This window comes from Lichenostomus cassidix, chromosome 18 (genome assembly GCF_008360975.1).
Source record: "Lichenostomus cassidix isolate B80296 chromosome 18, HeHo_3.0, whole genome shotgun sequence".
NCBI lineage: Eukaryota > Metazoa > Chordata > Aves > Passeriformes > Meliphagidae > Lichenostomus > Lichenostomus cassidix.
The window spans coordinates 11405916-11475516 of NC_139498.1; the positions used below are offsets into that span (position 1 = coordinate 11405916).

The 69601-nt window shown below is 52.3% G+C and overlaps 2 protein-coding genes across 2 annotated transcripts; both read left to right on the forward strand.

Annotated features, from left to right (window-relative positions):
* Nucleotides 1–13657: 13657 nt before the first annotated feature.
* TEKT3 (tektin 3) lies at nt 13658–21690 on the forward strand. Its single transcript, XM_085078041.1, has 8 exons — nt 13658–13818; nt 14883–15482; nt 15996–16079; nt 17547–17617; nt 17837–17980; nt 19110–19332; nt 19855–20009; nt 21382–21690. The coding sequence occupies exons 2-8, from the start codon at nt 14907–14909 to the stop codon at nt 21611–21613; spliced, it is 1485 nt and encodes a 494-aa protein (XP_084934167.1). The 5' UTR covers nt 13658–13818; nt 14883–14906; the 3' UTR covers nt 21614–21690.
* A 6564-nt stretch (nt 21691–28254) lies between these two features.
* Nucleotides 28255–46937, forward strand: PMP22 (peripheral myelin protein 22). The gene is made up of 5 exons (XM_085078048.1): nt 28255–28371; nt 29337–29437; nt 30678–30768; nt 41245–41385; nt 45323–46937. The coding sequence occupies exons 2-5, from the start codon at nt 29360–29362 to the stop codon at nt 45487–45489; spliced, it is 477 nt and encodes a 158-aa protein (XP_084934174.1). The 5' UTR covers nt 28255–28371; nt 29337–29359; the 3' UTR covers nt 45490–46937.
* Nucleotides 46938–69601: the final 22664 nt, after the last annotated feature.

Consider the following 69601-nt stretch of genomic DNA (forward strand, 5'->3'; position numbering starts at 1 on the left):
TGATGGAGAGAAGCAAAGGTATTCCATGGGAATAGTGAGGTTGGGCAGTGTGACCTCTCTTCCAGTGGGAGTTATCCTGGATCTGGAGCTGCCAGGCCAGAAGGATTTCTCTGGGTACGGAGGTCTCTGATTCCCATGTCTTCCAGTTTGAAAAGTGCAGTGCTGGAATACCTCAGGCTCCATGAAGTTCAACAAGAGATTGGAGGGAGGAGCCTGTATTCCCACCCCTTTTCCCTAGAAAGTACAGTTTTGCATCCTTTGAGATCTTTTGACTTGGATATTCCCCTTTTGGGGTCACCTTTTCTGTGTAAATGGGAGCTTCAGAGAGGAATAGTAGCACAAGAGATGAGTTTCTCAAACAGCCTCCTGACCCCAGAGTTGTGGCCTTAAGAAAACCACAAATTTCCATGGAAGTCCCAATGAAACAATAAAACCTGACAGCACAGGCAGGTCCTTCCACCCCATTTCCTTCCTTTAAAAGCTGGCAGTGGAATTTCAATTTCCCAAGTTGTAAACACCCTCAGGAGCCGAGAACTCAACATCTCCTGGAGGTTCCAGCTGCACCTTCCCAGTTCCTATGACTTGTACCTGTTCCTGGTTCCCTCCCAGAGCTTTGGGAAGCCTTTTCTGTGCAACTTTAATGTCGCACTTGGATTGAGCTTTCTCAATTGAGAAATTGAGATTTCTCAATTACGGATTGAGAAATCTGTAACTGGACTCTGGTGATGCTCAGCACTAAATAACATCATCCCCAGGTTTTCATGAGAATGTGCCAGACCTCAAATATCCTGATTTTGGCTTTACCAAATTGCATCTTTAGTTTAAAACCAGCATTTTGAGGGCTGCATGGGCCTGGTAGAGGAGGGCATTTGTCCCAGTTCGTGTCCATAGGGAAAGTGTCCCCACAGGAGCTGGTTGTGATGATTCCCTCAGCTCTCAGAGAGCAGAAAGAGGAAATTTGGGGGCAGAATCACTCCTGCCATGGTGATATTAAATGTATAAGCAAGTGAATGAACTGGCTCTGTTTTATAGCCCAGCTTTACAACTGAGATGATATATGTATTTGGGTAGGTTGAAAAATGTTGGTCTAAAACCAGGCAAAACCCACTGGGTTTGGCCAATTAACTCACTTCGCACCTTGGGCGCCTCTCAAGTAAAACTGTGGATGGGTGTAACAAAACCACAAACCCCCACATCTGACAGACCCCTCACCCTAACCTCTGAGGAGCCCCAGGAGCTGAATCTCACACTCCAGAAAGAGGGGAGAATAATCAGGTGGAAAAATGTGAGCCCCTCCAAGCTGCAAACCTGAAACCTTCTGGTGCTTGTTTGTGGGAACCAAGCCAAGGAGAGGAGCTCAGGCCAGAACTTCACTATGGGAAGGGCTCATCCAGCCCAGCTGGCTCCTTCCTGCTTCTTGCACATTCCGAGGAATAAACCCTCCACAGAGACAAGAGGAAAAGCACTTCCCATGGGATATGGATTCAAACACACCTCCATGAGCCCACACCTTGTGCCAAGTCCTTCCAGTGCCTAAAGGGGCTCCAGGAGAGCAGGAGAGGGACTTGGGACAAGGGATGGAGGGACAGGACACAGGGAATGGCTTCCCACTGCCAGAGAAGGGAGAGATGGGATATTGGGAAGGAATTTTTCCCCATGAGGGTGGGCAGGCCCTGGCACAGGGTGCCCAGAGAAGGTGTGCTGCCCCTGGATCTCTGGCAGTGTCCAAGGCCAGATTGGACATTGGGGCTTGGAGCAGCCTGGGATAGTGGAAGGTGTCCCTGCCATGGCAGGGGGTAGAATGAGATGATCTTTAAGGTCCCTTCCAACCCAAACCATTCCATGATTCCAGAACTGTTGGTGATTGCAGATGATCAGGGCAAGCAGATAATGAAATAATTTCTCAGAAAAGTGTAGGAAAACACAGATTTCCTGGTGTGCTTTTCCTGCTTCCATGATATATTGCAAATGTCTTCTGGTTATTATTTGCTTCAGCATCATTATCTGGTTTTATCTGTTCTCATTGTTCCAAGGTGCAGCCAGGGGGGCTTGTTTTGCTCTGCTCAGCTGATGGCTGAAGGTGGATTACGTTCCAGGGCCCCTCCTGCCCAGCTTCAGGCTGCTTTGTATGATGAGTTTCTGGGTGCAGGACACTCCTGTCCAACTACTTCTTTCCCAGACCTGTGGATGACACTGGGAAAGCCCAGTCTGGTGTTTAGGTCACAGGAAAAGCTGCTTTGGAGTGGGTGCAAAGCAGCTAACATGGATGTAGGATGCTGCATGATCTGTGTTGTGCTCCTCAGAGAGATTTGTATCCCTGTGGATGCTGTGTGGAGTCAGGCAAGGAGAATTCATGGGCAGGTTTTTAATACAGATTAAGGAAAAACAGATGGGTGAAGAGGAGAATGGGGGATGTCACCACAGAGCCAGAGCTGGGAGGGGATGAGGCCAGTCTGTGTTGGGGAGGACCTGGAAAACCCAGAACTGGAGCCTGCCTCCATTGGGATACCCTCATGATTCCCTGTGGAGTGCAGATTCCTGACACTGCTTCCCCATCTCCTTGGGAACGCACCTGGAGAAAGGGGTTTTGGGGTCATTGCAGATCTTCTCAGGCACCTTTGTCCAAAGGAATTTACCCCAGGGCAACCCCTTGGGATGGGATTGGCAGCTGCAGCAGCACCAATCCTCCTGTGCATCCACAGAGAGGTGGTTTTGGGGATTTGGGGCAATCAGGAATCCTGTCACAGGCTGGGGGTACCCATGGGAAGCACATGGGCTGCATCTCTGGGATGCTCATTCCCTGCTCCTCACCCCAGGCTGTGTCACTGGACTGAGGCAAAGCACCTGTGCCTTGGATTATGTAATTATGTATTATAATTGTATAAGGCTAGATTCAGGAAGAAACTGTGAGATTTAGTGGAAAACTGAGAGGCTGGCACATCACTCTTGGGCATGCAGGTGAAAACCTTGAAACTGGAGTAAACCTTTATGAAAGAGAGATCTGGATGATTTTCATCCTTTCCTGTTAGTCTGAGTGACATCCATCTCTCCAAAATATGCCAGGATACAATCCTGCAGGCTGCTCAGCATACAATCAGAAAACCATTTGCTTCAACTCCTTGAAAATATTTGTCACTTCCAGGGGAAGAAGCCCATGGCTTCATCCCTGCTTTCCATTTCCCTGAGCAGGCACCGTGTGCTCCATCTAAATGAGTGGACACAGAGCTCCAGGGATAAAAATGTCATGTAATATGAGAAAAAGTATCGGCAAAATATTTATGTAATGAAATATTAATGATCCTTCTAAAGGTCTGTGGCAGGGCAGGGCAGGGAAGAGCCTCTCCTCTTGCTGGAGTGTCACAGGGAGGGACAGATGCACAGGAACAGCACTGGCAGGGGTAGGAAAAAGGAACTGTATTGGGAAATCTGATCTGCCCTTTCTAGCAAAAAAAACCCTGACAAACGACACCAAGTCAGTTGCAGGATCTGATCTGATCTGATCGCAGCTGTCTTTATTTTTTAGCTCGGCACGGGAATGGTTTCTCTTTGTTTTGCAGGATAAACATCCTCTGTGATCCTCAGCCCCGGCGGCTGCTGCCTCTCGGAAACCAGAGAGCGCCGCTGCCCCCAAGCCCCAGGGCTGGGAGCACAGCCAGAGCCAGCCCTCATTTCCATGGAGCATCCAGCATTGGCACCCTGGAGCAGCTACCAGGGCTAGGCACCAGTGTGGGAAGAAAAGATAATTCTCTGAAAGGAAAGGACAGTTCAGATCCAGGCACTAATTCCAGCCGAATATTTGGCCAGGTGAGGCTGGTTGCTTTGTTGTCCTTATTCAACACCCAAGTGTAGCTGGAGTTTTTTCATATTACAAATCAAAACATCTCTTAAATATCCAGACTTCAGGCTTATTAGAGCTCTCAGGGCCAAATCTGATAAAAGGAATGTTGTCTGGAGTTAGACAGTCCCTCGAGTGTTCCCAAATAATGAGTGATGCTTAAATGTGGAATTACTGCTTCATTTGTAGGAGCAGTAACTGTTGGTGATCGCCCTGCAGAGGTGTTCAAATCAGTCCAGCACAACCTGGGTGGTGTTTTAAACCAACTGTGCTCACAGGCCCTTGGTTTGGTGTGTGTGAAAGGGACAAACCATTCAAGGCCACCTGTATTTTGGGAAGCTGAAATAAAAGCAGCTGGAATTTCAATTGTTGTGTTTGGGTTGCAGCCTCTGAGGTTCCCCTGGGCACATCATAGAATCATAGAAAGACTTGGGTTGAAAGGGACCTCAAAGCCCATCCTGTGCCACCCCTGCCATGGCAGGGACAACTTCCACTGTCCCAGGCTGCTCCAAGCCCCAGTGTCCAACCTGGCCTTGGACACTTCTGGGGATCCAGGAGCAGCCACAGCTGCTCTGGGAATTCTATTCCAGAGCCTCCCCACCCTCACAGGGAGGAATTCCTTCCCAATATCCCATCTAACCCTGGCCTTTGGCAGTGGGAAGTCATTCCTTGTGTCCTGTCAATCTCTGCCCAGGTAAAAAGTTGTTCTCCCTCCTTTTTCTAAGCCCCCTTTAGGCCCTGGCAGGAGCTCTGAGGTGTCCCTGGAGCCTCCTCTTCTCCAGGTGTGCACCCCCAGCCCTCCCAGCCTGGCTCCAGAGCAGAGTGGGATCCCTCCAGATGTGCAGGGCCAGAGTGGAGCAGATGTTCCCTCTCCTTCCTCGCATCCAGCCTGAGCTGATGGTTGTATCCTAATGCCAGTGAAGGAGGGAGCACAGGAGAAGGGGTGCAGTGGGCACTGCCCATCTCCTCCCTGGGCTGGGGCAGTCAGGGCACATCTCACCCACATCTCCCCTGGGTTATGGAGGCTGTTTCTGCTGGATTTGCCCTGCCCTGGCTGTACCAGGTTTCAGACAGGAGCCTTGCCCAGGGTTCAGCCAGGGCGTGTTGGGGCTGCAGACTCAGAATGGATCCACTCGTGCAGCTCAAACACAGCACCCAGTGCCTCCCAATGCCATATCCAGCAGTTTCTCTGCAGCCATTCCCACCAGGAACATTTCCTGAGCATTTACCGAGGGAAGAGTGCACTGGGAGATGTTTTCCTTCCCCAGAGCTGGAGTGGGGAGGTAGCAGTGGGAAGGGACTGCAGAGCTGCACTGATGGAAAGGCTGCATGGACGATTTCCTTCTGGAGCTGCAGCAGTCTCAGGGGTAGCTGGGCTGCTGGGATTATTAGGGGATTATTGTAGTTCCCTGTATCAGAAGTCCTACAGGCCAGGAGTCAGGGACACTTCTGCAGCAAAAGCTCTTCTCTGGTCCTGTCCTAAGTGACACCAAAAGGATGCGGAACATCCCCTGGTTTTGCCTGGGGACAGTGCAGGGCACATCCCTGCTCCACAAAGTCCCCTGCCTGGGGAAGAGTGGATGGCCATGGAGGGAGCACTTTGGCAGTGCTCCAGGGGAGCTGAAAAGTGAGGGGAGAGATTTTGGGGGTTGGCACTAGAGGATCTTTAAGGTCTCTTCCAACTCAAACCATTCTATGATTTTTTTTTTCTGTTTCTTTTTTTTTTTCTTTTAAGAAGCAGTTTCCATGAATGCTGGTTTGTTTCTTTTTTTTTGCAGATGAGCTTTCTGGGCACTTCCACACCAGGATTGTGTTCAGCCCTCACTATTTCCTGAGAAGCAGGAGCTGAGGTTGTTCCTATCAGCTCTGCAGACAATTTGATCCTTTTGCTGTCTGTAAAATCATAGCCAGAGTACGATGACAGGGAAAAAAATACAGCAACTCTGCCTCCCTTTTGCAATGCAAGCCCTTTGCCAAAGCAATAAAAAATTTTAAACAATGGCCAGTCATGACATAAACCACGAGCCCTGGAGCTGTCCGCCAAAATTCACCTCAAGAAAGGAGGTCCAGAAATAAACAGTAACCTATGAAAAGCCCGACAGACTTGAAGAGAGTCCTCTCAGTGTGTTAATTGCTTTCACATCTGGCTCTGAAATGAGGAGTGTGTAAGGCAAGGAGAGGCCACCAATAACTCATGCAGCTGAGCACAAAAGCATGCATACACCATCAATCACCAGAGCCATCCACTTCTGCTCACAGATCTCACATGCTGGGGCTCAGGTTTAAATTTTGTGTTTAAACTGCCCTGCAATAACGGGCCTGATGTTGATAAACAGCATATGGTTAAACGCTTTCACTGGCGGGATATTTCAAGGGAAATGTAGGGAAACAGTTTTCATTTCCCTTTTTCTCCCTCTTCATCCCTTTTTGCTCCCTCCAGTAGCAGTTTTTGCCTGGCCTTCTCAGGAAGAAGTCAGCCCCAGGGTGGTTGGGAGGTTTGATGATCAAGGGCTCCAGCAGGGTGGGGCATACAAAGGAAAATAGCTGGGGCTGGTTTCATGAGGCTTTTTCTGTGTGCTGAGGAGGTGACCCCAAACTGTGACCTTGTGGGAGCTTGGCTGGAAGGTCAAAGCTCCCCCCAGGCTCCTGGCAGATGCCAGGGGGGCAGAGCCGTGGGGAGATGCTCTGCACCCCCTGCTCTGGGCATGTGTTCAGCCCTCAGGCCAATGTCTGCACCCTTTCTGTGCCTGTGAGTCAGAGGGTGCTCAGGGCTGTCTCTTGCTCCCACACCTGCTGGTTTGTGCCCTTGGTTGATTTTCTGTTGTGAAAGCTCCTTTGAGCTTTCAGAACACACCTTCACCACTGCCCTGGGCTTTGCAGTGCCACCAACACAGAAAGCAAAGCCAAGAGCTCCCCCAGCACAGGAGGGACTGAAGAGGCTGCAGGGAGGCTCTCCTTGAACACAGTTTTTTATTTCTCATGCTTTCTGGGCACAGCTGAGAACATCACCAGTACGTGATGACATTTTCTGAGGTCACCGCTGCTGTAATTACAGGAGTGATCCCAGGCTTAACCTTGGGAATGAGCAGAGCCTGCCCTGAGTGTCTGTGGTTTGGTGGTTGTGACTCATCACGAGAGCTCAGGGAAGGATTTGTGATAATTTATTTATGCCACATTTATTGTTTGGAAAGCTCAGTCAAATGCTGCTCTGGTTAGACTGAATAATTCAGCTGCCAGTCTACTTCTGGTTTACTTTTATCTCTTTATTGCTTTCTCTCTCTGTTAAGAGCCTCATGTTCAGAGGCGGAAATCATCTCAGAGAATCATGGAATGGTTTGAGTTGGGAGGAAACCTAAAGCCCATCCAGCCCCACCCCAGCCATGGCAGGGACACCTTCCACTGTCCCAGGCTGCTCTAAGCCCCAATGTCCAGCCTGGCCTTGGACACTGCCAGGGATCCAGGGGCAGCCACAGCTTCTCTGGGCACCCTGTGCCAGGGCCTCCCCACCCTCATGGGGAAAAATTCCTTCCCAATATCCCATCCATCCCTGCGTCCTGTCCCTCCATGCCTTGTCCCAAGTCCCTCTCTAGCTCTCCTGGAGCCCCTCAAGGCCCTGGGAGGTTTTATAAATCTTATGAGGCTGCTGAGTTTGGAGGCAATTTTCCATGTTTGATATCTCTGGAACCCAGAACTTCAGGGATAGACTTTCAGTATGTCTGGCCTTACTGGAGGACTGAAAACGTTTGAGAGAGTTTGGGTCCATCTCTCCTGGGTCAGTTAAAGGTCCAGCTCTGGGAGTCTCATATAGGACATGCAAGAACTGCACTTGCATCATTTGCCTAATCGTAAAAGAAGCATCCAAGACAGCTCTAATAATGCCCCCAGAAAAGGCCAATTTCTTCCTGTAAAGGACAATTATTTAGGTTACCATGTCTAAACCTAGGTGAGGTGACTCCCATGCAGCCAAACTGGGGCTCATGGGCTGCTGTGTCCTGTGTACCTCCTGAGCATCCCAGGAGTGGTTTGGGGTGAGGACATTTCACTCTGGCAGTGTGAAATGGTATTTTTGTCTCCACACACTGGGCCTCACTGGTTTAACTCCATCCTTTTCCCAGAGTCCTTGGGAAGTTTGGTGAAACATCTTCCTGTAGGTGGGAACTGATCCCTACTGATCCCTCAGCTCCCACCTTGGATGGAGGTGGGAGTGTTGGTTTTGCCCAGGACATCAGCAAGGTATCTTTAGCATCTAGGGGAAATATAAACCCTTCAAAAGCTGTTGTGGTAGGCCTGAAGAAATATCTGAAGGGCTGGGAGAAAACACACCCCTGTTTTGCTTAGTCCAGTTTTTTCTAGTGAGTGGGGAGAGGCACAAAGATGGTTCCTGTGTGTCCTGTGTGAAGAAGGTCTGGAAGTTTTTCACCATGTCCAGCAGAGCCAATCTCTGATGGCTCTGAAGGTGATGGACATGCTGCTGGCCAAGTCTGGGCCAATGAGAGATGCTAGTTACACCTCTGTGAAAACATATTTAAGAAGAAATCAAAACAAAGTAGTTAAGCAAATTTTTTTAGCTAGAGGAGGAGGAGGAGGTGAAACTATGTGAAGGGAGAACAACATGGAGACGCCAAGGTGAGTGGAGAAGGTGGGGGAGGAGGTGCTCCAGGCACCGGAGCTGAAAACCCTCTGCTGGCTGTTGTGAAGACCATGGGGGAGCAGGTAAAACCCCTGCAGCCCATGGAGTCCACAGGGGTGCAGAAATTCACCCACAGCCCACACCAGAGGAGCAAGTGGATGCCTGGAGTAAGCTGTGATCCAGTGGAAGTCCCAGTAGAGAAAAAGGTCTTTCTCCTGAGATGGAAGCAGCCTGGCCTCGGCTCAGGAGAGTCTGCACAGCACCTTATGGACAAGAGGACTCATGTTGCAGCAGAATTCGGGTGAGATGTTGCTCATGAGATTGGACCCATGCCAAAGAAGTTCCCAGAGGACTGTCTCTCATGGGAGAGACCCCGTGGCTAAGTAGAGGATCCCTCTCCCTGATGGACTGACCAGAGGAAAAAACCCTTACCCTGCCCCCTGCCTGTGCTGTTGATTAGAAGGAGGGAGGGGGGTGAGTGGAGAAAAGGTGTCTTAAGAGCTTATTTTACTTCTCTTTTATCCTCCAACTCTGTTAGGTTAATAAATCGCTTTGCAACTTTAAGTTTTCAGTCTGTTTTTCCCTTTTTTCTCAGTGTGTCCTCCCACTGGTCCTTTATCTCAACTCATGAGCCGTGTGTGTGTGTGTGTGTGTGTGTGTGTTTGTGTTTAAGATCTTTTTCTTCCTCCCTCTCCTGCACAGCTGTGGCAGGGGAGAGCAGAGAGAGCAGATGTGGTAGGTGCCTGGCATTTGGCTAGAGTCAAACCACAACAGTGGGATGTGCTTGCTCCATGCTGAGGATATGAGAGGGATGGGAATGAGAGGGAAATGAGGGGTGGTGGGCAGGACAGGGCAGAGCTTTGGCTTTGCTCCCCTCACTGCCCCTGTCCACTTGGAGTTGGCTCAACGTACCATGAGTTTATTGACAGAAAATCAGGAGACAAAGGAGCTGTGAACTTCCTCAGAAAGCACAGGTTCTGGGAAAGCAATCACTAAATTCCTCAAGAATGTTAAAAATTACCCCAAATGCACATGTAACACACACACGAGGAATGATTCAATGTCACTGATTTGTGCAGAATGTTTGGGTTGTTGCTCATGCCTCGTTCAGGGACACACAGAGCCACTCCCACTGCGGAGGAAAGGACACTTTCCCCACACCCACTTTGAACAGCTCTTTTAGGAATAGTCCCTGGGTCAGACCTGCAGAGAGCTCCCCACCTTAAACCAGAACAAGGCAGAGGAGCCAGGTCCTGCCAGGACAACCTGCTGCTAGATTCTGGTTTTGTAGTCATTGGAAGATGCCAAGAAAGTGACTCAAAGGAGTTGGAATTAACCACACATTGGAATTTGGCATTGCTCCTTGTTTATACGGGAATATTTGCCCTGCTGGGGCTCAGCTGCCACCTGCAGAGCAGGGAGAGGTGTTTGCCAGCAGCCTGGGAAGCTGCAATGTCTAACAAGCACATCCCAGGAGGATGGAGCACTTCCAGGTATGCACAGAGCTGTGAGGTCGGCATGGACACTTGAGCTTTTCCAACCATGGAATAAGGACACCAGCTCTTCAAGGGGCTGCTGGCAGAGGGAGGGAGAGCCCCAGATGATCTCCAGGGACTGCCCCAGTGTCAACCTGCCTAGCCCCCTGTCCCCTGGGTTGGGTGTCCTTCCTCCTGCCATTCTCAGCTCTGCTGTGGCATTGCTCAGTGGTGGCCACAACCATCCTGTTCCACTGGCCACGAGCAGAGGCCAAACCAGCCCAGGCCTCACCTGGAAAGGCCTCAGCCCTCTGGGTTTTATGGTCAGATCAGAATTTTCACCAGAATGTGGGAACCCAGTAAATCCCAGGGAAGTCTCCTGTGGTTCCTGGCCAGATGGAACTTGATGCAGGGTTGTGTCCTCGGCTTATCCCTGGGAGCCAGCCCTGGGGAAAATCTGGAAGCCTGCTGGAATCCCTAAAGTATCCCTGGGCCAGAGGGGAGCAAGTGTTGCCTGTGAGCACCTGGACCTTCATGGGGACAGCAGGAGGTGCACTACACACACTTTGGGTTTTTTTAATTCTCCATGAATTAATGTGACTTGGGAAAACTATTCTGTTACTGAACAGAGGGCTGGAGCACCTCTCCTATGAGGAAAGGCTGAAGGAACTGGGATTGTTCAGCCTGAAGAAGAGAATGCTCTGGGGAAAGCTTAGAGCCCCTTCCAATGCCTAAAGAGGCTCCAGGAGAGTTGGGGAGGGACTTGGGACAAGGGCCCAGAGTAACAGGACAAGATGGGAATGGCTTCCCATGGACAGAGGACAGAGTTAGATGCAATATTGGGAAGGAATTCCTGGCTGTAAGGGTGGGGAAGCCCTGGCACAGGGTGCCCAGAGAAGCTGTGGCTGCCTCTGGATCCCTGGCAGTGTCCAAGGCCTTGGAGCAGTGGGACTTGGAGCAGCCTGGGATAGTGGGAGGTGTCCCTGCCATGGCAGGGGTGAGATGGGATGAGCTTTCAGGTCTCTTCCAACCCAACCCACTCTGGGATTCTGTGGTTCTGTGAATGAACAATTGATCCCTTTCAGACAGGTGCAGCATATATGGGAGACAGAGGAATATTCAAACGTGAGGAAAACTGCGCCGGGGCTGTTCTGGGTACGTGCAGGCTCCCAGGGGATGCTATAAAGGAACTGGATCTGGGTATTTTCAGCAGGGCAGCTTCTGACCCAGTGTAATGCTGTATTAATAGACAGCCAGAATGCAGAGCTGGGACAGAAAGATTGACAGCTCTTGGCAATAGATTTTGTACTCAGGTATCAAAATGTATCCCTTGAAATTCTTGTTTGGTCAGCCTGGCTGACCTGGGCTGCCATGCTGAGAACTGCCACCTCTGCTTCCCACTAGCTTCATGGGTTCAGCCTGGTTTGGTTTTTTTATTCTGAGCTAATCTGGTTGAGGGTTCAGCACAAACTGTCCTAAAATGTCCACCAAACTGGATGTGCCCCACCACAATTGGGTGGGGACAGTTTGTAATTTTAGTGATGTTGCAGCTGTTGTCAGAATTAAAGAACCACGTTTAATTACTCCAATGAATGGTGGTGGTATAAACAGCCTGTTTAATTCATTGGGGTACTCAGAGATTTGAGATTCTGGGATCACAGACTCTGTGTACTTCGCAGCTACTTGAGAGTCACTTGCAGTATTTGACTGTGTTACCTGTGCCAATTCTCTTCATCTTTGCAGCTTTTAGGATGTGTGATAGGAGGTCTAGGTTGGATTTCAGGAAAAGGTTCTTCCCCCAGAGGGTGCTGGGCACTGCCCAGGCTCCCCAGGCAATGGGCACAGCCTGAGGCTGCCAGAGCTCCAGGAGTGTTTGGACAGCACTGCCAGGGATGCACAGGGTGGGATTGTTGGGGTGTCTGGGCAGGGCCAGGGATTGGATTTATGATCCTGATGGGTCCCTTCCAGCTCGGGATTCTCTGTGATTCTGCTGGGACCAGACTTTGGCCCACTGTGACGTCCCCACTGTCCCTCTGCTCGTGGTGTTGCCCCCAAGGTCAGAGCACCCGAGGGCCATTTACAACATTATCAAATTATTATTGCCTAATTTAGCAAATCCTTCAAAGGCTCTGTGGTTGCGTCCCACAATCAGTGGTGTCCCTCGTTGGGCAGTGATTCATCTGAACAAAATTAGCCATGGGCAGGGCGTGAGAGCCGAGCTGAAGCTGAGAGTGCAAGGAGCAGAGAGCTGGGCTGGTCCCAGGGTGAGTGGGTGTCCTGCTGGGAGACAGAGCTTGGCTGGCTTTAACTGCAATTATTTATCTGCTTTAGCTGCAGGAAAACCAACTTATGTGCTGAATATTTTGTTTCAGGTTGATGAAGCTGCTTCCTCACCCGGCTGAAGTAGGATGTGTTTAAAGTGAAGTGAAGATGTACTGCCCTTGGTGTACATGAAGCACTTTGGGTTCTATTTTCTGTCACTCTTTGGCAAGAGGCAGAGCTTCCCCCAGGAGGCTTCCCTCCAGCTCAGGAGGGGTGGCCAGGGGGTCACTACATCACCAGCAGCTGGAAACAACTCAGTGCAGTCCCAGTGTGCAGCTGCAGGAGTTGGGAGAATCAGGAGAAACTGAGGTGGCTGTGAGAGGGCAGAAACACCAGCCTGGGTACTCAATGAGCCATGGACATGACTGGGAAGTGAAGAAAATTAAAATATCCCTCTGGATGAAGTGAGCCATGGAAGCTGTCCCAGCAGAGCTGAATGGTGTTCCCAAAATCTGGGGAGAGATGCCCTTGAATGAGCTGGAGTGCCTGGGCTCACCACCACCATCCTTACCCAGCTCCTCCTGTCTCTGCCTGTTCCCAGGCTAAAGCCAGAGCTAACTGGGAAAGCATTCCTAGAAATACTCCCACTGTCAATGGGTGACCAGTGCTTGTCACCCTGGTGCTGGGTGGGGCTCCTGGGGACAGCTCATGGGGTGCCAGCACCCCCACCCAGGGACACACACCTGCCCAGTGAGGCTCTGGCCCAGGAGCACCAGTGAAGACACTGTGTTGCCCAGTGAGGCACTGGTTTCCCAGGAGTGGCTCTGGGATGCACAAGGGCTGTACTGAGTTGCCCACTGCTGGCACTGGGGGTTGCCCAGGCATTGGGATCAAGTTGCCCAGGGTGGGACTGGGTTGCACAATCTGCGTGGAGTTCCTAGACTGGAACGGCTTGGGTTGGAAGGGATTTTAAAGCTCATCTACTCCAACCCCCTGCCATGAACAGGGACAGCTCCCACTAGACGAGGTTGCTCAGAGCCCTGTCCAACCTGGCCTTGGGCACTGGGGTGGCACTGGGTTGCCCAGGGTGGCACTGTGTTGTCCACTGAGGACATTGAGTTCATAAGACCAGAGAATATCTCAGGTGAGAAGGGACCCATAAGGATCCTGCTCCTTGCAGGACAACCTACACAAGCATTATCCAGTCATGAGCATTATCCAGCCACTCAACACCTGTCCCTGCGTGCCCAGGGGCTGCACAAACTGCCCAGCGGGGCAGGAACCTGGGAGGTGTTTACTGGCCCCAGGTTGCCCACCCAGCCATTGCTGTGGCCATTAGAGGGTGGTTCAATGGCCAGGCTGGATCACAGAGCCCAGTCACTGTCACAGAACCTCCACAGAATGTGGTCACTGGCCACGGAACCTCTTGTCCATAGCAACGGGGCCCTATGCCATAGGTGCTACCCGGGCTGGACAGAGCCAGGCATTGTCAGCACCACCACAGCACCCCAGGGATGAGCAGCAGCACCCCCAGGCACCCCCAGCCCTGAGCTCACCCCACACTCGCAGTGAAGGGGGAGCTGTGCTTCCACCAGGAGGGAGGACCAGCACAGCCGGTATCAGCCTCAGCCCCAAACCCTCCTCCATCCCCCAGATATCCCAGATGGGGTGGGCAGCAGCTCCTGGGGGGTGTCTGTGCCCAGGGGTGGTGAAAAGTCTCATCCTGGCATGGCTTTTCCCAAGGGGAATGCAAGGGCATTTATTTCAGCTGGAAATGCATGGAAAAGTAATCCAGTCCATTCCCAAAGTTTTTTCTTTCTTAAATGCTTGTCTGTCAGTGAATGAAAGGGAAGGGTTTTTTTGCAGGGGTGGGAGCCATGGAAAGCATCTCCCACTCTCCAAATGCTGCTCCCCAGGTATAAATAAGTGGCATGGAGGTCAGGAATGGCAGTGGCCCATCCTCAGCAGGGACAAAAGGGCTGGAATGACTGGTTTGTGGGAACAGCACACACAGGTAGTTTTGCTGGAGCTGAGCACAGATATCCCATCCTGGGTTCTGCCAAACTGACTCTGAGCCAGGCCCACTTGGGAAAGGTTTTTGCTGCATTTGAGGGTGTGAGTGTCCCACAGCCCATCCCACAGCCTCTGGCCAGGCTGAATCCTAGGATGAGGCTCACTGGCCTGGGTTGGAAGGGACCACCCCTGCCATGGGCAGGGACACCTTCCACTAGCCCATGCTGCTCCATCCGCCCTGGCCTTGGACACTTGGCCAGGGATCCAGGGGCAGCCACATCTTCTCTGGGCACCTTGTGCCAGGGCCTCCCCACCCTCACAGGGGTGGTCATTAGAGTGACAGAAAAATGAAGGAATAATAGGAAATAAGGAATTAACAAATAAAGAAAACAAAGGTATAAGATCTGTGACTTCTAAGCAGCCATGACTGGTTTCTCTCCTCATTTCAAGACTTGAAACAAGGTACCAACAGCAAAGATGGTATCAGATCCCTCTCCATCCAAATGCTTGGGATGTGCTTGGAGGGGATTTACATTCAGATTTATTTAGGGCTGTGTAGGTGCCCTGGGCAGGGCTGGTCCCATCACAAGCTGGGGGTGTTGCTGTAAGAGGTACCACAAAGGCAGGAACTTTCTGAGCAAGGTTTTCCTCTGCCTCCTTTGTGCAGGACCCACACCAGCAGCATTTCAGAATGGAACTCTACGGCTATCCCTTAAAAGCCAAGTTTAACCAGCCACGGCCACCACCTCCCAAGGTTCTGCCAGCCACCAGTACCATGGCCGCGAGCTACAAGAACCGCATTCCCTACCATCCTGAGAGCTTCAACATGCCATGGATGCCCAACTCCTACTACAAAGCGGCTGCCCTCAATCCAACCTTGAGTCCCCTCAGCGAAAGCTTCCCAGGACTCCCCCCCACCAAGATAGTTCCTTTTATTTCCGAGAGACCCAACGGCGTCTTCACCCGGCACACGCTGGATGACTGGCACAGGTCCAACATGACCAACTACAAGGAGTCGGAGACCACGCGGCACAACGCGGAGCGCCTGAGGGCCGACCTGACCCGCACCATCAAGGACGTGTACCAGCAGGCCAAGAGGACCCAAGGGGAGAGCACCAAGAACCTGGGAGAGAGGGTCAATGACATAGAGTACTGGAAATCTGAGCTCTGCATCGAGCTGGATGCCATGATCAGGGAGACCAACTCCCTGGCGGACATGCAGAAACGGCTGGAGAGAGCCTTGGCCGACACTGAGGGCCCCTTCCAGGTAGGGACCCTGCACCCCCAGCCCAAACATCTGCAGGCACTCAAACCTCTCATAAAGTTCATCCCAGCCCTGGAACATCAGAAAGCTTTTATGAAGAGCCCAATAGTTGAGTCAGTGATAAACAAATCCCCTGCATCTGCTGCAGCCCCTCCAGCACACGCTGAGCACATCACTACAGTGTTTATTTAACAAAATATTTCTCCATCCAAAATCCTGGTTTGGGACACAAGAGCCCATGTTTCACTCCAAGGCTCTGGGGAGGTCAGCACTGAGCCTCACACAGGTCGCTGCATTCTGTGGTGGCCCAGGGACACTTGTGCTCCCTCCCATTGTTCCCATGCTGTACTTGGTCGCTGTTGTCAGCTAACCCAGCTGCCTCGGGCAGCTTCTTCCGGGCTCCCATCCCTGTGCCCACCTATCTTTTCTTTTCCCACATTCCCGGATGCGGGTGCTGCCCCTGCAGGGAGCCCTGCCCCTGCAGCCAGCACTGATGTCATGCCATGTCCCCACCAGGTCGCTCACAAGTGTTTGCTCAATCGGGAGAAGAGGATGGGCATCGACCTGGTCCATGATGATGTGGAGAAACAGCTCATCACAGTAAGTCTGGCAACATACATCAGAGTTATTTTTACCTAAACTCCCCTAAACAGGTCTGGCAGTCCCTCACTGGCTCTTCAGCACTGGTGATGTGCTAAATTCTTCCATCCCCCCAAACCTCCTGGGGCAGGGGCTGGTATTCCCACCCAGCAGTGTGTCCACAGGAGAGGAAGGAAGAGCTGGAAACCAGCTGGGTTTTTGTGGCAATTCAGGGTCCTCTGTCCCTCTCTGAGCAGTGTGTGAGATGGTCCTGCATCTGGCAGCACAGGATCTCTATTTATAAGATCAATCTCTCTATCTAAAGCACATTCCGTATATTACACACAAATACACACAGATGGAGAGGGCAGTGTGTGCCTGACAGCTTGTCCGGTTTCTCCAGCTATATTAGTTGGTCTGACAAAAGATATTAATTACACTTCCCCCAGCTCTGCTTTGCTCAGGGCAGTGTGGCTGCAGCAGGACTGTCACTCTGTGTGCTCAGGAAATGGATTTGATAGAAATCATAAAAACCTGCACTCCTGCCTGCCTTTATCTAGGCTGCTGTAAATCATGAATTAAGAGCAAACATGAGGAGAGCTGGCACAGCAAATGGGATCCTAATGCAGGGTACAGCGAAATAGGATCACTAGAAAAGCCTCACAAAATTGGGAAGGAAATTGCAGCCCCTGGGCCTGTGAAGCTACTGTTCTCTTAGAAGATTTTTTGTTATGAGTGAGGAGCTGAAAATTTAAAAGATTAGTTTAAGGGTCATGAGGGTTTAGGAAAATTATCAGAGCTGGTATGTCCATAAAGCCATTTGGGTTTTTAAGTGTTTGGGATGCATTTAGGCTGTGCTTTCAGCTGTCTCCTGCAGACAGGAAGGATTGAAAATCCCTGGCTTTGGTTTTGATCCACTGATCACCTGCCTCTGGAAGCTGGGGTTTCACAGGTGCAATAGACTTGTGCTAGAGTCAAGGGAGCCAAGAGCAGCACAAGCCTTCCTCCAGGAGAGTTGAACCCTTCCTAGAACTGACTGGGGATTTACACCAAAGTCCTCTTGTCCCATATGGATGGGATTCCTTGTGGGGAGGATAGTGGGATTAGGCATGAGGATGTGTGGCACTGCTGGCCCAGGATACCACTGTGACTGTTCATACCAGGTCAGTATTGACCCTGTCTTCCTGTAATGGCACTAAACAGCCCTGGACATTGATGTCAAGATGAAAACACTTGGGAACCCACCCTGAAAGTGATTTCAGAGCCCATGGCCATTGCCACAGCCCCCACCTGTCCCCTCCTGCTCCCTGGGCATGGCTCAGCTGTACAAGTGGGCACACTGGGGCTGGGGGACCCTTCCTGCAGCCCCTGTTTTCTGTGGGGGAAAGGGAAGTTCTTGCTGTGTGTGAAGCTGGAGATGGCCAAGGGGAGGAGCGTCCAGGACATCTGAGCACCGATGCTGATGGGGTTTGTTCTGCCTTTGCCCAGGAAATCAAGATCATCAGGTCCTGCCGGGAGAGGTTACAGCAGTGCCTGGACACAGTGAATTCCCAGCTCATGTAAGGAGGGGCTCTTGGCCCTTGCCGCAGGGCTGATATGCATTTGGAGCTGTATCATGGCCCCCCAGCAGATCCCTCCTGCAGGCTCCATGGGAAGCAGGCAGGGATGCTCCAGGACCATGGAGCAGCTGCAGGGGAGCAGGATGGGCAGAAAACCATCCCATGCCTCTGAGGCATCCCATCCCATCCGGACCGAGGCCAGCTGTCTGTGTGTCCCAGGTGCAACAAGGAGGCCCGGCAGGAGCTGGAGAAGGACCTGGCTGACAAGCAGATGGGCCACCACATCGACAGCAAGTGCTACCAGCTGAAGAACCACTCCAGAGGCATTCACTACTTCCGAGGCGTTGAGAGGATCGATGCCACGTGAGCACTGAGGGGCCCCGGCAGGCACAGAGCCATCCCTTCTGGAGGCACCCACCTCCAAGGGGTTGTTTCCCTCTGGTCTCTCCAGGGGGAGAAGAGCCCTCTGTTTTCAGCTGGATGCCGAACATCTGGCAGGCAAAAGCAGGCCTAATCTAATTAAATATTAGATTAGGGCCTAGAGCTCAGCCTGCAAATGAATTCAGTCCAGCACCTCTGCACAGCTCATTAAGCTCATGCATATTTTCAAAGATGTGTCAGTGCTTGCCTGAGTGCTCCTCATTGATGGGTAGTTTGGAGGCTCTCCCCTGTGTGGTCAGGGCCTTGCAGGGAGCTGAAATGACCCAGAAAATAAAAAAAATGAGAGTGTGGTCCTGGGGCAGGGTTCAGCTGCTTTTGGGTGCCTGGAATTTGGCTTTGGCTCTGCAGTAAATGAGCAGTGACCTAACCCAGCATGCACAGAGAGATGCCCTAAGTGGCAAAGGGCTGAGGGAATAAATCTGCTCACACACACACATGAAGTTTATGGAGAGGCACAAATTGATACAGTTTTTCTAATAGTTCAAATAGTTATTCACAGTAGAGCTCAGACATATTTAGACAGGCAAATGGATTGTAAAGGATTGAGGCTAAAATTCAGAGCGGGGTAAAATGTGCCAAGAATCAGCAGGTTTTAAATGGAGCTTATGTGGTATTTAAGTCTTTTGTTGACCTTGTTCTGGACTATTGCACAGGCAGGGACTTCATCCCGAATGCACAGACAGGGAATGGAGTGGGATCTAAAGCTCATTTGCTTTAGTGGGAGACTGAGATGGGCTGTGAGCAAAAGGAATTGACTGAACTGTGATCTGCATGTTTTCGTGAGGCTGGGAATTCCTTGGCACTTAATGCCACAAAGGTGTAAATAGGAGCTCTGATTGGAATCTCTGATTTTTATGGGAGAATTTTTGTTTGTCTGACCTTTCACAAGCTGTCTTCATGAACATGCCCCCATTTGATAAATATCAAACAAGTGGGGCCCAGATGTTTCACTTCCATGTAATGTAACGAAGAGCACAGATTTAATTTCCATCAATCTACACCCAGGCTCAGCAGTGTGGCTTTGCCAAGGGCCTGTCCTCTCCCCCCTCAGGGTCTCGGTGCCAGAGACGTGGGCCAGGTTCACGGACAACAACATCTTCCGCTCGCAGAGCGCGCGTGCCACGTCGGCCAAGCTGCGGGCGAGCACCGAGAGCCTCCTGATGGGCACGGCTGACGAGATGTGGCGCCAGTTCAGCAAGGTCAACGACGCCTTCACCAGCCGCATCACTGAGACCGCCAACGCCAAGAGCAAGATCCAGACACACCTGGCCAAGGTAGCCCAGCCCTGCCCTCGTGCTGCTGATACCACTCTAACCTCATCCCCGGGCACGGTTGGGTATCTGTGTGCTCCCTGCCAGGCAGAGGATGGGGACATCACTGATGGGACCTTGCTCGGACCACTGGGACTCATGGGGAGCTTCCTGGAAAGGGCTCGGGACTGGTTAAGTTGGCAGTGCTGGGGGCTGATGCCACATCCTTAAATGAGGAGCCATTACACCTTTCCCTCTTAGCTGATGGATGATCTGTTCTTGCAAGCAGCAGTTTTGGGGACGTGGTAATTCAATAGATCCATCACTGCCCCTAGACTTCCTCTGAGGTGACAGCAACAGCAAAGAGAAGCTTTTCCCTGAAAATTCTGCTGGATCTGCCTTGATGTGGCAGAGCAACAATGGCCTGAGCCCAGGGGCTGCGTACTGAACTTGGGGCTTTTCCTGCACAAACAGGAGAAACAGGAATGATGTGATCACTTGAGAAGACATTTTTTCATTGATATCTGTGTTTCTCTTTCGTGCCAGACACGACAGGAGATCTTCCAGATCGAGACGAAGATCCAAGTCATCCAAAAGACCATCAGGGACAAAGAGGTTCAGTTAAAGGTGGCTCAGACCCGGCTGGATGAGCGCACGAGGAGACCCAACGTGGAGCTGTGCCGGGACGCTGCCCAGATCCGGTAAGGCCATGCTGCAAGGCTGGCAGGGCTCCAGGAATCACTCAAGAGCATCTCTGCATGACCAAATTGCTTTTTCTCCCCTAAATAGTCCTTCCATAAGTGCCCTGGTAGAATCTAAAGCACTGAGCAGGTGTCCCAGCCTTTGGGTGCTGGGAGAGCTCTGCACCTCTGACGAAAGCTGGACACCATAGCCGGGTCCAGCCTGATGCCACCCTATGAGAGGCTGGAATTTTACCACTTGGGTAAACCTCACCTTCTCTCCTGCCTCATCCAGGTGCCTGGATGTGCTTAGTTTTGAAGGATGAGCCCCTTACTCTCCCCGCTGGGCCCCTCCAGCACCTTAAGGTGGCTTATAAAAAGGAGGGAGAGGGAGTTTTTATACAGGGAAAGAGTTACAGTGCAAGGGGCACTATCTTTAAACTGCCTGAGGGCAGGGAGATATGGGAGATTGGAAGGAATTCTGCCCTGTGAGGGTGGGGAGGCCCTGGCACAGGGTGCCCAGAGAAGCTGTGGCTGCCCCTGGATCCCTGGCAGTGTCCAAGGCCAGGTTGGACATTGGGGCTTGGAGCAGCCTGGGATAGTGGAAGGTGTCCCTGCCCATGGCAGGGGTGGGACTGGATGGTCTTTAAGGTTCCTTCCAACCCAGCCCTCTCTGGGATTCTGGTCTATGATTCCATGATCCTACTCTCCAACAGGCTTGAGAGAATGAGAGCACTGAGCTCCTTCCTTTTGGGTAACTCCAAGGAAAGGTGCACATATGGAGCAGCAGTGAGGGCTGTCCTCCCCTTCCTGGGCACACTGGAAATCCTTTCAAGGACTTTGGGTTGCACTCAAGGAGTGCCCAGCAGCAGCCCTGGGAGGCACCCAAAGCTCACAGCTCCTCCTGGGAGTTCTCTGAGCACAGTTCCCTTTTCAAAGTGACTTAAACCCAGCCCCAGAGTTGGTTCAGCATCTGACAGGCCATTGGTTTTTTCATCCTTTACGTGTTCCACATTCCCTTTTAGCCTCTCCCAAGTGTTCTGTCCTGCTCTGTGTGCATCAGTGGGTCTGTGCAGGAGCTCTACACAGGGAAATCCAGGAGGGTGAACTAACAAACCCACAAAACCAGACAGAAACAGGATGTCACAGCTGCTCATCTCTGTTCCTGTTGGCACGAGCTTCTCTGCCAGATGTGGCTGAACATATCCAAAGCTTTGGAACAAACTTCTGCATTCCTCCCCATGGAGGTCGGGAGAATCTCTGCCCCTGGCTTTTGCCATACCAGGGGTGTTGGAATCAGTCTGAGTGTGCTGAGGAGGAAATGCTGTGCCCCAAGGGCCCATCTTGGACACCCCCGTGGTGTGATGGCTAATAGGATCCTGCTGTTTTGCAGCCTTGTCCAAGAGGTCAACGAGATCAACGAGACGCTGCGGAACCTGCATCAGTGCCTGCGGGCCTCCGAGGACATGCTGCAGATGCTGGTTCGCTCCAAGGGGGTCCTGGAGCATGACCTGGTGGTCAAAAACAACTCCCTGTTCATTGACCAGGAGCGCTGCATGGGGATGCGCAAGAGCTACCCCAGCACCGTGCAGATCCTGGGCTATGTCTCAGCAGGACTCACCTAAGCACACAGCACCTGTGGCGGGACACATTCCCACTTTTCCTCAGCTTCTTCACAAATACAATTGTTGCAATTTCACAAGTGTGTTAAGATTTCATTTCCTGATGTAAGCTCTGGGTACAAATTAAATGAGTGTTTTGTGTGTTGGGTTACCAGGATAAATTTTTTCCTTTGTATTTTGTCTTTCACTGTGTGCCGGAAAGGAGCTGAAAATATCCTGTATGTCACCAAATCCACCCACGGGGATCTATCCCTACCCTTCCAGTCTGCGTTTTAGGAGTAAGACTGTTGCATCTTCCTCCTTTTGAGTGTGTGTGATGTGGAAAAGGCACAAGGGGAAGCAAAGCCACTTGTCAAAATAATGAGCTGCTGACATCCACGATGGATTTTTAATGGCGCAGCAGAAGAAACACAAATTGTCCCAGAAAGAGTTGCAGTTTGTGCTGTTCCTAAAACAGAAAAATGTGCATTTTAAGCTTATTTCTAATGATAATTGTCTTGCTTTTGAAAATGTTAAATGCTATCAAAAATGTCAGTGCTGGGGTCTTAAAAAGAGGAAGTAGGTTTGACTTGAAGAAAGTTCATTGAAGAAAATGCTGTGGATTTAATTTAGGGTTTCTAATTTAACCTCTCTCATGTGTAGTTTGTTGGTGGAAACATCAAAGCACTTTGAAGATAAAGAGAGTAATTGGGCTTTAAGCCCCTCAGGCTGCCACAGAACCTTCTCTCTTGCTGTAAATCTGACTGATTTTACCAAGAATTACAATTTTCAGAGGGATAAGTCTTCAATCAATCTGAGGCTGAGTGTGAAAGTCACTTTGCAGTTTCTGTCCTTAGACTCATGTGTCTCTTGAGTCTTTTACCCTCAGCAGTTGAGCTCAGCCTAAAGCATGTGGGCACCGGGAATCCCAAAGGCACAGAAGCTCAAGTTCCTCCCCTCCCTCGGGAATCCAGGGCAGAGACCACCAGCCCAGCGTGGGGCTCTCAGGAGCTGGGAGCACCTCTCCTTGTCTCGCATCCCAGATGGCTCCTGCTCATCCCACAGCTCCGTCTGCTCTCCCCACCCTCCCTGCCCCCAGCTCCTGTCCTGCCTCAGCGTCTCGGCAGGATCTCCCTCCCCAGCACCAGCCCTAAACAGGAAGCAATTGTCTTTCTAACTTTTTTTTCCTACTAGCACTTCGGTCAAGACTAAAAATAGGTTTCCTCTACTTTGTGTGTGTCTTGGAGCCGGAGTCCGTCAGAGACAGCAGCCACCCTTTCCAAAGGAAAGAGACAACTGTGAGCAGGAAAAACTGCCCAGCTGATCCCACCTTCCCTTTCTCCACTTCCCTGCCTCCCCAGAAGGAGCCGATGGCAGCTGAACTCACCTCCAGTTTCTATCAGCACCCTCACCTGCCCTCGGACTGCTCTGGGCTGTTCTCTGCCTCTGTCCTTTCCTGAAGCCTTTCCCAGCCCCTGGTGATTTTGGCTGCTGTGCTTGTTGCAGCCCCACTGCAGATGTTTTCAGGCAGAGTTGCCAGGTTTTTGGGCCCCGTGAGTTTGTCCCCAGCTGAGTGTGGGGCAGCAGAGGCACTCACAGCCCCTTCCTGAAAGGCTTCAGCTTTTGAGTACCCAAAGCCAAGTCCTGGCACCAGCGACAGCTTCATTTCACTTCCACCTTTGGTTTTGAGTCATGTCAAAAATATCTGGGCTCTGTTTTACAATGAGGGCACACCAGGATCAGTCTCCTCTTTTCTCCAGTTTTGCTTTCAGTGCTCTTTCCCAGCTCCTTTACGGCTTTCTCCTAATTGCCAGCATTTATGTGGTGCTGCAATTGCCCAACTCCATTATCTCTTGCTGTTCTGCCCCCTCGATGCTCCTTTCCACAACACTGCCAAAGAGTTTCTTTCCTCTGTTTGAACCACGACCAGAGGAATTTCAGTTTCAGCAGCTCTAATTTCTTTCACAAATACTTTCCACTTTCCTGCAGCAATTTCCCAGACGTTAGAGAATTCCCAGGTCCCTCTGGGGTTTCATTCTCTCCACGCCAGTTTTCCGTCAGTTGACAGTATTGATGTTACTTCTTGTGGCAGTTGATACCCCCAAATCCCCCCCAAACACTTTGATCATGGAGTTCCACATGTGCTTCAGTGTGAGCCTTTGGTTCCCCTGAGGGGAGCCCGCCCTGCCACAAACTCCTGTCAAATGGGCCTCCAGGGAGAGGGTTTGGGTGAAATACCAATAAACACGTGGCTCATGGCCGGGTCTCCTGCTCAGGGATGGATTTGCTTTCCATGACAGAGCTGCTGCTGAGTGAAGCTGCTCCATTTAATCCCTGCAGGGCTGGGTTTGGGATTTGAGCAGCCTTTGATGTGTTCCAGGAGATGAAACAGCCCTGCCTCCTCCTGCTGATGGCTGAGATGCCTTTGCTGCCGTGCCATTAACTGATTTCCTTTCAGAGCTCACTTCTAAATCATTGCCCAGGCCCATGAGCCACCTTTCCGCACTGATGGGATGTCTCCTTTCTCCACTGAGGAACGACGTGTCTGCTTGTATTGCTATGTATTGCTGGTTTATTGCTGCCTCCATCAGCCAAGTTGCTGAGCAAGTTATTTTGTGGAAATTCCTTTGCATCTCCCAACCATATTCCCACCCTTTTGCATCATTCCTTTTGCATCACTCCTGCAGAGCTGGGTGTGTAAATGAATTGTTTACTGACTGGAGGAAAGACAATAAATTAATAAACCCAGAACAGTGCTGCTTGGTGCCAGTCCAGGATACAGGTGAACGCTCTAGGCAGGGCTAGCAAGAAACTTCTCAGAAAGGAGGTCTTGTTGTCTAAGAAAAGAAAAATCATTGAATGTCCTGGAAGGGTCTGATATGAATTGGGTGAAATCAAAGCTTGCCAAAACCCATGTTAACAATGTATTGCATAACTAGTGCAGATTACTGTACTCAAGGGAAAGAGAATTCCCCAAACAGCATCAGCAGACAGAAAAGAAACCAACCCTGAACGCATTGCTATAATGGAAAAAAAGGGAGAGAACTTTGGCAAAATGCGAAAGGAAAATTTGGGCAGTGTAGGATCACAGAAATGCTTGTGCTGGCTTAGACCAAAGTGCAGCCTCTGACAGAGCCAACAGGAGATGCTGAGATAAAAGCACCAGAAGGCAGCAAGAACTCTGTGATATTCTCCCTGTCTGCTTTCCCAGCTTCCAGCAATTTGTATCCCAAGGACTTCCTGAGCTGACAGGGCTGTCCTTGGATTTAATGTCCCCCAATGGATTTGTTTCGCATGCTCTTGTTCCAGTTGCTCTTGGAGCCCATACAGCATCCGATGTGTCCCTCAGCAAGGATGTGCAGGGCGCAGGGCATCCACAGCCTCAGAACAGCAGTGGCCACTCTGGGGACCCTGGAGGGGACTGAAAAAGGGGCCAGACCTGGCACTGCTGGAGCCAGAAGTGTAAAACAATAGTTTGGGCAAAATGTGGTTTAAAGCTGGTTTAGACCTGTGTCCTATGTAGGTTCTGTTCTGTGCTGTCAGGAGATGAGCCCAAGCCAGCAGCTCAGAAAGAGTCTGAGTATGTTCAGAGCTGTGTCCCAGCTGGGAAGCTCAGTTGATTTTTTGAGGGTTTTGGGGTCAATGGGTAAATTTTGGTTTCCCTGAAGTCAGTGGGATTTTCTCCAGAGATTTCAGCCTGGCTGTGTCAATGCTGACAACTGGCTTGGAGTGGGAAGCAAAAAGTTGGATGAAGATGATTTGGGGGCATGAATGCAGACAGGACTAAAATATTTTATAAATTCTTCTTGAATTGGTGGAAAACAAATAAGGAAAAGTAAGCCAATGCCCCCAAGATGTATTGGACTTTTGCTATTGAAGTTTGCTGAATGTAAAGCCTCCCCATCAATTGTTTTCTGGTTGAAATATTTTTTGCAATACCCATTCCACCGGTGTAAATGTATATATATATTTATATCTGCATGTGTGCTCTTTGAGGGATCACTATAAATCCTCCACAAAGTGCAGTCAAACCATGTCTTGCTCGCCTCCTTTTCCTAGCAGCACAGTTGTTTGAAAACAGGATTTTCCCCGCCTAGTTCCCTTCCCAAACCACCCCCCCCCCCCCAGTGAACTGCAGGAGGGGTTTGCTGATGCCATGGCAGATTTCGGCCCCTGCCCTTTGCATTTCAAACCCTCCTCGCTAAATGGTCTTAATCACCAGGGTAGGGAACAGGAAGTCCCTAAAATTGTGATGACAGATCAAAACGTGGGGTTAAACAAGTTCATCCTCACGAAGACACAGAGAGAAAAACCTGTCTTTTTGTGTAGTTTGAAAAGGTTTGTTTTAAGAGGGGTTTTGTTCACCTGGCCCGAGGAAAGGGATGAGCAGAGCCCTGATGTGCTGGTTCAGTTGATGTCACACAGTTAAATGAGCCTTAGATCCCTTTCAGTTAATCCCTGCCTTATCAGATTAGCATCTGAGACCCAGAAAGTGATAGAAACCCCACTTTCTCTCCTGGATTCTCATCACTTTATTTTAGAATTTCAAAGGGAAGTATTCATATTTTATGTAGCCCCATGGAATAGATTCAAAGTGAGAAATCCACATTTTTTACACAAAGTTTATACAACCCGTCAATCTTCCAGTATTCCCATCACAGCCTATGGCGAATCTTGTTTGTACACAAAACATTTTTCCAATTTATTGTGGCGCCTGCTTTGATTTAGGCGGGGGTGGCACTGCCAGCCCCCCTCACCCGGAGCCTGAGCGGGGTGAGGCCGCTGAGCCCCGGAGAGCACCGAAGAGCCTCCAGCCGCTCCCGGCTTAGGTGTGCAATTGTCTCTCTAGCAAAACCCCGAGGGCTGTGCTGTGAACATCCTCACTTCCTCGCCTCCCCTCCTCCCTGGACAGGCTCCACCCAGCATCTCCTGCTGATGGAAGGCGTGGAGAGGAGCTTTGCCCCCAGCGCCAGGGCTGCTGTCACAGCACGAGCTCAGGTGGGGCTTGTCCGAAGCCCCGCGCTGTTTGAACAACGCGCCTTTCCGAAAGAAGGCGCCCCGAGCGTGGGGGCTCCTTCAGGCACCCTGCCCACAGCGGCAGGACAGCCCCGATCAGCCTCATTAGCCAGGAATGTTCTGATGGTGGTGCAGATGTTTGAGTCCTCTGGGGTTTGCAGTCCTGGGTGGCACTGCCAGGCATCACAGGGTGCAGAGCGGTGGTAGCAGCAGAGGAATTGGCGGGATTTTTTGGAGGGGAGGAGAGATTGCATCCTTTGAAATCTCGTTTCAGCCACTGGCCTCTCTTCCCCGACACCCCCCGGGTGCTCTCAACTCCACTCCCACTTGCTGGCCTGTGCCGGGACCCCTTCCGTGAGTGTGAGCAGCCTGTGCTGCAGGAACATGCCTGTGCTTGCCAGGAGAGAGAAGCCAAGCACGCTTCCCTACCTCCTTTCTCCCAAGATTTACAGTCCCGGTGGCTGGATGCCGAATTCCCTCGTCTGTGTAACAATGCGGTATGAGTCTGGAGCTGGTGCATGGAGACGGGAGAGGTGATGGAGATTGGTGTTAAGGCTCAGGACTCCCGGGAGTGTGTGCGTCTCCTGGCAGGATTATTTGGGAGCTGGGGTTGGACTCTCTGTGTCGGGGTTGTTTGAACAGATTGGCTCTGCCTGAGGAATGAGCGAAGGCGGCAGTGCAGCCACCCCTTCCTTCCCGAGCACCTGAGTCATAGAATTCAGAATGGTTTTGGTTGGAAACGACCTTAAAGATCATCCAGTGCGACTCCTGCCACAGGCAGGGTCACCTTCCACTGTCCCAGGCTGCTCCAAGCTCCAATGTCCGGCCTGGCCTAGAACACTTCTCTGGGCACTCTGTGCCAGGGCCTCCCCACCCTTACAGGGAAGAATTCCTTCCCAGTCTCCCATCTAACCCTGCCCTCTGGAAGAGGAAAACCATTCCCTGTGCCCTGTCTTTCTATACCTTGTCTCAAGTCCCTCCACAGCTCTCTTGGAGCCCTTTTAGGCACTGGAAGGGGCTCTAAGCTCTCCCCGGACCCTTCTCTTCTCCAGGCAGAACAGCCCAAACTCTCTGTGTCCTCCAGAGGTGTGGAAAATCTCACCCTCCATTTAGTGAAAAGTTGCTCAGTTCCACCTAGTTTGGCTTTCAAGTTCTAAAGAAAGATCGACTCCAAGCGCTAGAATCCCTTCAGCCCAGCCAGATACCCACTCCCCAAATCCTGTGCCTCGGATCCTGTCCAGAGCCGCACAAACGCCCTGGGTCGGGGTGAGGGGACCCCCGATATGGGGAGCTCTGTCCTCTCCAGGCACCGGCCGGTCCTGCTCGGACACCCCAGGGCAGCAGCAGCGCCCGCGCTCCGGGACGCTCCCCACCCACGCGGGGCTGCTCGGGACCACATCTTCCCCCGCCCTCCTCCACGGCTGCCTGAGCAGCGGGGGCTCAGGAGAAGGGGGGGGTGGTTGTCTCTTGTCCCCCTCCAAATCTTCTCGCTGGCCGGGGCAGGGAACGGCTCGGGGCCGGAGCCGTGTTCCGGAGAAGGCAGCGGGGCGAGGAGCGGCTCCCGACCCTGTCCCAGGGGCAGGCGGCGGGGCCAGGGCTGGGGTGGGCACCGCCCTGTTTATAGGCGGGCGGCGGGCGGCGGCTGGGCCCTCCCCGTGCCGCAGACGCAAACGGGGCGGTGGCCCCGGCTAAAGGGAAAACTTGACAGCGCCGCCGCCCGCTCCGCTCTGCTCCGCTGCCGCCAGCGCGCTCCGCTCCGCCGCGATGTGAGTACGGACCGGCCAGTCCCCAGCGCGGGGGAACGGCCGCACTGAGGGGGACACGGGCTGGAGAGACCATCCGGGGGTTCGCAGCCGAGAGGGACTGCAGATTCCCCCTGCTTCGGGGGTTCTCCAGAGAGAGGGGCCAGGGCAGCCCCCTCCCCTCTTTACCGAGGGAGCAGATGGGCTGGGGAAAGTCCCCCCTAACTCGGAAGAGTGTCCAGGAGAGCTTCTGTCGGGACAGACGAGGGAAGATGGGATGGAGAAAACCCACCCCCCCAACCCTAGGAGAGCGTCCAGGAGAGCCTGTGCTGGGGGTGCCGAGGGAAGATGGGCTGAGGACACCCCCCGGACACAAGGGGCCGAGGTAGTCCGTGGGCTGAAAGGGGCAGGAGTTGATGCCAGCTGCCCCTCTCCCCGGGGGTCGCCAGGGCAGATGAGGCCGGGAAAATTCCCCCTGGGGTGAGGGCCAATAGAATCACCCCCAGTGGTCCCATGGGTGGGTGAGCAAGGGAAACCCCTCTATCCCTGCGGGATGAGGCCGAGACAGCCCCTCGGGTGCAAAGCACCGAGATCGAGCTCTCCCGCCAGGGCGGGGACGAGGAGCACATTCCCTTTGGAGAGAGGAATCGGACCATCTCGGGGAGAGGTGCTGGGGGACCCTCCTTGGGGAGCCGCCTCCCTTGGGGGTCTCCGGGGAGGGGGCTGAGAGGAGCCCCCTCGGTGGGAGAGGGAGAGCAGGCTCGGGGGAAGGTCTCGGGGATCCTCCGAGAGATATCGGGGAACGGGCAGAGGGCTCGGACTCCTCTCCGTCGGCGAGGCCCGAGGGAGAGAACCCGGGCGCCGGGCACTGCCCTGGCAGCCTCCTCCGAGCCGAGCGGGGCGGAGCGAAGCGTGTCCTGCTGCCCGCGGCCGGCCCGGACAGACGGACAAACACACGCACGCTCAGCATCATCCCTGTCCCGCTCCAGCTCTGCCCTCCACGACCGCCAAGATGCTGCTGCTGCTGCTGGGGATCATCGTGCTCCACGTCACCGTGCTGGTGCTGCTCTTCGTCTCCACCATCGTTAGTGTGAGTACGGATTGTCCATGGCTCCGGGGTTCCACAGGGCAGGGGCATGGCGTGGAAGCAGCAGAACGTGTTGTTTTTATTTGTGGCTGATTTTACAGCCTGTTTTTTTATCTGGAAGCCTTTATTTGCTGGTTGCTGGTCTCACTAACGGTGGGATTTGGGAGTTTGTGCTGTCAGGTGTACCTGGTGGGACGCTTGGCTGTGTGCTGTGGTGCGTGCTCAGGGCATCCACGTTGGTACACAGACACAAGGGGTGTGGAAAGCCATCTCACCCTCCCCTGGCTGGTTCACATCAAGGAGCAGCCTTGGAGCACCCAAAATCCCCTCCTTTGGGCTGATGCTGCTCTCCCATTTCATAAAGGAACTCCACCTGCTAATGGGCTTCAGGCACAGGACCGGCATGGCCAGTCTGAGCAAAACCCCTTAAAACGGGGCTGGCTGGGCACTGACTCCTCAGCACCAGCAGTTTAGCTCTGCAGCTCTCCTCCTTTGGGGCTGTGAAGAAGGCACAGCTTCTTTTTCCAAACCCAGCTTCCAAGGCTGACTCTCTGTGAGCAGCGGCAAGGCTGAGGGCTGGATGCAACACAGAGGCTTCCCAGCACTGTCCTGGGGCTGCAGCTCAGCGAACACGTCAGCTGCCTGGGGAGAGGTTTGAGTTGGCTTCAAGGCAGCTGTTCTATGGAGCTGGTGACTTCCAAGCTTGCTTCACCAGGGGCTTCTTTCCCGTTTTTGGGGTTTTTTTGTGGGTGTTTTTTTGGTGTTTTTTGGTGTTGTTGTTGTTTTGTTTGGGGTTTTTTGGTTTCTTTGGGTTTTTTTTTTTGGGGGGGGGGGTTTGTTTTTTCTTTTTTTTGGTGCTACTAGTAATGGAAAAGGCTACAAAAATCTTCTGAGCCGTTAGGAATCACGTGGAAGCATTCAAATATCCCGGCCAGGCAGCGGGCGAGGCCGGTGAGGGGAGGGAAGCGCGGCCCCGCGGGACTCGCTGTGGGCTTAAAGAGCATAAAGAGCTTCTGTTTTTGTGCCGCTGGGGCGAAAGCAGTTAAAAGCAAATATCAGGGCTTACTTGCCAAACTCCTCTCTAAGGAAAAGCGTGTCCCTGGGCGCGCCTGGCCGGGCAGGCACGCGTGGGGCTGGGGCTGCTCGATGCCGAAGCCTGGGGGACGCGGGTGGCGCTGCGGGACACGGACACGGGTGGCTGCTCCTCCTCGGGCCCTGCTCACGGGCTGTGTCTGTCCCGCAGCAATGGCTGGTGAACGGCGAGCACACGGCAGACCTGTGGCAGAACTGCACCTCCGGAGCCGTGTTCCAGTGCCTGGCATCCTCCTCCAACGGTGAGCACTCCCCGGCATCAGGACTGTTCCTGCCCGCCGCTTTTGTTCTCCTCCCGGGACTTGTGCAATCAAGGGGGTTTTGCCTGCGCGGGTCATTTGTGATTCCTTCTTGGATTTTCTTGCATCCCCAGAGCTGTTCCCCCTACCCCACCCCATCGCCTCACCTCCTCTGCTCTGTCCCCAGCTGGAGGAGCACGGCTCTGCTGTGTCCTGGTGTGGGGACACGGGGCTGGCCCAGCAGTGGGGGATTGCTCCTCCCTCCCCTCCCTGTCCAGACCCGCTGCCTGACCCACCCCCTCGGGCTGAGAGGCAGCTCCTGGCAGCACCAGAACAAGGTGGCACCCTCAGCTGCACTGGAATGAACGGCTCAAGCCCCTTTTCAGGGGCGTTATTAGTACATTTTTCCACTTGGATGGACGAACTCGAGTAGGTCCTTGGAGCAGGGTCGCTGGGTGTCTGTCACCCCGCTGAGAGGCTATTTTTGGCACACCTCCTTCTTGCTGTAATTGTGAGGGGTTTGGAAGATGCATACAGGGCCATAAGGACACTCTGTCTCCAGAGGACACCTGTCCCCTCCCTAGAAATCTGTCCTGCTTTTTGCTGCTGGGACAGGCTGGGATTTTGGGCAGAGCCCTGGCCCTGGGCTTTGCTGTGGGGGATGTGCTGAGTGCTTGGGCCCTTCATCCCGTGGCACCTGCACACCTGGGGGGACTGAGGAGCCACCTCGAGACCAAGCTGGGTGAAGGCTGGCCAAAGAGCCCTGAGCTGTTTGCTGAGGCCAGTGGGTGAGGACAGCGTGCTGAGACACTGTGACACAGAGTTTCCAGGGTGACCAGTGGCACCAGGGACACAAAATCCGTGTTCAGAGAGCTGGGCAAGCCCGTGCCTCAGTTTCCCTGGAAGACAGAGCTAATGCTTGTGGTGCTGTGGCCAGCATTTGTTTTGTTAGCCTGGTTTATGCTTTCCTGTGGAAGCAGATTGTCACAGGGTAACCCCCAGTGACACCAGCTGTGAATCACACTGCTGTCACTGGGACACAGTCACACTGTGCTGGAAACGCGGGCCTGGGGAGCAGCATGGGGGACCTCTGGAGCATGCTTCCAGAGGGTCCTTCAGTGAAGGGAGACTATGAGCGGGCTTTTGGAGATTCTGATTGGAATCCCCAGCCTGTTGGGAGCAAAGCACTCTAGTTTCCCCACACGGAGAGGTGATGCCGATGCTCTGTCCCTCACCTTCCCCGGTGTGTGCCAGAGTGTATGCCCAGGCTCTGGTTCCGCTGGGAGTGAAGCTCCAGCTCTGGTCTCTGCTGACGCCTGGTGGTGTCCGGGCCAGCCGGGAAGCGGCTGGATCCCATCCCGGGCGAGGAGCCTTCTGGAGCCATGTCCTTCATCAGCAGTTGGCTGGGGCTGGCTATTGCAGCGTAGGCAGCCCCGCTTCAGGGCCAGTCATGCGAGCTCCGAATCTGCTGAGCCTCTGCTTTGCCATGAAAGGCAGCGATTGCCCCCAGGAGTCCCAGAGCCGAGGGTTCTAAAGCCTCCCCAAATCTTTTGCTTTTCAAACCTGCAGTGCTTTTTCTGGATGTTTACAGGATGCTCTGTCAGGGTTGTCAGTGCTCAGATGGGCCTGTCCAAACTGTGGCTGGGTGTTTTCCTGTACACCTGCTGGTCCTGCCGCATGTTGCGAGTGTCCACTGCCCTGTTCCAGAGCTGCTGGAGCCTTCCCAGTGCTGAGTATTTATCACTAAAGGGACTGTAATCAGGATGATCCTGTTGAAAATGCAGTAGAGCAGCTGAGTTGGGTTGATGGCCCTGATTTAGTGGAAGGTGTTCTGTCCATGGCAGGTGGGGTGGAATGAGATGACCCTTAAGGTCCCTTTCAACCCAAACCATCCTGGGATTCCAGGAAAAAGTGCCCCAGTGAGTTGCTCTTTGAGCAGAAGTTCATTGTGCTTAAGGCTTAGACAACTCTCTGACAGCTCTCACTCTGGCATCAGAAAGGCTCTGCTCTGGCATCAGGAGAAGGGGGTTTTGCTTGGACAAAGGTGTGTGCCCCATCTACCCTGTGGAAGGGGTGTGGGTGCAGTGCTGCTGAGGACCTGTCCTTATCCTGTCAGACAGGATCCTGCAGGGTCCAGAGCCCACCATTGCTGTAGGAACACAAAATCAAAGGATATTTCCTGGGCTTTTGTAAGGCTTTTAAGGTCATTTAAAATTGCCACATGGTCTCCTTTCCAGTGGGTCCTGCTCCTTCCTTCCTTCCCTCCTCCCCTCCCCCCCTCCCCTGTCACCACTGCCAGGGAGCTGCTGTTGGTCACTCTTTGGAGCAGCAGTGAGGCCACGGGGCCAGGAGGCTGTGGCAGAGCCACCTCCAAGGTGCACACTTGTATCCTGCCTCATCCTCATCCTCCTTTCCTGGGAATATGCTTATTTTCAAACTTAGGAATGATCTCATACAAATCCCACAAACTGTCCTCAGTTACAGCTCTCAGAACAGAGGCTGTGCTGCAGTGGGCTCCAGACAGCAAAAAAAAAATCATTTCCCTGTGCCAAGGACGGTACTGAACGGTTAATCCTGGAGTGCCGAGATGCGCTGGGCTAAAAGCAGGGAATCCTCTGTTGGGAATTCAGGCAGAACTTTTAGTCTTTATGCAAAGGCAGTTTCTGCTTTGGCCATCGTAGTGGCCTCTGGGGTGTGGTTATTCCTTCTTCTCTTTTCAAAAAGCAGTGAGACACAGTAAGTGGAATTTGGGAAATAGGTGGTGCTGGGTCACCTGTGTTCATCATGACTGGAGTCTCTGGGGGGTGATGGGGCTCTGATGCCCTCTTGGCCCCAGCTGAGCCTCCCCTGTCCTGTTCTATCACACAAGGACCCTTCCGCTGAGATGACCTTTGTGCAGATGCCCAGCGAGAAGCTAAATACAGGTGCCAGCAGGATTTGCTTTCATTTCACCCTGAGGCAGGTTTTGGGCTGTGCTCCTCACCCTACAGATCACCATGGGAATAGACCGGGCAGCCAAACAACCCCAGGGCTGAGTGCTCACTGCCCAAGTGAGGATTTCCGGGACATCAGCAGACCTTGGGCATGGGCTGGACCTGGCCTCAGTGGAGGCTGAGCTCCCACCTCCCAAATTCCTCTTGGCAGGGCTCAACCCCTCAGTGTGTGTGAGGGCTGAGCCATCCTGGCAGGAGCGAGTGCAGAGAGGGAGCTGAGGGCACATTCCTACGTAGTCCTTCTCCACGGACAACCGCCTGCTTGTTGCTTTGATTTTTGCATTTGCTGTTAGGTAAGGCTTTTTTTCTTCAAGAGGCCGAGAACTATGGAAAAAATGTTACAATCTTTGCTTCGTTTGCGCTGTCAGACATTCCTGGAAAAGACTTATCTCAGGAATTCAGCTCTGAATCCCAGGATTGTGGGTCGGCAGGGCTGTTTGCCAGCCCTGGCTGCACAGCCCCACTACGAGCTCAGGGCACGTGGTGGGGCCCAGCAAGTGCTCTCAAGGAGATTCCAACCCAAATTTCCAGACAGGGATAGTTTTTCCCTCCAAAATAGGCCTTTTCTTTCCGCAACTGAATTTTTTATGCAGGCAAGAAGATTTCTTTTCTGCTGTGTTCTACTGCTGATTGTGGTGGGAGTGCTGAAAGTGGGGAGGCACTGGGGCCATCCATGGGGATCCCCATATCCCTCTGTAATGCAGAAGACATTTCTCCTGTTGTCGTCTCACAGTTTCTACTCTTTCTGCTCTGTGGGTTTCCCATGACTGGCTCGTTCACAGGCTGGGAGTTTGGGGCTTTTTTAAAGAGAAAAGAAACCCCTAAATCTTGGGAAATACCCAGCTGCCAATCCATGCTCACTGAGTGCCGTGTACTCTGTGATGCACCGCTGATTTGCTGCTGTGATGGCCATGAGGAAAGCCCAGGTGGTTGCCTGGAGCAGGGATCTGCCCTGGCCCACCTGGGCAGGCAGGGAAGGGCCTGTGGCTGGGGCAGGCACTGCTCTGCTCCTCTGCACACCAACTCTCTCTCTTCCAGTGTCTCTGCATGGCTACCTAAGCAGCACTGCTGGTGCCTGAAACGCATTTTCCTTGTGCTGGAGCAGGTGGGAAAGCTTCTCCTTCCTGGAACAAGGCAGAAACATCTGTATTCTGTCCCATCCACTGCTCCCAGCAAGAATTGTGCTGCTGCATCTCCCTTCTAGAATGCAGAGACATCTGAATACACTGCTTTTCCTCTGTCAGCTCCTCCAGAGTGGCTTTGTTGCCTTATGCTTTCCAACTCTTTCTTTCTAGTCATGCTGGACTCACATGCCATGGGGAAGGTGGGACGGAGAGCTGGAGGTGCCTTTGACTTGCTGTAATCCTTTTTGTGACTGAAAATTATGTCCCAAGGCTATTCACTGCCATGGAAGCCTTGAACAGAGGGAGATTATTTCTCCATGTCTAATTCCATTCTTGATAGTTAGTGTAAAGTATCTCAGCAAAAGGAGATGGGGAGAAATTCCCCTTCAGCCCACTGGGAAGGCTGAGACTGCACAAACAGGATCAGGGCTTGGAGAATGGTCACTGGTGAGAGGGCACTTCCCAGCACAGGAGGGTGAGCTGGAGACAAGAGAACAGTCACCCCGGCAAGTTAAAAGTTCAAAGATTTATTGATCCCAATATTTAAACAGTGATTTCAGCTTTTTATTAGAGGCTGAAGTGACCATGTGCTCTGGTGCGGTGTGGGGCTGTGTCTGCAGACACAGAACTGCTGCTGGGCAGCTGCAAACTGGCAAGAAATGACCCTTGTTTAAGGATGCTGGATCTGTCAGTGAATCCCTGCAGGAAATATTGGATAACTCATCTGTGGGATAAGGCACAGTCTTTGCATTTGAGGTTCTATCCTAGTCCAATCCAGCTGAATAGATATCCATGTACAGATATTTTGATTTGGGGACACACCTGGTCTTTCAGGGTCTTTGCAGCTGACAGCAGAGAAGCAAAGAGGCAGCTTTCAGTTGGTCCAGGACATCCACTTTGTCATTAATGTCATTAATGGTGAGTGACACCAGCTTTACTCAGGCGGGGTTGGACCCTCTCTGCCAGCTCTGGGGGACTGTAACTTGTCCCTTGGTGTTCTGAAATCAGCTGAGGGGCATTCTTGGAGTCCCAGATGGTTTGGGTTTGAAAGGACCTTAAAGCCCATCTCATCCAGTGTCACCCCTGCCATGGCAGGGACACCTCCCACTATCCCAGGGTGCTCAAAGGCTCAATGTACAACCTGGCCTTGAACACTTCCAAGGATCCAGGGGCAGCCACAGCTTCTCTGGGCACCCTGTGCCACCCTCTGAGTAAAGAATTTATTCATAACATCTAAAAATCTCCTATTCCAAGAGAGTATTTTATATTTCAAATCAGTTTGTCCCATAACTTTGTTGCCATCAATAGGAAAGGGATTTCCTCTGCTTAAAACCATTTTTTCACTGTTGGTTGTTCTTCTTGCAAAGAGCATCTGATAAGAAGAGATCAGGAACTGGTGCGGTTTTTTTCTCAGCTGCTCCATATGTCTTAGGATCCCATTTTTTCTGTGAAAGGTGGGGTCAGACAACCTTCCCTGCCATGTCTGAGCTCTGGCCCATAGAGGAATGGGGGAAGAAGGCAACATAGGCAAACAATGACTGTCAGAGCAGAAGAAAGGGTGGGGGAGTCCCCTGCAGAGTGCGATGCTGGAAAACCCTTCAACCTTTTTTTTGGCCTTGATGAGACTCTTGCATGTCCCTGTGGACAGGCTGAGTGACCCTGCACCAGGTCTGTGGGCCAAGGCACCACTGCTCCCCACTCCTGCGCCTGGACTGGAATCACTGGGAGCTGGTACCGGAGTCCTTGGGAGGATCTGGGCATGGAATGATGGATCTGCCACCTCAACAGAGGCCAGAAGGAGATCACAACCACCATGCTGAGGGCCTGGGAAAGGAGATGCCCTGGGCTTTGTGGAGCTGTTGGAAAGAGTTTTTTGTGGTGCCAGCAGCTTTCTGCTGCCTCGGCTGCATCAGGAGCAGCCTCTGCAGGATGTGAGCTCCAATGAGATGTCGGAGTGGGGCAGCTCTGGATGCCCTGGCCTCATGGACTTCTTGGATGACCTTCAAGGAGAAGGAAAGGAGACGAGCCAAGAGGAAAAGAGGAGAAGATAGGGGTTTGAGGGGTTCATCTCCACATGAAGGAGCTGCAGAAGAGGAGCAGGAGGTCTTGGGCAGGACTTGCAGTGCTGTGTTCAGTCACTGCCTCCCTGCTCCACGGAGGATGGTTCAGGGTTTCCCTCCTGCTCATCTCCGGCCCTCACAAATACCTTGGGAGCTCTTTAAAATCCCCCTTTCATGATGGGATTTCTGGGAATACCTTGATCCAGCAACCTGTGGTCCTTCCCAGGGGGTGGACGTGGGAGGATTGGAAAGGAGCAGCCATTGGGTGCAGAACCAGCTTCTCATGGTTTGAGCATCTGGCAGCATCAGCCAGGAAATGTCTGCCTTGGTGCCCTGGGAGGGCTGGGGCCTCAGCAGGAGAAAGCTGCAATGGAGCTGGATTTTCCCTGGCACAGCGCAGTGGCTCAGCTGGACAGACGGAGGACGTTGTCCCCAACACGAGAGGTGTCCCTGCAGCCCTGGAGCTGTCAGGGGCCATGGGGGAGTCTGGGCTGTGCAGAGCAGCACCATAGACACCTGAGCTTTCCTGAATTTGGGAGATGATGAGGGGCCTCTGGCTGAAATGCAGCCCCAGAGAATGCTGCAATTGAGATGATATTTCGGCATCTCCACCCTTTTTCAACCTTCTTTGGGGTGTTTGAATATCAGAACCACTGCAAGTCCCTGCTCTTGGATGCAACCTGGCCACTTCAAAGATGCAGATGTGAACTGGACTCACGTTCTTGGTCAGGCCTTGACACCTGAGAGTCTGCTCTGGAAAAACTCTGCTCAGAAAACATGGCTTTTCCTGGCAGCCCTGGGCTAGGACCTTTGTGCCAGTGCCTGTGCTGTTCCTGACCCTGCTGATATTTAACTTGCAGCATGGGAACAGCAGGTTTTACAGTGAATTTCCCCTTCCTCCAGCTTTGTGTGTCTTATATGCTACAGTTACCTCCTTAATGGATGTTTTCTTCCTCAGAAGTGGTTGCTTTTTAAATGTACAGAGCGTACACCCTTGGCAATGGGAAAACTCCATCTACAAAATGTTCCCATCAGCTGCAGATCCCAGCACGGCAGTGTTTTTAATGCACAGCACTAATTTAGGGATGTCTCACAGCAGTGGATAAACTGAGAGCTCAAATGAGTGTCTTCAGTTTGCACTTTGTTTTTTCTCCTTGGCTGGGTCCAAAGAGGGTGTGGGGGTGTGAATTAAACCCTGGGGAGGTAATGCCTGTCCTCTGCTCCCGGCCCAGGGCATGTTTTTCCCTGCCCTGTCAGTTCTGTGGGCATAAAACCTCCCTGCAAGCAGGGCTGGGCTGGCTGCTGTCTTTCTGGGAGATTCAACTGTGATTTCTGCTCTGGGTTCCAATTTCCACTCTGGATTTCTTTCTTCCACGCTGGATTTTAGGGCAGTGAAACATGGTCTTCATCGTCCCAGGGCAGAAGTCTTTTCCCTGCTGTTATAAGTAGTGCTGTGAACATATCAGGGCTTGCAGAACTCAAGGGAAAATTCAAATTTCCTTTGTAAAAACTTCTTGCTTTGTCTGTGGTGCCTGAAAGGGCTCTAAGCCCACTCCCGCCGGGTCATCTCCGGAAGCGGCATGCGCACTGTTATCTGTCCTTTCCACGCTGTTTCCTTTCCTTCTTCCTCCTGAAGAACAAAGATATAAACACACAGCTGAAGAGATGCAGGGGGAAAATGGAATAACCAGCTCGCTGCCCAGGGGAAACCACAAATAACAGCCTGGGAGTAAACAGTGCTGACAGCCCGGGCTGCAGCTCCAGGCCAGGGAAACTCGCTGTGTTTTTGAAATCCTAAGGGCTGGACACAGCACTGACAGCAAAGGGATTAAAGGCATGTGGGACAGAGGAGGTAAAAACCCTGTCTGCAGTTATAGGGGTGGTTTTAAGTGTATTAAAGGCAACTGGCTGTTGTAGCACAGCTGGACTCTGTGGGCAGCTGGCTTGGAGTTAATGGAGTTCTGGAACTCGCTCTTGTGGGTCTCTGAGTCCTGGGCTTGGATCCTGCCCTTTGTTTTCACAAAGGAAGCCAGCAAAAGTCAGCAAAGGGCTGGATGTGAGCAGGCTCAGAGCTCTGGTGTGTGGGATCATCTCCTGATTTCCCTGCTCCCAGGCTGCCTGCTGAAACGCTCCGGCCATGGTGGGCTCCCCCCTCAGCGCTGCCTTTCTCTTCCTCTGACATGGCTCTTTATTACAATGGGATTTTGCAGAGCCCCTATAAATCATTTGCATTCAGAACCAAAAACCAGGCAGGGGAGGCGGATGCAATTAAAGGGCAGCTCAGCTCAGCTTTCTGTCTAGACAGCCTTCTCCTAAAATAACTGGCAGTGGGAGCATCCACCTCCCAGCAGAAAGGGCTCCTCTTGGGGCCGGATCCCGTGGCCTTTGCAATCACAAAAGACTTGGCTTTCTGGGTCCTGGATGAAGCTGCAGGGCTTGACTTTGGCTCAGCGGGTGCACAGAGCTGGACACAGCTTCAGGGCTTGGGAAGGGGCGAGAGGAAAGCTCAGCTTCCCAGAGGCTGGGATGGGAGCCCTGTCAGCGCTGAGGAATGGGAGGAGATGCAGTTCAGCAGCTGCACATCCTCCAACCACTTCTCTGGTCTGATCTGAGCAAGGATTTATGATGATTTTAGCGGTGCTGGAGCTGCCTCATCCCCTGCTTCCCACTGGTGGATCATGGCCAGAGCTGAAGGAGCAGGTGGGGGCGAGGCAGAGGGGTTTCCCTGAGACAGGGGAAATAGATTGAATATTTTATGTGCACACTTCTGTGAAATCCACACTGGGATTTCCTGGAGGCAGCAATAGCTGCTCCTTCCTAAGGAATGGCAGCAACTGGTGCCCAGGGAACCTGGTGCTCTGGAGTGAGGGAAGGGCAGCAGTTCGTTTGTGCTGGGGAGCAGTTTGGAATAGGAAGTGTGGCAAGGAGGGGAAGGAGCAGGGGCTGCTCTGGGTGGTTGCAGACCTTGGGGAGCAGGGGCTGCGTTTGCTCCATTACCCAAACATCCAGAGGCAAAGACAAGGGGTAGAAATCCTGGTCCAAAGTCAAACACACCAGATGTGACTGAGTGGCACAGGATGTGCCCTGCAGGCATGGATTTGCTGGGAGTGCTCATGGATCATCACTGCCATCCCAGCTGAAGGCTGTGCCTCACTCTCTGGTTCAAATTCCGCTCTCCCCTCCCAGAGTGCAGCTTGCAGGAATCTGGGGGGATGTGTGGTCACTTCTGTAGGGCAGATTCTGCCCTAGACAGTCCCAATGGCCTCCAGTCCCAATGGTTTGCTACTCCAAGGCTGGAGGTGGCTGAGCTGAAGGGCAGCTTTATTTGGAAGTTTTGCTCCATTTCAGCCATTTGCTGCACGAAGCCGATTCTTGCAGGCAGGGGACTGACACTGGTGGCAGCAACATGGGACTGAGGCTTCAGTACTGCCTAATCCCATTTGAGGATCCAGCCTTTCACTGGATGGTCTGTGCCTCAGTTTACCTGTACTGAGTCCTGTCTGCCTTTCATGGTGAATTAATTGATGTTGCATCCTCAAAAACCTCTCAAGGAAGCTGCAAATCTGCATTTTGCTATCAAACTTTATAAGGAAAAGGGAAGGTAGAGGTATTTGTGAGCACTGCCTCCTTCTGTCAAGCTGCAGCAGCTCATGGCATGGAACTGCATTTTGCTTGTTTATTTATATTTTTGTTTACGTGGGGAGTTACACACCCACTAAGCCTGGAAATAGCTGAGCAGTGACTCACACAGGGGCTGGTTTAACTGGTCTGCTCTGGGATGCAGCTGCGTTTGGCAGCTGGGGAAGGCTCTTCCAAAAGGTTCAACCCCACGGGCAGAGGGTGTTTCTGTTTCCCGTGTATTTATTTGCCCTCGGAGCTCAGCCAGCGCCGTGTCCCAGAGCTTGTTGCACGTGGCTTTGGTGTTTGCAGCACAGCTGAACAAGCATGGAGGTGGCACGGAGCTGGGGGAGAGGCTCTGTCTGGCTTTTCCAGGTCGGGGTTGATATCTCTGCTCTGTTTTATGATAAATGCTCCCGAGGCAGAGCCCAGCCCTGTGATCCATTTTCTCCCAGCAGCTGGTCCATGCACACGGCATCCACATGGCACCCGAAATCCTGGGAGCACCATGCCCGTGCTGGGGATCTCAGCAGCTAGGGCAGCATTGGATGTGTCCCCCAGCTGCTCCCAAACTCCATGGAAGCCAGTATGGGATGGTAGCCCAAGGCTGGTGCCAAAGCTATGGGCACAGCAGGGGCTCCAAGGTGCCCACGCTGAGGTGTCCATCTGTCTGTCTGTCCCCAGAATGGCTGCAGTCTGTCCAAGCCATGATGATCCTCTCCGTCATCTTCAGTGTCTTGTCCCTGTTCCTGTTCTTCTGCCAGCTCTTCACGCTCACCAAGGGTGGCCGGTTCTACATCACCGGAGTCTTCCAGATCCTCGCCGGTGAGTGGGGGCTGAGAGATGGCAGTGCCACCCTGGGGCCAGGGCTGCCAGGCAGGGAGGGGTGCTGGGAATGAGCAGCTCCTGGGGCAGATCAGGAGGGCCATGGAGCTGCTGCCTGCCTGGCTCAGTGAAGGGAAGGGGGGATGAGTAACTCGGGGGTGCTGGGGTCTCACCCCCTGGGATGGGGTCTGGCTGTCTCCATTGTGCAGCCAGGCTCTTCTGCCCTTGCACAGGGGAGGTGAAAGAGGGTTCCTGCCCCAGCTGGGGAGGTTCTGGAGGGACAGGGTGGCACAGCCACTGGGGCAGCACTGGGGGCAGATCTGGGGGCAGGTCCCAAGGGCTGCTGGAACAAGAGCTCTGCCTGTTCCCCAGGGTTCGGGGTGGGATGTTGGGTGTCCAGGGTGGCTGTGCTGCCTCCGGGACCCACCTTCACCAGGCCGGATGAGGCATCCACAGCTGCTGGTGGGGATGGGGTGGGGAAGCACTGGCGATCCTGTTTTGGCACAAGAGTGATTGGTGATTATTTATAAACTTGCCACGAGGGGGCCTGGTGCTCTTCCCCATCAGCACGGAGCCCTGGAGCTGCAGGGTAAGCTCTGACTTGGACTGTCAGCTACTATTTTTAACTCTTCGAGAACTCAGTGCTGGAAAGGAGCCACAGTTCATGTCCTGTGCTGCAGCTCCCCAAATACTGATGCTGTAAAACCACTGGCTCTGTTTACGTTTCCATGTATGAAACCAGTGGAGAGGATTTTCAAGTGTTCAGGCTAAAAAAAAGTAATTGTGCTTTGAGGTCCTGGGTGCATCAGGGCAGAGCGTCTGGGAAGGATTCTTTCCTAGAGCTTTGAATGTTAAACTAGAAGCCACCTGAGATCCTGCCACTTTATCAGTGGAAAAACTCATTCACTTTAGACAAAGTTTCTGGGCATCCTCTAAGCAACTGGCTTTCCCAAACCCTTGCAAAGTCCACAGCTAAGCTTTACTGGCATGAAATCCATGATGAGTGGATCTGCTTGGCCACAGTGCAGGTGGGGAGTTGAGATCAGTTCACCATCTCTGGAAAAGGAGATGTATGGAAACCCATTAGAGCCATGGAGTGGAAATGGGCATTAATAATGCAATTACCTGCCTGAGAGCTGCTCTAATAGACCTGGCAGCAGAAGACTTCTCTCTCCTGAGTGATTTCTGCTGAATCCTCATTGGCAGAGGAACAGAAAATGGGATTCCTGTCCAGCTGTGCTGGGTGTCCTGGGTCCTGCAGGGTCAGGCCACAGACCTACAGTCTCTTTCCTTGTTGAGCCTGAGCTTAGAGTCAAAGCCATGCCCAGGCAGTATTAAGGACCGAAAAAGTGTGTCCTCATTCCATCAAGCTTCCCTGTGGCCAGGGGGACCTGTAGGCACAGGTCTGGATCCAGGTGGACCATGCAGAGGTGGGCACTGGTGGCCATCCTTGCTGTTCTTCCTGGGCTGGAGGAGGAAGCTCAGGACAGTTTTGATCTTTGTGACCCTGAATTTCAGGATTGTTGGTAGGAAACGGACATGGCTGTGCCAGCGCTGCCAGGAGATCCTGCCTGGAGGTGGGGCCAGCTTTGGTCACGGGAGCTGAGCCTGGTCTGGTCTCCTTGCAGCTTGTTGTGGAAACCATGGCTGTCTGAAGTCAGGGAAGGAAAATCCTGTGGCCTTTAGGCTCTGCAGAGTTCATCCCTGCCTTGCCAGGCTCTGCTGTAGGGCTGCCAGGGTCAGGGACTGACCCACCTGAGTGCTTTGTTCCAGCAGAGCTGGACAGGACCTCCCTCCTCCTGGGAGGTGACAGGAGGGCTCTGCCTGAGCCACCCCCATGCACCTCCTCTGGCTTGGAAAGGCTGAGGGTCTCCAGCTCTGGAGCCTGACCAACAGCTGGATGTGAACCAGTAGGTGCCAGGGCAGGAGCACTGGGCTCTGCTGGGTGGCAGAGCTGGGCAGGGGTGCCCTGAGAACCAGGGAGGAGAGCAGAGGCTGGTCCCCACTGCAGCTTCAGCTCAGGGACACCAGGGGATGGAGGGAAGGACGAGAAGTGTGAGGCCACTTGGGTCTGTGGTGCAGGCCAGGCTGGATCATCCCCAACACCTTCTCCACTCAGCTTGGAATCACCCCCCAAAGACTGCCAGGATTTGTCCGGATGGGATCAAGGGCATCCAAAGGCCCTCAATGGCTCCCCTCTATCCTTGGTGGGTTACCCATCCCATTGTGGGTAACTCCTCAGCTCAGCATGACAGACATGCTGGTTTGGGCCTTTCAGGGTTTGGCCCAACTTTTGCATCCCTCTCTCACTTCTCATCATCACTCTTATCCCTTCCCTCCCATCCCTCTCACCCCAGAGCTGCTGCCCCGTGGGGCGCAGAGGGTGGGCTCAGCCTCAAGGGCTGTGCCTGCCACACATCCCACAGCTGTTTGCAAGCACCTGGCTTGGAGAGCTGACCTGGAGCTTGCCCAGCCCCAGCCTGATTCCTCTGCAGGGCTGGGGCAGCTCCAGCGGGAGCAAACCCTGGGAACAGATGTCAGGAAGCATTTGCCCTTGTGACCTGCCCAAGCCAGACCGGAGTGTGTTCTCAAAGTCAGGTTTCACAGGGTGATGCACCATTGCTTGCAGCAGTGCAGGCAGCTGGCTGCAGCTGGCCCTCCCTTCCCAGAGAGTTCTCCAGGCCCAGAGCAGAGCAGATGCCCCAGAAGTGCAGTCGCAGCCATCGCCTCCAGCCGGCCAAATTCCTGCTGCAGACAATCGCCGCTGTATCTGCCGTCTGTAGGTGACTGGTGTGGCCACGTGCCTGTCCCCTGTCCCCCAGACAATGGCTCTGCTCTCTGTGCATGGGCTGGGCAGTGGGAGTTGGCTACCGTGCTTGGAGAATGGAAACTGCTCCAGTGGCGCCTTAATGAAGTGAATTCCCACTTGTGCACTTTTCCCAAACAAAAGGAGCAGTGTCAAGTGGAATTGCAGCTCAAATATCACGGTGCTGAAATGTAGGTGGTCCTGAGGTCCAGGCAGGGGATTTGGAACTCGGCTCCAACAACAGCCCCACGACTGTATAATAGAACTGCTGGGATTGACTAAAAGAGCTTGTTTGGGGCCGGAATAGAGGTGGCTTTGTGTGAGCTTCGGGTGGTGCCCACTCCCGATGGGGGGGTTTGCAACAAAGCTCAGATGCTGCCCACCGGGGCTGGGGCTGGCCAGACACCCCTGGGACCCACGAGGGCCCTGGCTGGTCAGGGTGTGCCTGGAGCCAGGGAAGAGGGATGAGCCATGGGCACAGCAGAGTTTGCACAGAGCAGGGCTTTCAAGGTACAGGGTTTGCAGGAAGCAGGGTTTGCTGGGTGTGAGGTTTTCAAGGAGTAGGTTTTGCAGGGAGCAGGGTTTTCAAGGAACAGGGTTTTCTGGGAATGGGATTTGCAGTTGAGCTCCTGGTGCTGCTGTAAAGGATGGGGGATCACAGGCCACAGTCCCTGCCCAGCCAGAGCATTCTGAGGCTCAGCTGTGTTTGTGGTTTCTACCACCTGGACAGGTGAGACAGAAACTTCATTGCTTTCAAAACCCATGTCTGTGTCTGACATCTTGCAGCACCCCAGGGAGGTGGTTGAGGCCAGGGTTTTAAGCAGGACACCAGGAGAGCAGGATTGGACTGGAGCAGCAGCTCGGATCTGGGGCTGCCTGAGGGGCGGGTTAGCCCAGGTGCTGCTCCAGCTTTGCCTGCTCCAGAGCCTCTGGCTTTGCTTGCTGAGCAGGGCAGAGATATCCCTGCTCACCTCCAGCCAGACCAGAGCCCACAGCACCAACCTCCCCAAATCAGGAGATTCCCAGCTTTCCAGGAGACAGTTTGAGTGTTATCCTGTCTGACTCGGGGCTTCCAGCAGGGAATGGTCCATGCATGGCACCACTAACCCATTCCCTGTGCTCTCCCTGCAGGGCTGTGTGTGATGAGTGGCGCTGCCATCTTTACAGTGAGGCACACGGACTGGCACCAAGCCTCGGAAAACACCTCCTACGGCTTTGCCTACATCCTGGCGTGGCTGGCCTTCCCCCTGGCCCTGGCCAGCGGCATCATCTACGTCATCCTACGGAAGCGCGAGTGACGCTGCGGGACCTGGCCTGACGTGACAGGGGCACTCGTGACGTCCTTGGAGGAGACGGAGGCGGGGGAGAATAGATGAGAAAACGGAAAAGAAAATTAACCAAAAAAACCAAAAAACCCAACCAAACAAAAAACAAACAAAAAAAACCCCAAACAACAAACAAAAAAAATCAAAAAATCAAAAAAATTAAAAAAAAAAAAAAAGAAAAAAAGAGAAGGAATAAACCCTCACATCCAAACCAAACCCAACCGATCCCCAAAGGAAACACTCAAAGGGTTCCTTGTTAAGTGAAGATGTATATAGTATCTATGGTTTAAAAAACCTATTTATAACACTTTTTACATATATGTACATAGTCTTGTTTGCTTTTGTTGACCATGCGCTGTTTTAAAGCCTAGAGCAAGTGCCTAAGGAACTCTCACTCCTAACAGTGTAACAAGAGCGCAGTGATTTTTCTCTCATGCAAAATCCAGTTTGAGCTGAACTCTCCTGCCCTGCCCCAGCCCGGGTTGAACTGTCAGAAGCCCTGGCTCTGACTGGTTTGAGGCTGGCGTGGATCAGAGTCACGCCTGGTTCCGCAGCTGGGCCCTGCTCCTGCCACATGCTGTGATCCAAAGTGCACGTCCAGATCTGACGGGAGACACTTCCAAAAGGTTTGAAGGATTTCGGAGCAAAGGCTTTGATTGCCCCAAGTGCCTAAATGACTTATGTGCCTAAGTCCCATTGCCTTGCCACCACACCCGCTGGGAATCTGGGCTGTTAAATCACTTAGGTCGGGCTGCAATCCAGCCCAGGCCATCTCTCCTTCACTCGGGGTGCCGGGGTTGGGGTGTGCTGAGCACTGGGAACTGCTGCTCCCAGCCTGGAACGTGCTTCTCTCCTTGCCGTGGAGCTAAACTGCCCTGAAAAAGAAGCCAACCCAGGCTGTCCCTGAAATCCAATACCAGATGTATGAAATGGTGCTATCTATTTACCATTCCTTACCCTGCTAAGCCATTTAACCTTAGTCACTGGAAATTCAGTTAACAACCTTGAGGTAAACAACCAAACTAGAAATGAGAAATAATTCTGTGTAATATAAATCAGCTATAACTGCTTTTGTACTTAGATTTGATCTTACTATTATTTTTAATAAAGCATTTACAACCAAGATTCCTTTTTCCCCTCCGTGGTGCAGAGGAACAGAAGCAGCTCCGGCTGGAGCCTGTGGGGCTCTGGCACTGGAGCAAGATGTGAGTCCTCTGTCTGTCAGCAATGAGTCTGGCCATGAATGGAACAGGCACCAGCACAGACCCCGGGCTGCCTCTGAGGACTCCAGACACTGTTGCTGTTTTTGTTTAATTTTGGGTTTTTTTGGGGTTCTACTTTTTTTTTTTTTGCTTTGCTTTTCTGATTTTTTACCGACTGTGTGGACTAAGAAGCAATGAAATAAAAGTCAGAATAACTCAGGTGCTTCTGCTTTTTGACATTTTGGGGGGGTAGAGGTGGACTCTGCGCCACCAGTCTGCTTGCACAGCCATCCCGTGGAATCACAGAGTGGTTTGGGTTGGAAGGGACATTAAAGCCCATCCAGTGCCACCCCTGCCATGTCAGGGACACCTTCCACTGTCCCAGGCTGTTCCAAGCCCCAATGTCCAACCTGGTCTTGGACACTGCCAGGGATCCAGGGGCAGCCACAGCTTCTCTGGGCACTCTGTGCCAGAGCCTTACACCCTCACAGTGTATTTTTTTCCTGTGTGCTCATTTGCTGAGCTCCAAGCCCAGGAGGGGATTTATCTTGCTGGAGCAGCACTGGAGCCCCTGTGAGCTGCAGCCCTGGGGCACAAGGTTATCCTGGGTCTTGCTGGGCTTGCCACTTGGCAAAGGGGACACATATTTCCCTTCTGAGGAGCAGGCAGGATCACACGTGGGTTTTTCTGTCATGTGGAGAAATTAGAGATTTTCTTCCTCACTTTGAATCAACACAGAAGGCAGAAAAATGCTGAGTGCTTCAGTATTGCCTCTGCTCTTTGGCCATTCAGTGTAAACAACTGAGTGCCATCGGTTCAGGTCAACATCTCTGGCTTGCAGAGTTACTTTGAGTCAAGGATGCAATTTTGGAAGTGTAGTAGCAAAATGACTTCTCAAAGGGGAAACAAGGCAAAGGGTTGAATCGTTTTGGAAAGGGCCTGAAGGGGAACAGCCACCAATTTGCAGCAGAGTTAACATCCTGTCCCCCAGACTACCGAACTGGCATGGAGCTGTGTCAGGATAGATTTAGGCTGGATCTCAGGGAAAGGTTCTTCCCCCAGAGGGTGCTGGCACTGCCCAGGCTCCCCAGGCAATGGGCACAGCCTGAGGCTGCCAGAGCTCCAGGAGTGTTTGGACAGCTCTACCAGGGATGCACCTGGGGAGATTGTTTGTGGATATCTGTGCAGGGCCAGGGACTGGAGTGGATGATTCCTGTGGGTCCTTCCAGCTCGGGATATTCCCTAATTCTGGTTTTGGCTGACTTGGGTGGGTTGGATGAAATCGAACCCTGTTCCCCCGGCTCTCCTCCGGAGCTGCAAACACACCCCGCAGCTCGGTGAGGCTGGGAGCTGCTGGGTGACACCCTCCGCCCCCCTCTGGCGTCCGGCGGCCTCTTTTGCCCTTTTCACCCCTTATTTTCCCCAATCCGTGCCCCTCGGGGTGGCGCGAGCTCAGTCTGGCCCCGCGGACGGAGCGCGGGCGCCCTCCTGTGGCTGCGGGTAGAACTGCGGGAGCGGCACCCCGAGAGCTGCCTTGGGCCCTGGCGCGGTGGGGACACGGCCGGGGCGACAGGGCATGGCCCGGGCTGCTAGCAGCGCCTGTCGGAGCAGCACGGAATCACAGAGACCGTTGGGTTGGAAGGGACCTTAAAGCCCATCCCGCGATGGGGTTCCACTGTCCCAGGCTGCTCCAAGCTGCAATGTCCAACCTGGCCTTGGACACTTCCAGCGATCTTGGGGCAGCCACAGCTTCTCTGGGCAGTCTGTGCCAGGCCTCCCCACCTTCACAGGGAGGAATTTTCTCCCTAATATCCAATCTAAATCTACCCTCTGCAGCTTGAAGCTATTGCCTCTTGTCATATCCCTCCATCCCGTCCCACGTCCCTCTCCAGCTCTCCTGGAGCCCCTTCAGCGACTGGAAGGGGCTCTAAGCTCTCTTCAGAGCCTTCTCTTCTCCAGGTGGACATCCCCAGCTCTCCCAGCCTGTTTCCAAAGGCTGCTGTCCCTGAGGTCGGGTGGTGGGAGATGGGATGCAGCGCCCAGGCTGTGTTTAGCAGCATGGAAAGCTGGGTCCCCTCCAAAGGCATCACTTACTGCCCACTGGGAATGGCTGAGTTAAAGTGTTAAATTGTTAAAGTTTACAATGAAACCACAGGACGCTCCAGGGGTCTCAAGTCCCATCTCCTGCTTGGGTGGGACTCTCACCAGCATTAGGCTGGTGTGGGCTTTGTCTCACTAAGCCTTGAAAACCTCCAAGTGTGGAGAGTCTTCAACACTCCCCTGCCATGGAAAAAGCCTTTCCTAAACATCCCTGACCTCAGTCTGTCCCTGACTGCATCCAATGGCCACAGTATCGACCCTCTAACCCCAGCCCAGGAATCCCTCTCCACGAGGGATGGGAGGACCACCAGCAGCCAGACTGGAGGTCCATCCCCCACCTCGTGTGCTGCGCTCCCCACACAGCTCTTCCAGCTCCTAGAGTGACAGAAGGCACTAAAACAGGACCCAGCCTTTCTGCCTGATCAGCTGTGAGCACACTTAGAGCTAAATGAGTCTCCAAATCTCAGTGCTCCCTGGGGCTATAGCCCAATTAAAATCCAAACAGCCCATAAAGCAGCGAGCTGAACGCAACAGCAGCAGCACACCACGAAATGGCAGAGGGGTGAAAAAAATATTAGGGAAGTTTCTTTAATGTGTGTTGTGTCATAAAAACAATTGTTTAAAAGGCTTTTGCAGCGTTCTCAGCAGTAAATACGCCTAGAAAATGCGCTGAGCAAATCTCATCTTCCTCTTTCATTTACTGCCTTGTAAATTGAAAAATTACGGTGGGAATAAAACTCGTGGGTGCCCGGGCACAGCTGCTGGCGGGTCCCGGCGGCGGCCGGGCGGGGGCAGCGCATACCCGCGGACCGGGAGCGCTCCGGGACGGGCGGGGGAGAGCGGCGGGGCCCGAGCCCTGCGGAGCCCGAGCAGTGCCCCTACGGACACGGGACATGGGACATGGCATATGGGATATGGCATATGGGATATGGCATATGGGATATGGGATATGGGATATGGGATATGGGATATGGGATATGGGATATGGGATATGGGATATGGGATATGGGATATGGGCAGGACCCGGCTCGGCCCCAGCGCAGGCAGGAGCAGCCAAGCCTGTGGGAAGAGGTCCCCTCTGCCCCGCTCAGGTGAGACTCCACTTGCAGAGCTGTCCCAACCCTGGGGCAGCATAGGAAGGGTGTGGAGCTGCTGGAGAGAGTCCAGAGGAGGCTATGGAGCTGCTCCTTGGGCTGAAGGTCCTCTGCTCTGGAGCCAGGCTGGGAGAGCTGGGGGTGTTCACCTGGAGAAGAGAAGACTCAGGAGAGAGCTTAGAACCCCTTCCAGTGCCTAAAGGGGCTCCAGGAGAGCTGGAGAGGGACTTGGGACAAGGACCCAAAGTAACAGGACATGATAGAATGGCTTCCCATGGACAGAGGGCAGGGAGAGATAGGACATTAGAAAGAAACTGTTCCCTGTGAAGGTGGGCATCTGGCACAGGGTGCCCAGAGAAGCTGTGGCTGCCCTTGGATCCCTGGCAGTGTTCAAAGCCAGGTTGGTGTGGTGGTTTTGATTGGCCCAAAACATCAGTGAAGTGTTTTTAACATCTAGGGGAAATTTGGACCCCTCAGAAGCTGTTCTAGTAGGCCTAGAGAGGTGTCTGAGGGGTGGGGTGTGGCACAAAGATGGCTCCTGTGTGTCCTGAGTGCAAGTTCTGGAAGTTTTTACATCAAGTCCAGCAGAGCCAATCTCTGATGGCTCTGAAGGTGATGGACATGCTGCTGGCCAAGTTTGAGCCAATTGGAGCTGCTGGTTACGCCTCTGTGAAAACATATTTAAGAAAAATTCAAAACAAAGCAGGCGCGCACTTCTTTCACTTCTTTGTAGTTGGAGGAGGAGGAGGTGGAGGTGAAAATATGTAGAGGGAGAACAGCATGGAGAGTGCCAAGGTCAGTGAAGAAGGTGGGGTAGGAGGTGCTCCAGTGTTGGAGCTGAAAACCCTCTGCGAGCCACAGTGAAGGCCATGGGGGGGGCAGGAGGTCCCCCTGCAGCCCATGGAGTCCACAGGAGTGCAGAAATTCTGCCCACAGCCCACGCCAGAAGGGCAGGTGGATGCCTGGAAAAGACTGTGAACCAGTGGGAGTCTCATCTAAGAGTTAAAACTGCAAAAGGCCTTGACTGGGAGAGATAGGCCTTGCTCCTGGGATGGAAGCAGCCTGGCCTCAGCTTGGGAGAGTCTGCACAGCACCCTATGGACAAAAAGACTCATGTTGCAGCAGAATTTCGGGCGGGATGTTGCTCGTGAGATTGGACCCACGCCAAAGAAGTTCTCAGAGGACTGTCTCTCGTGGGAAGGACCCCTGGCTAAGTAGAGAACCTCTTTTCCTGATTGGACTGACCAGAGGACCCCTCAACCTGCCCCCTGTCTGTGTTGCTGGTTTGGAAAGAGGGAAGGGGGGGGTGGTGAGTGCAGAGACTGCTTCTTAAGAGGGTGGGGGTGAGAGCAGAAAACTGTCTAGAGAGAGAGAGAGAAAAACAAGTAGAGATAAAGAGTATTTGTAGTAGAAGAATTCTAGTGTTGAATAAATTTGAGAATCTGCTCTGTGGACTGAAAAGAGACCCCACACCCTGCCCCCCCCACCTGGCTTGTGGATTGTAAAGGAGGAAAGGGGGTGAATACTATAGTTTCGTAAGAGGGAGGGGGGAGTGAACAAAATGATGTATGAAAAGTTTATTTTTGCCTTGCATTTATCCTCCAATTCTGTTAGGTAATTAAATCACCTTTTGCAACTTTAAGCTTGAAGCCTGTTTGCCCTTTTTCGTGCGTCCTCCTGGCAAGGGTCCTGTCTCAAACCCACGACAGTTGGACACTGGGGCTTGGAGCAGCCTGGGACAGTGGAAGGTGTCCTTGCCCATGGCAAGGGTGGAATGGGATGGTCTTTAAGGTCCCCATCAACACAAACTATTCTGCATTCTGGGTTGCATGCAGCCCTGAGCACACTGGGGGTGTTAGGGCTGGGCTTGGCCACGCTGCAGATCCCAGTGCGAATGATTGGGGTGCCAGCCAGGTCTCCTCACAACACCTGCAGCACTTCCCCCCTCCAGGGCACAGTGGCCACTGCTGCTCTTTTCTTTGCCTCCAGTTCTGCAGCCCCTCTGCCCTAGCACCGGCCCTGCACACACCAGGAGTGCAGAAGCTGGCACGTGGGACACCCAGCTGCTGCAGCCACCCCTAAGTACCTGCTAATCAGTTAATTGTGGCCTGACTTCTTAGGTCATTAACTCAAACAGGGAAGGTTTCCTTGAGCAGCTCACAGTGGCTGACAAGCAGCCAGAAGCTTTAGTCTGTCCTAATGAACGAGTCAGCTCTTCGGGGGGCTCAGCCAGGGAAGGCTCTGGTGCAGACAAGTGAAGATGAACCAAGTGGCAGTGAGACCCAGGTCCCTGGGAGCATCTCCAAGACACCTAAAGATGCCCCAGTCCGTTCTCATTCTCCTGGCTGGAATCTGCCAATGAACAAGGAAGACACCTGAAGGGGATCAGCAGTTGGGACTCCTTTGTAAGCCAATGTCAGGGGCCAATTTCCTGCAGAGAGCTCAGACATCCTCAGGACAAGCTCAGGTCAATTAGCACAGTGGCAAAGTTTGTTAGCAACATGCAAATAATTTCCTACATGACCTGCATGGAGGGAGCAGCACAGGTAAGTGACCCTAGCACTCGAAATCAAAGAGCCCTGATACAAATCATTCTTTGCATTTTCTACCTTGGCGGTTTTTATTAACTAAATAAGAAGAAGCACATCCACGGTCATTTTATTGCTGCCAATTCAGCAAGAGCTCAGTGGGGTGGCAATCTTTTGTCATCATTTTTATATTTTTATTTTACTCAAACAGTGTCAGATAACCCATCCTGGATGTCCAAAGCTGGACACTTCAGCTGTTTGCAAGACAATCAGAGGAGACCCAGATCACACCTGACTGGAGAAGGTTTTATCACTACTTTGTAATTGGGTCAATTAAAATAAATGTCATAACAACACCATTGCCATGACTGGGCTTTGAATAAAGTCTCCCTGCCAAACACCCCCAAGCACAGGGATGTGAGGGCTGAATTTCCCCAGATGGGTTTGAGCTTGGATATGGATAGGTAATGAATATATTTTTGAGTATATTTAGTATATTTTAGTATAGTAGGATAGTACAGTAATATAGTATAGTGTTGTATAGTATAGAGAGTGTTTATATATATATGCTATACTAATATATAATATAGGATTTAGTATATTTTTCATGTATTTTGTATATTTAGATACCTTCAGGACTTGGCTGGCATGGTCCCAAGCCTGCTTTAAGCATGCAGCAACACTTCCTCTGCATTCATTCCCATCCCTGAGCCTTCCCATCCTTCTCCCACCCTCATCCTCCCATATCTGCCCTGGGGCTCTGACCCCCAGCCCCCCTATTCTCACTTGGTCAGCATTTCCCCTGTAATTATTTAACAGGATTATAGATGCCTCCCTGCCCAGGGCTCTTTGGGCAGTGAGCGTTTCCTGGGCTGCGAGTGCCCTGTCCCCTCGTGGGGCTGGGAAGGGGCTGTGGGCAGGAGCTGCCACATCATTGCGGAGTGTGACAGTGCTGATGTCCCTGTCTCGAGGTCAAGAGGGGCCTCATGGGTCTAATCCTGCTTCAAGCACAGCTGGGTTGTGCCGGGGCTGAACAGGACCAGCTCTGGTGTAGTGTGTGCCCTTCAACCCCCGCGGTGCCTGGCTTGCCTCCTACCAGGGAGGAGATCCCCTTCCAATCCCACTGCAGGGATGAGGAGCTGTGGCTGCCCAAAGCCACAGGAAGGTGCTCAGAGCTGGGCTGGGAGCCAGCAGAGCTCCCAGGCTCATCCCCAAACCAGGAGGAAGCAGGTCATGGTCACATTCTGGGGTTCCCCCTCTACTCTCATCCCACAGCCAAGGCTGTTCCTCCCTAAGCTCCCAGCATTAACAAGCCACATCCCCCAGGCTGATGAAAGGATAAAAGCTCCGTGTTGTCCCTGGTTTATTTGCTTCCTGGGGGATAATTCAACATATTTGGCTTTCCCCAAAGGTGAGTTTTCCTGGGGGAATCTTTGGCTGGCAGTTCGCAGGATGGTTTTATTGCTCCTCTGCAGGCACTGGGTGGGGAGAGGCTTTATTTTGAAGTCCTTTAACTGGTTCATTACAGTCTTTGTCAGTCATGTTTCCTTTCATATCCACTTTTTCAGCTTTCATTTCCCAGGGCTCCCTCTTATCTGCCTTTGGAGGCAGCCCTTGTAAAAAAAAAATTTAAAAAAAGGAAAATCAACCCCCAAAGCTCTGTCCCTGGGCTGCTTTCAAGAGAAAGGCCCCTGCCCCCTTTCAAACCTCTTTTGAGAGAAATAGATCCCAACTCTGCATGCGCCACAGCCCCCAGGAAAGCCTTTGAAGTAAATTAAACCAAATTAGTGTCTATGATATAGATGAGCTGAGGAGCTCCTGCTGTGTCCCTGGCCCAGCCCTTGGCGTAATCTTTAACCCCTGTCCCTTGCTCCACTCGCCTCTAATTGACCATGAAGCACCTGGGGGTGGTTTGAGGGGACCCCATCTGCCCTGTGCAGGGCAGGATTCCCCACTCGGAAGGGATGCGGAGTGTATAACAGGCTGAGGAAGGCTGGGATAATGAATTACCTTCCACCTCCCCCTCCTTGTGTTCAGTATCTAATTCTACTTTTTCTTCTCTTATTCCCCCTTAATGAGAGACCCCCAGAGTCAGGGGCATCCCAGCACTGCCCCAGAGCCACGGCCGTGCTGGTGGAGGTGGGGCTGCTCCTGACCCCATCTCAGCCGAGGAGCAGGTGGAGCAGGAGGCTCCTGAGCCCAACACTGTGACAGCCCTCCAGGGTGGGCTCTCCAAACGTCCCAGAGCTGGGACAGATCCAGGGTGGGCTTTCTCAGTGTCCCAAAGCTGGGACAGATCCAGGGTGGGCTTTCCCAATCCCAGTGCTGTGACAGCCCTGCAGGGTGCGGTTTTCCAGGGCCCTCACACTGTGACAGCTCCTCAGGGTGGGCTTTCCCAAAGCCCCCCACAGCCCTTTGTGTGCCCCAGCAAGCACTTGAGGGTCCAGCTGCCTTTGGCATCAGCTGGGCTGAGCTGTGCTGGTGTTATTTGGTCAGGAAAGGTTGTGGTGGGGATTTTGGGGCTCTGAGGAGGATTTGAGGCCCTTTTGGCCCCTGTGTCATGCTGGGAAGACAGCACATGATGGCCTTGCAGGTTGCAGGCTGGGCAGGCTCAAGGCAAGTCAAGCGATAATTGCATATGCAAATTGTACCACACACAGGCAAGAAAATATTTGCATATGCAAATAACCCTCACTGACAGGGGGTAACTATATCAGAGAATCACAGAGTGCTTTGGGTTGAAAGGACCTTAAAGCTCATCCCACCCCTGCCATGGGCAGGGACACCTTCCACTGTCTCAGGGTGCTCCTAGCCCTGTCCAGTCTGGCCTTGGACACTGGAATATATTTGATTTATCCCTCAGCACCTGAAGATTCCCATACTTTGGTGCTTGACCTGGGAGTGCTGTGCCAGGTGCTGGCTCCATCACCATGGGAAGTCCTCCCTAGCCTCCAGGTGCTGCTCCAGAAGCACCGTGCCCGAGGTGCTGGGTCGCACCCTCTGCCCTGGCTGGATGTCTGGGATGAGCCTGGGGACTGCAGAGCCCTGTGTGTCTGCTGGGTATGGCCTGGTGCCTGTGCAGGGCCATTGGGGGTGGCTGCAGTAGCCATCACTGCCAGGGACCCAGGGAGCAGAGGCTGGGCTGGTCCAGGGGGCTCTGACAGGTTCAGCTCACAGCCCTTTAGGCAGGACCCCTGCCAGAGAGGAGTTTGTATCAGATGCTTCCCTCCCCTGTCCCTGAGGCCTGCCCAGATCCCCCTGAGCCACCGACAGTGTTTGGGGTTCACTAACCCACAGCAGGGTCACCTGCTCCTCTTCCTGAGAGGTCTCAGAGCAGACCTTGGGGACCCCCTAGGGACAGCTGTCATTGTGCTGAAAAGTCTTCATCCAGTGGCAGGAGCGTCCCACGGGCCTGGAGCTCAGTTGGTGGCACCAGCTGTGTTTCCCCTGGCTGGGGAAGGTCCAGAAGGTCTGGATTTGGCCAGGGAAGGGATGGGAACAGGAGCATGAAATTTGCTGGTAACACTGAAGGGCTGCCTGACCAAACCTCCTGGTCTAGGGGAGGATGTTCCCCAGTCCCACAGCAGCCTGGCAGTGCTACCTTGGGGCTGTCCTGGAGTGTACGAGGCAATGATTTCAGTCCCTGCAAGCACTCATGTGCACAGAGGCTGCAAAGGGGGCTGGATATTTTATGAGCATGGCTATAAATAAATCACAGCCAAATTAAATCATGAAGCAAAAATAACCCCCCATGGAGCTGAGAGGCAAAAAAAGTAAATCCCTGCTCCCCAAGAACATGCAGGAGAGGGCAGTAGGTTCCTGCAGCACTGGCAGCAGGCTGGCCTGGGGAGCTCCTGTGCTCAGAGAGTGCCTGGGAGCAGAGCGGAGCATCCAGGGCTGGCCATGTCCCCAGGACCCTGATGGGAACACAGAGGTGTCAGGAGGCTGAGCCAGGCTCTGGGGCATTGCCATCCCTGCCCTGAACAAGCCTCCAGAGCATCCTTCTCCTCCCCTTCCTCCCCTAGGCTGGCTGAATAAAGCCAGACCCGCATGTTTGGTTTTGCTTATTCCATGTAAGGATTCACAGGCAGGAGCAATTTTACTTTAAAGCAACAATTTTGTGGCTCTAGGCTGAGGATTCACTTCAACACAGACCAGCTCAGACTGGTGCTTGCCCTGGTCAGCAGAGTGGGTGGGATTGGTTTTTGGGATGAATTGGTCCATTTGAAGAGTGGATTCATGCTCCCAGAGCCTGGTGCTCAGCCCTTGCTGGGACTCTGTGGGGAACTTGCACGGATTTCCTCCGGTCCTGGACTTCTCTGACTGATGCCTGGAAAAATAGAGCAGTCCCATGGTTAGGCTTAATTCAGGGCAGAAGGAAGAGCCAATAAATCTCTATGAAAGCAAAGGCTGTCATTGTTAACTGAGATGTGCAGTGGGTGAAGAGATTATGGCAGGGCAGGTGACCCTCGCTCCCAGGTCACACAGGGTCATCTGATGCCCTCCAGGAGCAGCCTGAGCCCTTTCCCACAGCTTTACTTGTAACATCAGGCATGGTGTGAGCCTTCCCTGCATGGAAAACCTGGGTTTGTACCTAAGAAATACAAGGAGAGGCTTTTTAGCTGTGAATCAGAGCAGCAAAAAGGAATTTCTCATTGCTGAGGGTGGTGGGAGGAATTACTGGCTGTTTTAAGTGGCCTTAGTGAATTCTTCAGGTGCTCAGAGGGAAAAGACAGGAGGATAGGAAGCAAATGACAGGAATAAGTCAGACTGGCATCTTCCCACGGATTTGCAGGATTTCCTGGTGTGCCCGGGTAACCAGTCACTTGTGCCATGGTTTTGAGCTTCACATGGATGGGCAGTGCTCTTGATAAGCATCCTGCCTGTGTGCCCAAACCAATCCCTAACCTTCCTCTTCCCACCGAGACAAAGCGATTCTGCTCTTCCAGTCTCTCAGTGACTGGGATGAGCACCCAGGTGCCAAGGTTCAGCCAGGATTCAGCCAGAGCTGAAGCCCACCAGGAGAGCAGGATTCTTCCACCTGCTGCATCCCAAATGGGCAGTTACTGAATTCACACAGCCAGGGCTGCTTTCTCACAAGAGTAGCATACATTCAGTTTTGTGAGAGGCCAAAATCTGGGATGAGCCAGCTGAGGAGGCTATGCTGCAGATGGAGAGGGACTGGCCTGAGAGCAGCACTGCCTGCACCTCTGCCCTCCTCTCCTGTGCAGGGCAGCTGTGCTGGGATGGGGACATTCAGGTGGCCTTGGGGGGATGTCAGAGTGTGTCTTGCCCCTGGACCAGCCAATGTTGAAGCTGTGGCTGTCTTTGCCAAAAGCAGAGTGACAACAAATGTAGCAGAACCAGCCTCACCCAGGGCTGCCCAGGCATTGGGATGCTGGGTGCTGTCCTCTCCTCAGAGCCCCGAGGGCTTTGCCTTTAGCCTGGAGCTGTTGCACTGCCCAGGTGTGCAGGGCAGATGGGCACTGTGACTGGGGGTGGACTTTTGGAGGCCCAGGGCCATTGAAATGCTGTGGCTCCAGCTGCAGTGCTGGTGGCAGGACAACATTTGGCAAGCAGGTCCCACCATGTGGCATTTCCCTGACATGGAAATCAGGTGAGGAGTGCGTTGGTGATGATGGCAAACTGCAGCAGAGCAAGTAATTCAGTGGAACCAAGAGTTTCCTTCACCCTTTGTTTTCTGGCTCCAGTGTTACTATAAATAAGAGCTGGGGTGGCAGGGATGAAGCAGGAGGGTGACTGCCCAGGGTGGCACTAGTGTCCCGTTAAGCAGCTGTTTGGAGCACCCCAGTGCCCCTGGTCAACATCTCAGGGCTTGAGTGATGCCTCCCCTGCTGCCTCCTGGGATGGCTGGATCCCAGCAGTGCCCTCCAAAACCTGAACAGGGGAGTTGAGGCAGGGGGGTAGAAAGGGTGGGGATCCCCAAGTGCTTAAATATTCTAATCACCTCATCTTCTGGGAGATAATACTTTTAATTTTTGCCACACAAAGAATATGTCTTGAACCAGAAGGGGTTTGCCTAATTTATCATACTTGCTCTGCACACAATACCAGCGCTGACAAGCAGAACATTTTAAAATGAGAGAAGTGGACATAATTAATGCTCATGAATTGCAAACGCTTCTTTATTAAAGGGCTTTTGCTTGCCCCCAGACCATCTGCTTCATATCACTAGGCCGGGGTCCTCAGGCTATAATAACTTGCAGCTTTAATAATTTTACCTCTTAATTAAATCTCATCTCAAAGTGCAGGAGCACAGACATGTTCCAAGCCCAAATCTGATTTTTAACGAAGAAGACTTTGAGGGCTGGGTAATAGAATTTGCATCTTTTCCTTTGAAACCTCCCTCCAGCGAGGCTGAGTGAACCTGCTGCCCAGAGAGGACCATGGGACAGTGTGGGAAATCCCAAGGTGGGATTTCTAGGTACTGAAGGATCAGGAGCTCTGCTCCTCCCAGGATGGCCACTGACCCAGGGCACAGGATGGAGAGCAGACAGGTCACTGCTGCTCTCCCAGCCCTCTGGGGGTGTGGAGCCCTGGTTGGTGGGGCTGGCCCGGGTTCATGCCATGCCTGGATCCCTGGTTAAGGCATGAGGGAAGCTCCTGCCTAAGCAATAGGAGGCGGATGGAAACTTCCCCCTGCAAGGGGATTCCAAACCTGTGTTCCCTGGTGCTGAGTTAGTAAACCCTAGAGCTGTGCAGGGGAGGTGGTCTCAGGCTTGGCCTGGTGCCGTTGGAGCCTTGGGGGATCCCATGCAGGGGACCCCAAACCTTTCTAAAGCTGGCACCATCCCCAGCTGCTCTCCCCACAGATCCACGTGACCTCTGGGGGCTGTGCTCCATGGGGATGGGATGAGTTGACAGCCCATGAAATACGGTGCATTAATTCCCACTTCATTGAGCCAGACACAAGGCTGAAGGTCAAGGTCCATTAAGAAAACGGACAATGAATTAATGCCCTGCACTCCACACATTGAGCTCTTCTTATGGACAGAACATTTCATTGGAAATGTTTTAATTATTTATGTGCTAATTGAGTGCTGTAGAACTTGATTCAGTGACGGCGCATTAAGGAGGACGAATTTGGGTTTTGAATGGCACTTTGTTTGTCCAGATTGAAAAATCAATAAATAACCTAAGAACCAGAGAGACATCTTGAGTCCTCTCTTCTCTCCTCTCTCTTCCCCTTTCCCTTTTCCTTCCATTTTTGTCTTTCCCTTCCAATTTTTCCCTTCTTCCTTCTCCCTTCCCCTTCCCTCTCTCTCTTTCCCCTTTGCCCTTTCCCTCTTCCCCTTTCCTTTTCCTTTCCCTCTTTCCTTTTCCTGTCTCTTAGTGGCTGAAATGCTCCAAGTAAGCCCCAGACAAAAGTCTCTCGGTGTGATCTGGTCAACTCCATCAGCCCTGGAAAGACACTTGGGAAGACAGAGCTGTGCTCCAGGTGGGGGAGATGAACATCCTGCTCCAAAGGGATTCCCAGTGGCCATGGCAGAGCCCCTTCTCCAAGGAGTCTCCCCTCGCTGTGCCCCCAGAGCTGGGTCCCCCTGCCCCAGCAGCAGTGGCAACGAGCTGCATTGGGAAACATCTCCAGAATATTTCCTGCACTATCCAGGTACTGTCCCGGCGTGGGTTTTGTCCTGGAAAGGCTGGGGAGGGTTTTGCTCCTGCAGAGCCTTTCTTGTGTTCTGCTGAGCCCCCCCAGAGCAGGAAGAGGCTGCGATGCCGCAGGCAGCAAACACTCGGCATCTGCAGCAGAGCCAGAGGACTACAGTCGAGTCATGTCATCCCTTTATATTCTTGGAAGTTCTGGGGAAAACATTTATTTTAGTCGTTGCGACAGTTTCCTTTTGTTTTTGCTTTGCTGACCGAAGCAGCTGCTTTTCAAAAACATTTTAAAGAGCAACCTTCTGGTTTTGGTTACAGAAAACAAAACAAACAGCTGCTTTTCCGTAACCAACATTTACTTTAAGGAAAATTCTTGCTTTTAATGAAAATTGGAACAAATGATTGATCACAGTTTTGTTGGGGGTTTTTTCTTGCAAAAATTGTAATTTCCAGTGACACGTCTCCAGCCAAATTTCCATTTGGATGGGGAGTGCACAGCCAGCTCTGCCGCTGAGTTTCTGCATGTCCGGGCTTACCCAGGAAGTAGGGGATGTTTGCTTGGATCTGTGACCCTGCAGGTTGCTCAGCTCAGCAGGGTGCAAGGAATTACCCAGGGGAGGTCCCGCTCCTGATGGCTCCAATTAAAACTATCAGAGCATGCGGGAGCGCAGCTCTCCAAGGAAAGCACTCATGGATGAGAACTGCGGCACTGTGCTGAACCAGGCTGCAGTTCAGAGTTCCACTTATTGATTATGATTCATTTCTGCCCCTCAAAGGGAATCCCACTTGAAAGGGGATGGGCAAAAACCTGTTTTCCTCCTGAGCTTGTAGCCCTCGCTTCCTTCACCAGAGGCACAGGAGCAAGGATTCCTGGCAGCTGACTTCTCCTGAAGCTCATCCATTAGGGCTGGAGCTGGCTGGGAAGGGCTGTCCCCACAAGCTGTTAGTCAGCCTCGTTGTGTCTCTGAGAACCTTCAATCATGCTCCAGGAGAGGGTTCCCATCACCTATGTGCATTTACCTTCTGTCCTTCCCATCCTGTGCCCAATGTCCTTCCAGCTCCTGCCTCTGAAATGGGTCCATTTGACAAAATTGTGTCCCTGAGACAAAATTCCTGACAAAACAACAAAAAGAATATTGCCCATATTGAGCTCCAGACCATGCCCAAAGTGTTTGGGTTTTTCATCTCTCTGGGGACATCTATACTGGGCATGGAATAAATCACCAGACACCCAACACTGCTTGGGCTAAACAACCCAAGGGATCTCCAATTCTTTATCTCCAGTGATTATATTGAACCCTTTGATGGCTATTGGGGAGGAGCCCTGCTGGAATAGCAGGGCAATCCTTCCCTGCTGTCACTGGAGCCAAAGGAAGCTGGATGGGCTGGCAAGAAGGGTGGGAAGGAGGAACAGGGTCCTTGCAGGGTGGAGGATTTGGAGCTGAAATCCTGAGTCTTCCCTCTGCTCTCTGAGACTATGGGCATATGCTGCTGTCCCTGCTGTCCCTGGGGACACCACAGCAAGCCCAGGAGCTGCAGAGAGGGCTGGTTCTGTCACCTGCCTGTTGCCCCTTGGACACTTCCAGGGATCCAGGGGCAGCCACAGCTTCTCTGGACACCCTGTGCCAGGGCCTCCCCACCCTCACAGACATCGAACAGAGGATGGGAAGCACAGAAGAATTACAGAAGGTAAATGAATCTTCCCATTTCTCTCCAAATGAGTTATTAATCATCTCTCATTTACATATTAATTAACCATAATACACACCATATTTTTATTAATGTGGCAAAGAAACAATTACAGGTGAAAAATGGGTTGTCTATTTTATACACAGATCTTGTTCCTCATTTGCATGAGTTAAAAATTGATGGGTTTTTTCTTGCCATGCAAAAAAGAAACTGCTGGGGATGAGTTCCAGCCTGAGCCCATGGAAAAGGGTGTTTGGATGAACAGCTAGGAATCAAAGCAACTGGCATTGGGAGATTCTCTTCTTTTTGGCCAGGAATGGGTTACAGCAAGTTGGTCCTGGGCTGGGACAAGGAAGAACAGCCTGGAGCAGGTATTTTCCATCTGGTGCCACCTCCTGTTTGTAGGGTTTCAGAAGGTGCCTTGGGAAGGTTCTGCAAACCAGCATAGAAATCCTCTCTGTGCATTTCCACTCAAGCAAGAGAAGTGTGGGGAGCAGAACTAACAAATGAATATTCAAAGCCCTGGTCTGAATTGATTATAAAGGGGAACCATCCAGTGGTCAATAGTTTCTTTCATTCTCATGGAAGTGAGATGAAGTTTTGGGTTAAAACTATGAGGAGCTACATCCCCAAGTCTTTCCCACTTCCCTCCCTGCAGTTTTACGATGAAAATTACTGGATTTCAATACATTTTTTGTTGAGTCGGGCATGAGCCACTAATTCAAAGGGGAAGCTTTGTTTTTCCTGCTGCCATTTCTTTGGTCCAGAAGATTAAACTGGACTTAAGCAAAATGATGTGGCAGAGAAAAAAATCCACTGTTGATTAAAATCTTGTATTATGAGTTCCTGTGGGTAAGTGGTGGTGTTGGGAATGTTGTCTGGATTCTTGGTGACACCAAACATTAACTCTGGTTTGTGAAGGGTTCTTCTCCTTCCCATCCCCAGCTGGTCACATTAGCAAGTGAGATAAGGGCTGTTTGCCTGCTCCTGTAGCCAGGGCAGCAACCCAAGTTTGAGCATTCTTCCCACACAGGGATTGAGACACAGAGACTTTCCAGCTCAGCAAATTCCCATCCTGGTGCTGACTGGGAGCCAAAGGCTGTCCAGAAGAGGCAGGGCTGTATTCCTGCCCTGCTTCCTGTAATCCCTCCCTGGGTGTGAGAACTGGGCCAGATGTGCCTTTTCTGCCCCACATCCTTTGTTCTTAGGGTTTGGGGAAAATGAAAGGCTTTGAAGCAGTCTCTGCTATGGGAAATGCTGTTTGCAGATAAAGAACATTTTACGACAATGCTAGAAGGTGTTGCTGACACTGGGAATCAGGAGAGCTCCCCTTGCAGCTCCAGCTGGGATGCTCTAGCATCCAGGGATGCTCATGGCTGGCAGAGTTTGTTGGTGTGACCAGAGACCTTCCTGCACACATTTCTCCCTACATCAGGAGGAAATCAAGTTTTGAATCTTTCTGGGAAAGGGAAAGGGTGTTTGGGCAGTCAGTTGAGTGAAGAACGCGTCTTTCTGTCTGCCCTTGTACCTTTCTCATACCCAATTTCACCTGAATTTACAGGGAGCTAAAATATTCAAATAACCAACTTGTGACCCCACGTGGGATTTTGGCTGCTGAAGGAAACAGACCCAGACCTTGCAGAGTTTGGAGAGCCTCAGGTTCACTGGGATCACTCTGCCCCAATGTGTCACAGCCAGCTTGTCCTGCAAGGGGACTTGAACAAGGAACAGGAGAGGAATTTTATAGGCATGGGCAGAGAGGACAGAAACCTTCCCCTAATCCAGCTGCAAACCCAGCCAAGGGAGAGATGCATCTGTAGGAAAACAGAGTTGGTTCACTGGATTCTGACTGCAGCTGGAAGCTCAAAACACCTTTTTTGTTCCCAACAAGAATGTTGGGTTTATTCCTTATTGGAATATATATTTTTCAAGCCCCTGCTTGGGAAAGGAAAGTTTCTTTCAGAGCCCATGTATGAAGTGGGTGAAGTTTGGTCCATTCCCATAGAAATATGAGTCTACCAGTGCAGGGAGGAATGGCAGAGTGTAACAATGAATGAGAAATTATAAACATTTGTCAAAAGCAGCTGGCTGTGGGCACAAGCCTTCCTTCAGTGCCCTAGGGTGGTTCAGGCTGCCCTTGATGGCACAGAGCAAGCCATAACATCTTCCATCCTCGGCCAGCAGGCAAAGTGCTCCACAGGGACTGGACTTTCCATTTGGAAGAGTCAGTTCAATGTATTTGCTCTCTTTATTAAGGATATTTTTGGTAGATTTCTGTTACTCCATTTTCTAGCTTGCATTTCTCTCCTTTTTATTTAACAACTATTCCTCAGGAATCTTTCCCGCCTTTGGTGTTAATGCGTCCTGGAACTGGGCTACAAGGAGAATGCAGAGCCCCAGTTTCTCTTCCCAGTGTGACACAATGTACAAAACCCAGATGGTCAGAGGTTCTAAAAAAGATTCTGTAATAAATAAATCAAAAGAAGTTATACAGAGGGTTCTTGATTGAAAATCTAGGCAGTGCTGGAGATGGGAAGCACGCCATGGCTTGCTCTGAGGTCCCTCACACAGCTGAGAGCTCCTGGAAGATCAGCAGAGCTGGACCTCAATTCCCCTCTCCAGAGGATACACATATTATACAGCTCTGTCAAAGCTGTTCTTGATCACAAGGCTTTGCTTTAATTAATCACAGCAAAGCTGCTTTCCTGCAGTTTGGACCAGCACATGCCAACATTTCACAAACCATAAAAACACAGGAACATCCCACAGTGTTCAGTGGGATCTGCTAGAAACTGGTGGGTATTGCTGTCCTCACTTTCCAAAGGGTAAGCTGAGGCACGGGGAAGACCTTGAATGACTCTGAGTGGTCTGGAAGGGGAAGTGTGCTCTTCTCCCTGGGCAATGTCCCTTCTTGTCCCATCCCTGGAAGTGTCCGAGGCCAGGTAGGGCAGCACTTGGAGCAGCCTGGTCTAGTGGAAGTTGTCCTGATCTTTAAGGTCCTTCCCAACCGAACCCATTCCAAGATTCCCTCTTGATGGCATAAATTTCCTGGGGCAGGATGAGTCCCAGTGTATCCACACAGGACCAGCCCAGCTGTGCCTTGCCTTGGCTGGACCAAACTGGGCTCACCACAAACAAGATGGGTGGTGTGACTGTGACCCTGAGGGGTTTTCAGGATTAGCTTTCTCTGCCTTTATTCCGGCCAATCCACCAATCCTGGGACAGGAAATCAGCTTCTTTATAAAGTTTGAGATTACTGACACTGCCCCGAGCCTCCCACCTTCACTCCAAGGTACCACCTCTGGCTCGGTACTGAATCCCTGCGGGGTGGTCAAGGGCTCCCAGCTCAGCACAGGAACCTATTTGGGCAGGATGAAGCCCCATCCCCACAGAGCCTTGTGGAAGAAATGCCTTTCAAATCCAGCTGTAAGGAACATGCCTCTGTCGGATTTGCTGCCTGAGCCATTCCCAGTGAAGCCCAGAGATTTATCAGCAGTGAAGTCGGGGGAGCCAGTTTTCATCAACTCCGTTTCTGCATCATTATCAGCCTTGTTAAACCCAAGTCATCTCCCCCTGACCACTGCATCCAAGTATTTCTTCCCTCCTTTGTTTTCCATCAGTGCTTTTCTTCTCTCCCAAGCCCTCAAACAACCTTGACTGCGATGAACTGGCAATGGCACAAAAACACGTCCGTTCCAAGGGAAAATATTGACGCTTCTGCGTCATCCCATAGCACATCTGGAGCCCCAGGGGCCTAAATACAAGCCCTGCCCAGCCCGCCAGGCCCAGGGAAGCAAGAGAAAGAAAAATAAATGTGATGACAGTTGGGCTCTTGCAAATGAGTCGTGGTCTGAAAGAAGCCAGAAAAAGCATCTTGTGCCGACTCAGACGTGGGGCTGTAGTGACAGGGAAAGGGGGAACGTGCAGTGTTCACACTGTCAGAGCAAAGGTCTGCAACATGAGCAGCAGCGCTCCGAGAGACAGATTTCCTGCCTAATAATGCTCCAGGAAATACCTGGGCACTTGCTGCTCAGCTGAGTCCAACACCTGTGTGTGCAGCAGGAGGAAGGGACTACAAATGCTGCAGCAGAGGTTTCTCCAGCCCAAGTTTGCTGGGCACAGCCCTTGTCTGGGTGTGTGCTTGAGCTCTGGTAGCCCCACAGATCCTCAGGTCTCTGTATTTTGGCCAGTGTGCTTCAGCCTGAGCTGTCTGGCCTAAACCTGCTCTAAGCCCATGCACAGAGATGTGCTTTGAGCCCGTGCTTGGGTTCAGCTGCTTCCAGAGAGACTGAAATGTGCTATTCACAAGGACTGGAACTCACTGCTGAGGGGGTCAGGGCTCAAGGACAGGCTGCTCCTAAAGGCAGGAGAATTTGTCTCCATCTCTTTTGCAATGAAGAGTTAACTTGGCTCTGAACAGTGTAGTTTGAGATTTATTGTCCTCCAATGCCACCAAGAAATTCCCTGGGCTGCCTTTTCCAGCCTTTTTAGTTATTCCCTTTTGTCTTCTTCCTGCACACCATGAGTCTCTGGGTGGTTTGTGCACACTTGGCTGTGGTTCAGATCCCTGTGGCCCCCTCCATTCCTCAGCCTTGGGGCTCCAGCATCTGCACTGGGTTACAGTTAACTTCTGCTCCACCAGAAACCTAGAAAACTTCTCCAGCAATGTCAGAAAGCTCCTGCAGTTGATATTTATTAAGGCGGCCTGTAAGAAATGTGAAAGCCAATCCAAGTGATTGATCGGTCTGATCTGCTTTGCTCTGTGCTTTCTTGGACAGGTTGAGATTTGGCTTGAATGAATGAAATCTGAAATTCTCTTTTGAGCAGCAGTGTGGTTGGTCACAGCTTCTGGCCAGAGACGAAGTAAAGGCAGAGCAGGACCAGACTGTGGGAACCAGGTGAGATTGTCACCTGAGCCCCTGCTAGTCTCACCTGCACTGTGGTGGAGTCCATGGATCCTTCCCAACACTGGTCAGCTAAATCCACTGTCAGCAAGAGCAGTGGGTTATTTAGGAATGACTCCTTGTACCATCTGCATCCAGAGCTACATCTGCCCCTGCCTGTTTGGGAACAAGCCATAACTGCTGCCTTCAAAGCAGAGCCACGCTGCCAAGTTTCAGCAGAGTTCCTCATGTCCACTAAATCTGGAGAGGGTTCTCTGTCTGCTGCTACAACCCCTCCAAATCCTTTTGATCACAGCTGCCCTTCCCATAAATCTGTCGTGGCAAAGAGCCTCATCCCACACCTGATGCCCACGTTAATCTGTAAAAGGCGTTTGGGGAGATGTGTCAAAGCTCCCAGCAGCTCTGGACCTGAAGGGCTGCACTGCCAAGGGGGAGCTTTCAACCAAAAAATCTCAACATATTTCTCCTGCAGGCAAAGAGCCCGGGGTGGGGTGAAATGTGGGAGCAGACGGCAGCTCTGGATGACAGCAAAGAGCTGCTGAATCATATGGCCCCCGCTCAGTGCTGGGGAGGGGTGGGAATAGCAGAACTGGATGGGAAGACAGCAAATCCTGGCTCACTGCAGAGCCTGGGCACGCTGGGCTGTGTCTGGGCAGAAGCCTGAGATGGAAACCAGGCTGCAGAACCACTGGCTAAAGAGACGTAGAGTCACGGAATCAGGAAGAAAACTGTCCAGCCATGTTTGCAAGGCTGGTGCTGTTCAGCCCTACAGCACAGGCACTTGTAGTTTGAGTTATGGGTCCTGTCCTCTCTCCTCAGGGAATTATATTTCCTTGCCTTTTTCTGCCTCAAATCAGACCCTTTCACTTCTCATTCTCCTGCTTGTATGGGAGTGTCTAAAAAGGGTGCAAGCACTGCCCCAGGTGACTCACTGACATTTCTCTGGTGCCCCAGAGGAGTCTGTGAGGCAGCACATCCCAGATTTCATATCAGGGAACTCCAGAGTGAGTTCCAGGTGACACGTTCATGTGTCTGCAGTACAGGCACTGACAACAAGTCACACCTGAAGAGTTATGCAGGGCAAGGCTGCAAAGTCCTGGTGCTGATGCTTCTATTGAGACCAGGTGGGAAAATTAGGGCTTGGGTTACGAATTTCCCCTATAAATCCCAGCGAACCCAGCTGAAAGCCTTTGTCTCCCTGTTCACCGGACTATACTGCTTCCTGGGGAGTCCTCGGGGTGGTTTTGGTTCCTGGGGAAGACAGAACTGTGACTTTTCAAATCAGGAGCAGAGGGAAACGCTCACATTTTCCCACAAGCTGGAGCCAAGGAGCTGTTAAGCCGTGAAGTCATGCTGCAGAGGGATGGTTGTCCCATGAGCTCACTCCCGGGATGGGGAGGGAGCAGGTGGCTCTGTCCCACACGGATGGGCTCCTCCTAGCCCATCCTGAACCCTCCCCTTGCAAAAACCAGCGCAGACCCACGGAGAAGAACATCCCAGGTAAAAGGGAGTGGGAATTTTTCCCCTAAACTATTTTTTTTTTTAAACTAAGGAAGTAATTATCAGCAAAAGGGGAAGCTTGTGGTTGAAAACCATTTGGGTTTTTTCAAAAAACATTTCCAAATGGAACATGGGAGTGTTTAAACAAACTCCTCAAAGCAAGACACAACTTGGAAGCGGCACTGAGGTGAATGAAAGAGCTCTAATCACACCAGTCCATTGCTCCTGACAAGAGAGATGAGGAGTTGCTGAACATCTCTGTCGAGGGGAGGCTGAGCTCTGTAAAACACTTGCCTGAAACAATGAGCTCATGTATCTGTCAGCACGGGCTCCACATGCCATTTGCACAGCCTGGGCTGTGCTGACAGTACAGCCTGGACTGGCAGCCACTCAGAGCCCTGTCCGGAGAGCCCTCCCGGAGCAGCACAGCCCACTGAGACTTTCCTCAGACTGCAGAAGCAGTGCTTGCATGGTTGGGTCCTGTTTGTGCATGGCTGGGAACAGGGCTTGGACTGTGTTCAAGTTTTTTCACTGCCTAGTCCTAAATTTTAAGTTTTCTGCTTGCCTTGCAAGATTTGCTGAGGAATATTGCACTGATTTCTGTTTGCACCAAGCATGAGCCAAGCAGCAGCATCTCTCACCTGCTGGGAATTATTTGCACAATGAAGTTGTTGATGGTTCTGTCTCATGGCCTATTCCTGAATATTAGTGGTGGGAACAAAAGGAATAAATCCATCCTAGTCATAATCCATCCTAGGCAGATTTCTACAGGGGCTTGGCACTGCAATGTGGAATTTCAGCAAAAGGACTTTCTTACCTCAACAGCTGAACAAAACCCCACAGTCTGATGGTTTTTGTCATGACAAAATAAGAGTAAAATGTGAGGCTGTCTTTTGCAGCTGAGTTGGCAGTTTTTTATAAGATGGGTGCTGTGATGCCCTGGGATCATTTCCACATGGAACAAGTGGAGATGTGTCAGATCATGTGAGGACATGACTCACATGTGAGGACATGACTCAGCTCAGCTTCAGGCTTCCATCAAACCTTCAGTTAAACAGCTTTTTCCCAGGCTGGAAAATGGCTGGGAAAGGGCTGTGACCCAGGGTGAGGGCTCAGTTCCCCTCCACGGCTGCTGGTCAGCCCTGGAGTCAGGAACATGCTGCTGTGATTCCTAGTAGGCAAGAGGAGCATCTTGGGATCTGTTGAACAGAAGAATTTTAATTGGCATTATTAAAATGTTTTGCATGACATCTAAAGCTGGGGATGTAATTTGGGAAAGAGCCCTGTAATTTATGCCCAGATATTACTTGGCACATTGGCTGCTCCGTGACAAAGGGAACGGAGGGAACAATGTTTCACCTTCTTGCTCCTCCCACCATCTGCTTGCAATATTCCTGCCTGAGCACATAAAAACATTCATGGCCACGGGAACTGGCCCATCTCAT

Coding starts and splice junctions, on each gene's coding strand:
- TEKT3 (XM_085078041.1), top strand. CDS start 14,907: ATGGAACTCTACGGCTATCCCTTAAAAGCCAAGTTTAACCAGCCACGG. Junction 16,080..17,546: donor TGGAGAAACAGCTCATCACA/GTAAGTCTGGCA, acceptor GCCTTTGCCCAG/GAAATCAAGATCATCAGGTC. Junction 19,333..19,854: donor TCCAGACACACCTGGCCAAG/GTAGCCCAGCCC, acceptor CTTTCGTGCCAG/ACACGACAGGAGATCTTCCA.
- PMP22 (XM_085078048.1), top strand. CDS start 29,360: ATGCTGCTGCTGCTGCTGGGGATCATCGTGCTCCACGTCACCGTGCTG. Junction 30,769..41,244: donor CCTGGCATCCTCCTCCAACG/GTGAGCACTCCC, acceptor GTCTGTCCCCAG/AATGGCTGCAGTCTGTCCAA. Junction 41,386..45,322: donor AGTCTTCCAGATCCTCGCCG/GTGAGTGGGGGC, acceptor CTCTCCCTGCAG/GGCTGTGTGTGATGAGTGGC.